This window comes from Protopterus annectens, chromosome 17.part0 (assembly GCF_019279795.1).
Source record: "Protopterus annectens isolate FY-2018-M chromosome 17.part0, PAN1.0, whole genome shotgun sequence".
NCBI lineage: Eukaryota > Metazoa > Chordata > Ceratodontiformes > Protopteridae > Protopterus > Protopterus annectens.
Window position 1 is genome coordinate 405,787,796 of NC_056751.1, and position 72,089 is coordinate 405,859,884.

The window sequence follows — 72,089 nt, forward strand, 5'->3', positions numbered from 1 at the left end:
TTTTAAAGGAGTACTCCTCTGGTTCCAATATCTGAGGAACAGATGAGGGAGAGGAAGTCAGGTCAGAATGCTTAGTCGTTTCTGCAATTGTCAGTGTAAAAGGCGGCACCAATGGTACTGAGGCTATAATTGTCTTCTCATTTGGCTCTGAAGAAACAGTAGGAACTGGGGAAGTCTTGGCCGTTTTAGAGGTTGGTTCTGAAGGATTGGAAGGAACCAAATGACTCCTTCTTCTTAGGAGGAAGAATGGAAACTGGCTGCAGATATAGCCTCATCGAAGTCAGACTTCAGAACACCTTTCAATATTAACTTATTTTTTTTCTTTCTATTATGGCCCGGCTGCTAAATCCATGACAGATGACACAGTCTTCCTGAAGATGCACCGGGCCTAAGCAGTACACACATAGAGAATGTCCATCTGAATTAGGGAGTTTATGATCACACTTCTGGCATGTCTTAAAGCCAGTAGTGTCTTTAGTTTTCTCAGCCATTAGAGGAGATACAGTCAAAAATAAAGATGTATATTTTTATGAAAGAAAAGAAAAGGGAGATACCAACAATGGTATCCAAAAAATTACCTAAAAAGGTAAAAGGAATAGAAAAGGAGAATACCAACACTATTACAAAAAAAATACCTTGAAAGGTAAGAGGATTATTACCAATGATGGTAACGGAGAATAACACAAGAGTGTTCAGAAAGAGGAGCTGGGTATTTAAGATATATAAAAAATACATCGACAAGGAATAGAGATTTAAAAGATTTAAAGGATTTTTAAAAACTTACACAGAAAGTAACGACTAGCTCAAGAGCAGGAATGAAAACATTTCTGGCACTTTGAAGTGGAAACAGGATCTAAGGTAACTTTGAATACCTAGCTGTATACTAAAGCAGGTTAAATACAGAACTCTAATAAAAAATTTTAGGAAACTGCACTCTCGAGAGAAAATGATTAGACCCACCTTCAGCTCCATGTTCTCAGCCAGCAATTCTTCAACTCTTAGCTCTGCATGTTCCTTTTCAGAGTTCAGCATATTACTCTATACAGGAGATTGAAAACGAAAAAATGGTGAGCATTATTCTTGAAATGCCTGACAGTAGCCACTTCATAATCATCAACCTAATGACTACCGCATCTCAGAGAGTTCTAAACACCCCTCAAACATTAAAACATTATCTCGCTATACATTTTCTAATTTTATAAATGGGTAATCCATCTTCACAGGGTCACTCTCCTCCATCTGTTTCTGTTTAGCTCCCTCTCCTCTCACCACTTTTTTTAAATTGAAAAAAAATGGTCCATCACAGACTCCTCAATGCCTCATCTACAAATTCAAAACAATCTTTCTTTTTTTATTATTTTTTATTTGCAGTTTGTTTACCAGGATGGTCCATTGGGCCAAGAAGAGCCCATTTTCAATGGAGTCCTGGGGAGAAAGCTCCATAAAAATGAAAATTACATTCAAAGTGTTACATTACAGTAAATACAGTAGTACAAGTAGATACAGTAGTACAAGTAAAATCATAGCATTTAAAGATACAATTTCTGGAATGAACAAGTAAAAGTTATAAAATTATAAGTAAGTATTTGCAGATAAATTTGATTGTGCTATAGAAGTATATGAATAGGACACTGAAGTACATGAGATGTCAGAGGTGTAGAGATTAGAAGAAATTATGTGGGTTGGGAGCAGGAGCATTCCCCAAGGGATATTAAGTGTGAGTGAAGTGAGTTTTTAAAGGTAGTATGGTTTGTGGTGGTCCAAATGAATAATGGTAGGGAGTTCCATTGATGTGCAAGGGCAAAGGATAGGAGATTTTTGCCTGAGGGATGGGTAAGTTTATACAGTTCTATCAGGTTTTTGATATCTGATACGCAGAAGCAATACTGTATATTGTATAACATATTTCTTATTATATTGTTTAAAGACCATCTCTGCCAGTACATAACCAAATGTTATTATAGCATTCTTGACAGGTTGACTAAGGTCTTCAACTCTGCCATATCCATTTGTGCTAGACAAAATGATAAATACTGCTCTTTTTTCTTCTGCCTTGACTTGGTTTAACTATGACCTAATCAGTTGTTGCTCTCAGTGTGACGGTCAGGGGCAATGGGTTTGCAACTCTTGCATCTCTACCATCAAAACTTTACAAAAAGGAACAAACAATAAGGGGGTTTGAATCCCATAATTTGTACCAGTTAATATATAAGGAACAGCTAGTTTTAAGGTTGTACAGTAACTGTGCACATTTGTCTTAGGTAACAGTCAAGATGTGCCACATGCAAATGAGCTTTACATCACAAAGCTACAGATTAAAGTTATTATCACTGGCTTCTCAGAATTTTATCTAGATCAGACTTAGCCCAGTGCAATCTTACCAACAATAATTAAAACCTGAACAAAATTACTTTGCACTTTTGCACACACTTATACATACAATATTTTGCAGAACAAGAGGTAAGCTTTCAGTATTGCTGCCAACAGTTAGAAAATAATAATTAAACATGAATCCATAATACTGTTTACCCTTAAGGTAAGCCAATCTTTACATATCAAGGACCCAAAATGAAACTCTAAGGATGCAATAAACCCTAGGCTGATAAAGTAACTATTATCCATGAGTATTTAAATTTGAATAATAGTTTTTAAAACTTGGAATAAATAAATGAACACATTTCTATGTGAACAGTGAAAGACTTGTACAAGGAACTGAAAACAAATATTTAAACAGCTTGATAATGTTAAAAAAAGAAGTTATATACTTACCATAACATTCCACCTGTGTTGTCGATCTTCATTTATCCTTGATGTATGGGACTTGTTTCGGACTCTAGGAACCACCTTGGCCATTATAAAAGCTCACGGGAGCCAAAAACTCTCAAGCTATGTCCTTACCCAGAATGGACCCTCTAGATTACTTCAGACTGAGTTTGCAGCTAAAAAGGAAAACAAGAAAAAGTAGTCCTATAACAAATGAAGAGACTATGTCCAAGGTCATACATGAAATAACAGATAACCAGGACTAGAGTCCGTTCCTCCAAGGAGTCTGATGGACGGGGAGGAGGGAGGGGTGTCAAGGATAACTGAAGATCAACAACACAGATTGAATGTTATGGTAAGTGCATAAATTCTTCATCTGATGTCAATCTTCATTTATCCATGACGTATGGGACAGAGTCCCCTGCTACCCTGAATCTTGGGAGATCTTATGGAAGGATATTCCTAAGCACCATAGAACCAAAGGACGCTCTTCCCCTGGAGACCAGATCCACTTTGTAATGAGTGACAAAGGTATGCGGAGTAGCGCAGGTTGCTGCTGTAGATATTTTATACATGGAAGCCTTAACAGCAGACGTGACTACTGCCCTTGTAAAATGTGCTCTCACTGGGGCTGGTACTTGGAAGTTTTTCTTACTGTACATAAAGCTTATACATTCCCTTAACCACTTAGATAAAGTGACCTTTGAAACTGGTTTACCCATGAATGGACCTGAAAAGGAAACAAATAACTGGTACGACTTCCTAAAGTCTTTAGTTCTGCTGAGATAAAAATGCAGTTGTCTGAACATCTAGTAAGTATAAACAATATTCTCCCTTGTTAGAAAAAAAAATAGGGAAGAAGACTGGTAAATCAATAGCTTGATTAATGTTAGTTTCAGATACTTTTGAAAGAAAGGATGGGGTGGCTCTTAGCGACACCCTGTTCTAATGAAAAATCAAATCTGGAGGTTTTGAAGATAACACATGAATCTCTGAAATTCTTCTGGCAGATATTAATGGCTACCAACAAAATGGTCTTCCATGAAAGAAACTTCAAGTCACAAGTAGCTGCTGGCTCAAAAGGGAAATGGACCAAGGACTACAGAACCACAGTAAGATCCCAAAAGGGCCTCACTGAGACAAAAGGGCCTCATTGAGAAAGATGCCTGGTGTCAAAGCCATGGCCTGAAGCTCAATGCCAAAAAGTATATTGTCATCCCCTTTGGTAAAAACCCTGTACCCATGAACTACCACATAAGTGGTAGTCTACTTAACACCAAAAGTGTGATAAGAGACCTTGGGACACAGGTGGACAGTAGTCTCTCCTTTGATAATCACATCACCACAGTGGTCAGGAAATCCTTCTACGTGGCTCACCTCATCACAAAAGGTTTCTCATCCAGAAAAAAAGAGGTCATTGTTCCCCTCTACTCATCACTCATTAGACCCATTATAAAGAACAACACCCCTTTTGGTATGTACCTCACAAGACATCTACAACAACTGGAAAGGACACAGAAATACCTCACAAAGAGGATTACTGGCCTCAAACAGATGCCCTACACAGACCGTCTAAAAAAACTCCAGCTTTACTCCGTTGAATATCGCCTACTCAGAGGCGATCTCTGCCTAACATTAAAAGCTATGTCAAAGCCAGAGCTGTTGGACATGCTCCACTTAAAGAAATCCCATTCCCTCCGAGCTACACGCTCTAGGGACCTAAACCTTGTTACCACAACAAACAGAACATGCTGGAGGGATAGATACCTGTCCCATAAACTTCCCATACTCTGGAACAGACTACCTATCTATGTCAAACAGAGCTCCTCATTAGCACTCTTCAGGAAAAATCTTGATGACTGGATGGGAAATAGGAAATTCACCCCAGGGATCCCTTCTGTGGCTCTGCTCGACAAGGGCACAGGAAAATAATTTTCTTGGGTGGTGAAAGCCAGGGTACCTTTTTGGCTGGGCTTGTATAAGCCCTAGGGCTAATAGCCTATACCTACCTATGAACCTATGAACAAGAGAGTCTCTGTAAGGTGGTTTTAACCTCAAAGTTCCTTTCAGAAAAACTTTACATAGCCTATGTGAGATTAACGAATGCTCTTCAAAGCCACCATAGAAGTTAGAAATAGCAGCAAGTTGAACTTTGATGGTGGAAGAAGAAGCTCCCTGTTCAAAAAACGTAGCCAAAAACTCTAACACCTTTTCAAATGGTGCTGAAAAAGGATCAATTCTATTATGTGCCCAAATAGAGAATCTTTTCCACTTACTGTGGTAGAGCATTCTAGTGGACAGCTTATGAGAAGCCAACAAAATTTTTTGAACTGGAGAGGATAAGTTGTTATACCTGGCAATCAAAGGAACTCAATGTAACCAAGCTGTAAGCTTGAGGTTTTTCAGATTGGGGTGAACTAGTCCCTGTAGATGGGACAGGAGGTCTGGATTTGGGTCCAGAGTCCACCGACACTGAAGTAGGTTAGGCCAAAGAAAGGGGAACCAAACGTGGCGAGGGCAGAATGGAGCAATAAGAATCATCTTGCTCTTCAACATTATGGCTTTTTTCAAGAAGTGAGGTATTAATGGAATGGGGAAAAAGGCATAGAGTAGTCCCAAGGACCAATCGTGAAGGAGACCTTCTTTCGGGGACTCCCCCAAGGGGGAATTAGGGCAAAGTAGCTGCTGCACTTGTCGTTCAGGGGTGATACAAATAGGTCGCAGGAAGCCTGGCTCCAGTGATGGAAAATCTCCTTTGCCATTCTGGGATTGAGAGACCACTCATGAGGCAGGAGACTGCATCTGCTCAGCTTGTCCGCTCTAACGTTCAAGCTCCCCGGGATGTGCATTGCTATCAGAAAGCGGTTGGAAGAGATCACCCATTGCCATACTCTGAGAGCTTCTCGACACAGGGGGTAAGACTTGGTTCTGCCCTGTTTGCTGATGTACCAGACTACTGACATGTTGCCCGATTGAACTGCAATCGTTCATAGACAGAGGGCAGCTTGGAAAGCTTGCAACACTACCAGCACAGCCCTCAGTTCCAGAACATTGATATGCAGATTGGCCTTCATCAGGACCAAGTGCCTTGGATTGTTCTGTCCAGATAATACCCCCCACCCCATCTGGGAGGTGTCCATGGTCACTATGGCCTTGGGTTGGGGTGAAACAAATGGTCGGCCTAAATGAATTTCCTCTAATTTGATCCACCAGGACAAGTCCTTCTTGCAGCGGTTGGTGATTCAGCTGAGATCCGTCAAGGGATGAGTGAGGTTGGAGCATTGGGAGGCTAGAAGCTACTGCAGAATTCTCATATGAAATCTTGCTAGCGGAACCTGTGTGCTGGCCGCTGCCATGGATCCTAAAGGTTGTAGAACTAATAGAGCAGGTACATTGTCATTATAGAGAATAACATCTACCTAGGACCTTATCTTCTGCAATCTGTGAAGAGGAAGGGAGGCTATGCAAGACGCTGCATTCAGGCAGGCTCCTATAAACTGTAATTGCTGAGATGGACTTAGTTGGGATTTGGTATGATTCACCATTATACCTAGACGAGCACAAGTATGTAGAATAAAATCTCTTGTTTGTTCTAGTAGACACCTGGTGGGAGCAGTAACGAGCCAATCATCTAAATATGGAAACACTTGGAATCTGTTCAGTCTCAAGTGAGCTGCTACTGCTGCCATACACTTGGTGAACACCCAGGGGCTGTGGTGAGGCTGAAGGGCAGAGCTCTGAACTGATAGTGACTGGCTCACAGCAAGAAGCAGAGGAGCCTCCTGGAGCACTTGACCACTCTTATGTGGTAATAAGCATCCTGGAGGTCTACAGAGCACATCCAATCATCTTTCCCTAAGAAGGGGAGAATAGTCGTTTGAACCGTGACCATCCGGAATTTTGTCTGCTGAACAAACTTGTTCAAAAGGCTGAGATCCAAAATTTGTCTCCAGTCCCCTGTCTCTTTTGGCTCCAAAATGAATCTTGAGTAGAATACTACAGATCCTTTCTGATCTGGTGGGACTTCTTGGATGACAGTTTTTTCTAGCAGCTTCTGAATTGCCAGAGCTGCCTGATCCATCTGATTGGGTGGAACATCGGGGATTCTTCCTTCTGTTTTCAGAGTGAGAATGAATGGAATGTAATATCCTCTGGTAATGATCCTTAGCATCCAAGTATCTGTGGTTATTTGTTGCCAAGCAAGTGAGTGCAAGGACAGTCTTCCCCCGACTGTCTCCAGAGGTAAGCAATCGAGCCTCCCTTCAGGAACGCTGGTAGGGTTTCCCTGAGAATGAATCTCTGGAATCCAGATTTTGCTGGCCACCTTTGCTGTGAGGTCAGCATCTTCCATTGGAGCTCCCCCCCTCTTTCTTGAATCACATTTTTCCACGCCTCTGGTTCCTGGAATAGGAATGTTGGGGAGCAGAGAAATGTATGCCCATGGTAGATAGGTTCTTTCCATCCTTTTCGTACCTGGCCAAGGTATCTCTGATTCTGGGGACAAAAAGGGAAGATCTGTCAAATGGAGCATTGATGAACGAAGACTTAAATGGCTCCATAAATTCACATAAGCGCATCCAGGCATGCCTCCTTATGGATACACCGGAAACTGCTGCCCTAGTTGTCCCTTTGGCTGCATGTGCAATCAGCCTCATGGACGAGTTAGAAACAGATTCCTGGATAGCAAGCTGGGAGGCTACTTTGTCCAGTACCTCCTCAGATACAGCTCCTGCAAGGCTATCTGACAGCTCCTTGATCAGATCCCTCTGAAGTCTGGTGAAGTGTGCCATGAAGTTCAAAGACTGTAAGGCAAAGATCAAAGAAGCATACACCTGCTTCCTGAACCTGTCCATCATCCTGGACTCTCGGTTAGGGGGATGAATAGTGGAACTCTCTTCTGCAAGTTTCTTCTTTGTGGCAGCTACAACCACCATGGCATCTATTGCTAAACCCTTGCCCCAAAACTGATGGTCCTCTGGCACTGAAAGGCTCTTGTCTAGTCTCCTTGGGATTGGTTTTACAGAGTCAGGGGCCTTCTATGCCTGCTGTGCGATCAACTTAATGAGATCAACAGCAGGCTGGGTCAACCAAGAGGTAGATGGGTAAGCACTGAAAGCTTGCAGGTACACCGACTCATCTGAGGAAGGATCTTTGGGCTTCCAGCCACCCCTCTGCTTTAATATTTCAAGAATGTCTCCAAAGGAGACGTGTTCTTGAGGTGACCTCCGTGACAGATTCCTCTGGGGAATCTAGATGTTTTCTCTTACATATCCTCTTCTGGGGCACCTCCTTAGTGGGAAATTCTATGGAGGAATTGGAAGAGGTAATTCCCTGTATAGGGGTGTCCTGCAGCTTCGATGCTCACTATCTGGGCATGCAGAATGGTGGAATTTCTGAACAAGTGGAAGTCCTAGGAAAATGCTCCGATTGGGAAGGAACTGGCTGAGAACCTGCAGAGGCCAAAGCCCTCTCCATGACCTGGAAAGCAGCCCCCCCACCGAAGAGGGATGGGAGTCCAGAACCAGGAAGGAAAACTTCAGAATCATGGTCCCACCCCACACTGAGGAGACTGCCATTGAGCTCAAAGCCAAGAAAGAGCCCAGGAATGAGACAGCAGATCTACTACCCCGGGAGTCCATCGGTTCCATAGGAGCCAAGGATCTCAGGGAAGACACTGGAGGAGAAAGCATAAGAGCTGTTGGCAAAGGAACAGCCAGAACCAGGGAAATCGAAGTCATGGTCTCTAACACCTCATTGCTGGTTACAGGAGGAATGTCTGGTGGAGTCCTTGGAGAGAAAGTTCCATCTCCAGAAGGGAGTGAAACCTGGAAAGAGAGTGAAAGACCCCTAGCCACAAGGGGGCTGATCCACCAACCTCACGATGTTGACTTCTGTCAGACTCTAAGAGGAATGGACATAAAATGCTGAGGGGGATTCTGGCCTCTCTAAAAAGGGGCTTGGAAGGTGTACCAGAAAAGGATCTATTGAGGGGGAATACTTAATCCTGGGAACCAAAATCAATCCTGGTTTCAAAGTTGATGACTGCACCATGGAAGGAACTGGTTCCAAAATTATGGCCAGCACCATAGAAGGGACCGGCACTGAGGAAAGGGGAAATGACATGAATAGTCAGCACCGTGGTGGTCAGCACTGAAACCTGTGGTGCAGAGCTGGTCACTACATTTGGTGCTGACAAAGTCGGTTCAATATATTTTTTGGCAGTTAACTTTGGTTTCCCAGAGTGTGTGGGAACTGAAGACTTAGGTCTGTTGTGTGCCAGGACAGGGGAGGGACACCGGCACCAAGAGACTCCTCTTCTTTCCATGTTCAGTCTTAGAGGAAGAGGAAGTTGAAGGTGAAGACATAACTGATTTTGAAGTCCTAGGCTGACAGGACAAAGCCTCATAAAAAGATGTCTTAATCAGACCTTTCAAGATAAGTTTGTTCTTTCTTTCTACGAGGGCCCGTGACTAAAGGTTTGACAAACAGCACATTCCTCTTGTAAATGCTCCATGTCCAAGCAGTAAAGACAAGATGAATGGCCACCAGAACTGGGCATTTTTCTTCCACAACCACAACATTGTTTAAAGCCAGTTGTTCCTTTACTTTAATCTGCCATGTTGACTGGTAAAAAAAAAAAAAAAAAACAGCAGAAGACATTCAGACTAGCTATACACACACACTAGAAAGAAAAAGAAGAAAGTGAAAAGGAAAAATGGCTACCAATAATGGTAGTCCAGAACTACCAAGAGGTAGGGGCAAAAGGGAAAGAGCTACCAATGATAGTAGAACAGATACCACGATGTTCAAGTAAATTTCAAATAATAATAAAAAATAATGAAATTACAGTTAGCTCAGAGAGAGTTAGGCTGACGCATCTTATGTACAAGAGCGGCAAATGAGATATGAAGTAATCTAGAGAGGGGCATTCTGTGTAGGGACTTCGCTCAAGAGGTTTTTGGTTCTCACGAGCTGTTATAACGGCTGAGCCGGTTTTGAGTCAGAGCCATGTCCCATACGTCAAGGATAAATGAAGACTGACAACATCAGATCAATAGTTAATAACTAACTAGTATCTCACTGCTTTAGCTAAAGAGATAAACTATCCCCTTATTACATATGTTTCTGAATCCGAATAAATACTCAGAGTCCTTCTATCCAGCTGATTAAAAGTTGAGTTCTATTCCATGTATATGGTTCAGCAAGCAGATTTAGTAACTGAACTTCAGTTACTCTTACAATTAACATTCTGTTGTTGCACATATAAATCACCAACAGGATGTCTTGTGGCTTTTTTTCTGATTTAAATTTTGGAAGATGATTTCTTGTTCAACAGTTACATGATTTAGCAAGACAGAGTCCAAATAAGGAAACTGACTTTGACATAGTTTGGAATGCCAAAGAAGCACTAATAATGCAACAGTGCATGCATTTGTGACATAAGAATTAGCATCCTTTTTTAATTGCAATACATTTTTCACAGAAATCAATGCAGTTATGTCATTTTATTCACATATTTACCAGGTTATTCCTATTTTAGAGTGGCACAGTGAATAGCATTTCACCTCACAGCTAGAGGTTGACTGGTTTGATTCTCAGGTTGAGGTGTCTTCTCTATGGAGTCTACATGTCCTCCCTATGTTTGCATGGGTGTCCTCCTTGCACTCCTGTTTCCTCTCACATTCCAAAGACATGCAGTAGGTGGACTGAACACTGTAAACTGGCCACAAATGTGAGTATGTGGTGTGGAAAAAATAAGGTAACAGGGCTAGAACCCAGCAGTATAAACCTTGGGTCTAGATGATTGCCACTGTTGAAGTGACATTCTGAACCCATTATCAAAAATAGGAGAAAGGGCTCGACAAGCCATGATGCTTCGCTAGGGACGGCTTGCACCTGTCACCCCTGGGCTTTCGGATATTGGCAAAGGCTCTTGCTACCCCCATAGTGCCTTTTTTAGGCAAGGCTCAAAAGACAAACCCACTTCCATAGGTATCACAAGGGATAAGAAACTAAGAGTAATGCTACTCAACGCCAGAAGTCTAAACCTCAAGATGCACGTACTCGAAACTCTCCTTAGCATGGAGAACATCGATATCTGTGCAGTAACAGAAACCTGGTTCAGGGCTCCCGAGAGCACCCCAGCACTACCAGGTTATACCTCATACCATGCTTTTCGGCCCCAAAACTTGGACCGAACCACAAAAGGAGGGGGAGTATCGATATTCATCAAAGATACCCACACCTCCATGTTGGTGGCAAAGCACGAAGCATCAGAGACTATCCATGTGCAACTAACAGTGGGTAAAACTGCCTTCCAGTTTATAGCCTGCTACAGACCACCCTCCCAAACCCAGGAACCCCACTTGGCCTTCCTGAGAACACTGGAAAATATGAAGGTCTCTCCAAACTCCATTATATTGGGCGACTTCAACTACCCAAACATAGACTGGGAGCATTACTCTAGCTCCAACACCCTAGCCCAAAGGTTCCTAGAATTCATAAACTCAAATGCTATGGAACAACTTGCTACCACTCCCACAAGAGGGGAAAACATACTGAACCTGATCATCACCAACATGGGGACTCTATGCTCCAGACCAGAAGTGTATCCCTCACAGGTAAGATCAGACCATAAACTGATCTCACTGGATATTCACATCCCGACCCCACCCCCTGCCCAGAAAACCACAGTGAAAAACTTCTCTAAAGCAAATTTCACACTCCTCAAAACCGAGGTGGAATCCTTCAAAGCCCCCGGGCCTGTGGAAAATACGGCCCAGACTGCAGAATCCTTTATAAATGCATTCTATGAACACCTTCAGGAATGCATGGATCATGCAATCCCAAATAAAACCAAGACCCAATCCTCCAAAGGCAGATGTCCTGTCTGGTGGACCCCAGCCATAAACAAACTATACAATAGAAGGAGGAAGCTACTACATGATAGAGCAAAATCCCAAAAAGGGAAGGCATCTCTGATCAGTATTAGCAAAAAACTAAGGGCACTCATAAAATAAAATCGAGAAAAATTGCACAGGACACTAAGGATAATCACAAGGCTTTCTTTAGTTATGTTAGGAACCTGGGTGGGAATTCCCAGATATGCTCAGAATTAGTCCAAAATGACAAAAAATACACCGAACCCACAGACATTGCCAACATCCTAGCTGACAGGTTCAGCATAAACTTCTCCCCCCCTCCCCACCAAAAGGGCAAATATCTATCCCAGCAGAGTGCTGCCCCCCTGACATCTCAGATGCTCAGGTAAGAGCCGCCCTCTCCAAAGCAAAAAAATACAGCATCAGTGGGACCAGACGGTGTCCCGGGCTGCATCCTACATGAACTCCAAGAAGAGCTAAACCCAAACATAAAACTACTGTTCAATCTCAGCCTTACTACAGGATATGTAACCAAAGAGTGGCGTACAGCAACAGTGGTCCCTCTCCACAAAGGTGGTGCCTCAATGGACCCTGGAAACTATCGCCACATAAGCCTGACTAGCTTGGTCTGCAAAGCTATGGAAAGGATCATCATGGACCTCATAAATAAAGATATTGGGGACCTACAGACACTGGATCCTACCCAGTTCAGCTTTGTTACGGGCAGATCCTGCCTCTTAAACCTGGTCAACTTCTTTGAAACAGTCACCAAGGCCATTGACGAAGGGAAGGTGGTCCACACAACCTACCGGGACCTCGCAAAAGCCTTCGATACAATACCCCACTCGGGCATTATAGATAAGCTCACCAGCTTAAATATAAACCCCTATGTCACTAGATGGGTTGCAAACTGGCTCAAGGACAGAACCCACATGGTTAGAATTGCTGGAGCCATGTCAGACTCCAAACCAGTTACAAGTGGCGTCCCACAAGGCTCAGTCCTGGGACCTCTCTTGTTCGGTATATATTTCTTGGAGGTACAGGCCAACACAGAAGGACTGTGGCTGACCAAGTTCACAGATGACTGCAAACTGGGCGCCATAATCAACTCTCCAGCCGTTACAAGCATCCTCCAAAAGGGCCTCATAGAAACGGACAACTGGTGCCAGAGCCATGGCCTCAAGCTAAATGCCAAAAAGTGTATAGTCAACCCCTTTGGCAAAAACAAAGTGCCCACAAATTACCACATAGCTGCTAATCCATTAAGTACAGAAGAAGTAATTAGGGACCTGGGGACCCAAGTTGATAGCAATCTCTCATTTGACAACCACGTGGCCAAAGTGGTTAGAAAAACATTTTATATAGCCCACCTAATCATGAAGGGATTCACATCTAGATTAGGGGAGGTCATCGTGCCTCTTTACTCATCCCTCATCAGGCCCATAATCGTGTACAATGTCCCTTTTGGGATATACCTTATCAAACACCTGCAGCAACTGGAAAGACCCCAAAAGTACCTCACCAAGAGGATCAAAGGGCTCAAACAGATGCCATATGCTGCCCGGTTAAAGAAACTCCAGCTCTACTCAGTGGCATACCGCCTGCTCAGAGGCAACCTGTGCCTGACGTATAAAGCCATGTCCAACCCGGAATTAAGGGACATGCTGCACCTCAAAAAATCCAAATCCCATCGAGCTACATGCTTGAGAGACTTGAACCTCAGCACTGAAATAAATAGGACATGCTGGAGGGACAGATTCATAACCCATAGACTCCCTTCACTCTGGAATAAAATCCCAGTCCAGGTTAGGCAGAGTCCCTCATTGACTCTCTTCAAGAGGAATCTTGATGAGTGGATGGGAGATCGTAGGTTTACCCCGGGTATCACTTCTGTGTCACTGTTAGACAGAGGCACAGTATACTAACCTCAAAAAAGGGCATAGCAAAATGAATTTAAAATGGGTGGCAAAAGCCAAACATACTCTGGCTAGGCTTATAAATGCCCTAGGGCAGATAGCCTAGTATGAAACTATGTTGAATGGATGGATTCCTACTTGGACAGTGGCCTCATTTCATGCCTCTTGACCTCTTAGCAGAACAAATCTGGACAGACATAATAATAATAGGAGAAGAAAGGTCCAAAACCAGGGATAGACTTTAATTATTGCTCTTATAAACTTAGAAGGTTGCTACAATAAAAAGAAGTTATGTCCTTACCATAACATTCCATGTGAGTTGTTCATCTAGCCTTTTTGTTCTTACACATGGGTCGGAGCTGATCCCTCGGCTCCGAATCGGCCGCTTTTTGAAGCTCAGACTCAGAGAAACTCGAGACCCAGTGAATATCCCATGATGCCCTGCTATGAATCCCCAGATCTAGTATGCTGCAACCAAGACAGCCTATGGACAGAATAAAACTATAAAGTCTACCTACTTAGAAAACTATAAGAGTAGGGGGAGAGAAGCAGAGCTGGAATGTCTAAACAGACTGACAGCTGGACCAATCTACCAAGCCAATCATCTCACTTGACTGGAGGGGGAAGGTGGGCGGGAATGTAAGAACAAAAAGGCAAGATGAACAACTTACATGGACCGTTATGGTAAGGACATAACTTCTTTATGTAAAGATGTTCTATCTCGTCGTTTTGTTCTTACACATGGGTAGCGTCCCAAGCACCCTCATCCTGGGTGGCTCACGGGAGAACATTCCTGAGCACAGTGGAACCAAATGTAGCCCTGTCCCTGGAGGTCTTATCCACTTTGTAATGAGTGATAAATGTGTGAGGTTTTGACCACGTGGCAGCTGCACAGATGGTATCTAAGAGTAAACGAGCTGCATGAGCCAATGATGTAGAAACAGCTCGTGTAGCATGGGCTTTGACGTTGGTTTCTAATGGCTGATTAGTAGAAGCATAAATGAATCTGATGCAATCAGAGAGCCACTTGGATAATGTGATTTTTGATACTGAGACACCTTTTTTATTTTCTGCATAAGACACAAAGTGTTGATCTGATTGTCTGAAATCCTTTGTTCTATCCAGATAGAACCTCAGCTGTCTATGTACATCAAGCTTGTGTAACATATATTCCAGTTTGTTGGTATGGTGTTTGAAGAAGGTTGGGAGCTCAATGGACTGATTCAAATTACTTTCCAAAGAGATCTTGGGAAGAAAGGTAGGATTTGTCCTGAGGGACACCCTATCAGGATGAAAAATCAAATATGGGGGTTTGGAGGACAAGGCTTGAAGTTCGGTGACCTTGCGTGCAGATGTAACGGCTACCAGGAATAATGTTTTCCAAGACAAAAACTTTAAATGACAAGATGAAGCAGGTTCAAAGGGGGCAAGCATCAGTTGGGATAAAACCATATTCAAATTCCAGGGGTAGACAGGATGCCTAATAGGTGGCCTGAGATGATGGGTCCCTTTTAAAAATGCTTTACGAAGCCTATGCGACATGATGTTAGAGCCGTTGAAGCCTACGTGGAAGTTTGAGATAGCAGCCAATTGAACTCTAATGGTGGTCGCAGCCACGCCATCATGGAACAACAACGACAAGAAGTCTAAAATGATATGGATAGGTGCTACATAAGGGTCCGTGTCATGTTGAGAAGCCCAGTGAACAAATCGTTTCCATTTGCTGTTATATAGTTTCCTGGTAGAAAGCTTATGAGATGAAACTATAATATGTTGGACTGCAGAAGACAACTCATGTGACCTGGCTAGTGTGGGAATCGGAGCAGCCAAGCTGTCAGTTTCAGGGATGGGAGAGAGGGATGGAGAACTCCAGACAAATGAGTCAGAAGATCCGGCACTGGGTCCAGGATCCATGGTTCTTCCAGTTGATATTTCTGCAGGAAGGGAAACCAAATCTGTCAAGGCCAAGACGGGGCTATTAAAATCACAGTCCTTCCCAGACTTTTGGCTTTCTGCATGAATTTGGGAATTAGAGGTATTGGCGGAAAAGCATATAGGAGACCCGGGGGCCAATCGTGTACGAGCGCATCCCTCGGTTCTTTCCCCGGTGGGGGATAAAGGGCAAAGTAGCTGCTGCATTTGACATTCATCGGAGACGCAAATAGGTCGCAGCAAGGCTGGCCCCATCTGCGGAAAATGTTTTCCGCTACTTGTTGATTGAGAGACCACTCGTGAGGCAACAGCATGGCTCTGCTTAGTTTGTCCGCTATCACGTTAGATGTCCCCGGGATGTGTGTTGCTATCAGAAAGCGTCCGGTGGATATAGCCCATTGCCAAATCCTTAGGGCCTCCCGGCATAAAGGGTACAATCTGGTTCCCCCTTGTTTGTTGATGTACCAGACAACCGACATGTTGTCCGTCTGGATAGCAATTGTGCCTGGAGGAAGAGAGTCGTGAAAGTGTTGCAACGCTAAGAACACCGCTCTCAGCTCTAGGACATTTAGATGCAGGTGCGTTTCCATGTTGGACCAAGTGCCTTGGACAGTCTTTCCCTGAAATAGCCCCCCCCCCACCCTATCAGGGAAGCATCCGTGGTCACTGCGGCTGTGGGTTGGGAAAGAACGAAGGGATGTCCTATTATTACTTGGTCGCTGTGCAACCACCAGCTGAAATCTTTCTTTCAAGGATTGGTTAATCGGATCTCATGTGACATGGGTAGTTGCTGGTACGACCATTGCGCGAAAAGTAACCACTGGAGAATTCGCATGTGCATGCAGCCTAACAGGACTGCTATCAAAGTGGCTGCCATCGTGCCTAACAGCTGTAGTATTTGGGACACTGGAGCTTTGTTGCGGGCTAAGAGCCTGGATAATTGATCTTTTAGTGTTGCAATTCTTGATTGGGGCAACCTGGTTTTTGCGTTGACGGTGTCCTATAAATGTAATATGCTGCGAGAGCGCAGATTTATCGAAATTGAGGGTAATACCCAACTGGGAGCAAAGGTGTATGGTGTAGTCTCTTGCTAGGATTAGTTGATGCCTGGAGGTGGCGGTGAGGAGCCAGTCATCCAGATATGAAAACACCCGGAATCCCAACCGTCTCAGGTGAGCCGTGACCACTGCCATACATTTGGTGAACACCCTGGGGGCTGTGGTGAGACCAAAGGGCAGGGCTCCGAATTGATAATGACTGGCCCCCAGCTGGAAATGCAGGTGATCTCTGGATGATCTGTCCATTTTGATGTGGTAGTAAGCATCCTTGAGATCTATAGAGCACATCCAATTGCCCGTTGCCAGGAACAGGAGAATCAACTGCAGCGTGACCATCTGGAACTTTTCCTTCTTGACAAAGGTGTGAGTTTGCTGAGGTCTAGTATGGGCCTTCAGTCCCCTGTTTTCTTTGGAACTAAAAAGAACCTTGAGTAAATTCCAGATCCTATTTGGTCAGCTGGGACTGGCTGGATGACTCTTTTGTCCAGCAGCTTTTGGATTTCTATGGCAGCTAATTTTCTCAGACCGGGTGGTACGTCTGGGATCCTTGTACATAAAGGTGGGGTTTTTATAAAGAGGATGTAATAACCCCTGGCAATGACGCTTTTTACCCAAGAGTCCGTTGTAATGTTTAGCCAGGTGTCTGGGTATAAAGCCAAGTGACCCCTGACTGCCTCCAGAGTAGGACAGCCAGGCTTCCTTTCAGGAACGCTGATAGGGCTTACCAGAGAACTGATCCCTGTCGCCCTGGTTCTGCGGACCACCTCTGCCGTTTGGACAGCATCTTCCATTTCTGCCCCCTCCTCGGCCTCTAGAGGGGGTATCGGTAGGTGTGTTCTGGAAAGCTCCTTGGGTTTTCGGAACCACATTTTTCCACTTCGTTGCCCTTTGGGGTACGGTCTGGTTGGAGTGGAAAAACGGACCCCTACAGCAGACAGAGTCTTCCCTTCCTGTTCACACCTAGTAAGTGTCTTCTTAACTTTGGGTCCAAACAGGGCGGACCCGTCGAATGGGGTATTGACAAATGAAGATTTAAAGGCTTCCGCAAAGGAGCAAAGGCACATCCAGGATTGCCTCCGAAGAGCTATCGCTGAGCCTGCTGCCCTACCCGATCCATCGGCCGCATATGAAATGAAGCACATGGATGAGTTTACTATTGAATTAAGGGTGTTGAGTTGTGCAGTCACCTTTTCCGAGACTGCATCAGCTGTATTACCCTGAAGAGTATCTCCTAGCTCTTTTAGGAGATCTCACTGAAGGCGGGTAAAATGTGTCAGGTAGTTGAGCGACCTCATGGAAAATGCCGCAGAACTAAATATGCATTTCCCATATCTGTCCATCATCCTAGAATCTCTATTAGGAGGATGGACAGCCGAAGAGGTTTCCGACATCTCTTTCTTGGTGGCCGCCACCACCACCATGGCATCAACTGGGACTCCTTTTGTAAGAAAGGCCTTGTCGGTGGGGGAAGTAATAAATTTATTGGGCCTGCGTGGGACCGGTTCCACTGAGTCAGGTGATTCCCACACCCTTCGAGCAACCAGTTCCATCAGCTCATCGAAGGGTGGCGTAACCCAGGAGGTGGATGGTTGAGATTCGAAGGCCTTCAGGAGAACCAACTCATCTTCAGAAGGGGCAAGGGACTGCCAATCACCCCTCTGCCTTATGATTTCCAATATGTTTGCGAAGGAAACATCTTCTGAGGGGGACCGTGGGGACCCTTCTGATTCCTCCAAGTTGATATCTGATGTTAGAGATTCCTGTGGGGAATCCAAGTGCCTCCTCTTGCACAATCTCTTCCTAGGGACTTCATCGGTGGGGGCATCTGGTGAAGTTCCTGGAGAGGAGGGGCCACCCAATGGGGATACCTGAGGCCCTGGATCGCAACGCTTTGTGGGGATCTGCGGGGAAGCGGAAGAACGAGGCCCCTTAAGGGAAGGGGAAGACAGATCCAAGGAGGTAGTGGTCTTGGCAGCCATGACCTTCCTCATGGCATCGAAGGCACCAGAATCCAGGTCCAAGAAATCAGTCAGCTCCAAAGAGACTGGCAGCTCTCCTCGGACCGAGACCCTCTGCTCCAATCCAGAGGATGGAGCCAAGGCCACCTGCACCGAAGCCCCAAGTGGAAGAGTCGGAACCAAAGTATCAGTTCGACTCTCCACCCCGGAGCCGGCGAGGGACTGTCGGCCCCGAGATTCCTCGGTCAGAACCGAGGAGATCAAGGTCAATGGAGCTGAGGGAGGAGGATCAAACCTCAGCTCCAAGGGTTCTACCAATATCGGTTCCGTCTGACCCGGCTCCGAATGCTCGATTGGCTTCGGAGGAGGAGGTGGAGAAGCCATGGGGGGCATTTCAGGCTTTGAAGCCGAGTGGCTCATAGCAGATAGCATTTTCGCCAGGGCCGGGTTCTCTAAGAGCCTCTTAACCACTCAGTCCAGATCCACATCGGAGAGCCTGGAAGAATGATTCAAGGGATGGGTCGAAGGGGCCGAAGATGGAACCGATTGAAGGATTGGAGACTGAGGGGTCTCCAATATCGGTTCCACAACTGGACCCCGGGCAAGGACTCGATACACGGCTCCAAGGACTGTGGAGCCGATGCACGGACCATGCTAGAGGAACCCGGAGCCGATGACTTGGGCTCCGAGGATCCTTTGGAAGACTTCGACCCCTTCGAAGCCTTGGAAGAGGTGTCAGCCTTATCTAAAGAAGCCAGAAATTCAAGCTTTAGGAGTCCTCTAACCACCAATTTCCTGCGCCTTTCCAGAAGGACCCTGGCACTAAAGGAATGGCAGATAGAGCACACCTCTTGTAGGTGTACCGAGCCTAAGAAGTAAACGCAGGTGGAGTGATTGTCTGTAACAGACATCTTCTGACCACACTCACACCATTTAAACCCTGATTTTTGCTTTTCAGACATGGTTTAACAATAGCAACAACAAACCTTAGATATAGGTAAAGATATGTATAAATGTATATATCTTAACAATCTACTAAATCACGCTAAATATAGAGTTTTAAATGTCCAATAAACTTTACTACTATTAGCTAAGAAATATATATATATAAACTACCACTCTAACTGTATATATATATATATATATATATATATATATATATATATATATATGTGTGTGTGTGTGTGTGTGTATATAAGAAAACAACACACAGAAAACGGCTGCCAGAGCCCTGTCACACCCAAAGAAAGGCCAAAGGCCTGAATAAAAAGTAACTATTTAACGGTTCTAGCAAACTAAACTAACCAGAATCCTAACACTATACTATTAAACACTCTACTATATATCTAATACTTAGACAAAAAATTTTTTTTAAAGAAAAATAAAATAATAATTAGAAATTTAAAGTCACTGGCCCGAGGTAACTCCGACGAGCTGTTGATCCGTTGCAGCGGCAGACTAGATCTGGGGATTCATACCAGGACATCATGGGATATTCACTGGGTCTCGAGCTTCTTTAAGAGTCTGAGCTTCAAAAAGTGGCCGATTCGGAGCCGAGGGATCGGCTCCGACCCATGTGTAAGAACAAAACAGCGAGATAGAACAACTTCACATCATGTTTTGCATTAAAAAGAAGTTATGTCCTTACCATAACGTTCCATGTGGAGTGTTCATCTCGCCTTTGTTCTTACACACGGGGTTCGGAGTCGATCATCGGTTACGAGTCGGCCGAATTGCAAAGCTCTGAATCTCAGAGAAGCTCGAGACCAGCCCATATCCCACAATCCTCCCTGCCATTACTCAGATCTAGTTTGCAAACAAACCAGACCAAAAGATCCAACACCTCCGGTGCAAGAAGAATGCACTCTCTCAGACATTCAGAGACACTCTCTCACCATAGCAATAACTAATGGTAGAAACATATATCCCATGATACATGGGACCATGTACCCCGGAAGGGGTCAAAACAAGTCGATCAGACTCTAATCCTACCAGTTCTTCCAAACATGTGGGTGGGGAGGGGAGGGAGTGTAAGAACAAAGGCGAGATGAACACTCCACATGGAACGTTATGGTAAGGGCATAACTTCTTTATGTGAGAGTGTTCAATCTCGCCGTTTGTTCTTACACACGGGTAGCATCCCTAGCTCCGTCACCCCGAGTGACTCATGGAATAACGTTCCTAAGCACAGTGGAACCAAATGATGTCCTGTCTTTGGAGACTTTGTCCACTCTATAATGAGTGATGAAAGTATGTGGCTTAGACCATGTGGCTGCTGCACAAATAGTGGCCAAAGGCAAGCGAGCTGCATGAGCTAAGGAAGTGGAGACGGATCTGGTAGAATGGGCCTTAGGTTTGGTGGGTAAGGATTGATTTGATTTAGAGTATACAAAGGTTATACAGTCAGCAAGCCATTTAGATAGTGTACGTTTAGTAATTGCCATGCCCTTTTTATTGTCTGCAAATGCGACGAAGAGCTGATCCGTTTTCCTGTAAGCTTTGATCCTATCCAAATAAAATCTTAATTGCCTGTGAACATCCAACTTGTGCAGCATATACTCCAGTTTGTTAGTATGATTCTTGTAAAAGGTAGGGAGTTCTATAGACTGGTTAATATTCGTAACTGAACATACTTTTGGAAGGAAAGATGGATTTCTACGCAAAGAGACTCTATCTGGATGGAATATCAAGTAAGGTGGTCTGACCGATAATGCTTGCAACTCTGATACTCTACGAGCTGAGGTCACGGCGACGAGGAACAGCGTCTTCCACGATAAGAACTTTAAGAGACATGACAAAGCAGGTTCAAAGGGTGGCAACATGAGTTGCGACAGTAACAAATTCAGGCTCCATGGAAAGAAAGGTTTTCTGACGGGCGGCCTAAGATGGAAGGTTCCTTTCATAAAGGCCTTACAAAGTCTGTAAGACATAATGGGAGAACCTTCCTCACCAATATGGAAGTTTTATATGGCCACCAACTGTACTCTTAGTGTGGAAGTAGAAGCTCCTTCGTGAAAGAGGATAGATAAGAATTCTAAAATTTTATGTAGAGGAGCTACCAAGGGGTCTAAGTGTTGGCTAGACGCCCAGTATACAAAGCGTTTCCACTTACTCGTATAGAGTTTAGTAGTGGAAGCTTTATGAGAAGCAACCAGAATGTGTTGAACTGCCGAGGAGAGTAGATCAGACCTGGCTATGCAGGTAAGCGGAGCAGCCAAGCTGCTAGTTTGAGGGACTGAAGAGACGAGTGCGGAATTCCCGACGAATGGGTCAGTAGATCTGGTACTGGGTCCAGAATCCATGGTTCCTCTATTTGATAGGCTCGGAGAAAGGGGAACCATATTTGCCGAGGCCAGAATGGGGCTATGAGTATTATTGTCCTTTCCAGGTTCCTGGCTTTCTGTAGAAATCTGGGAATCAAGGGAGTAGGTGGAAATGCATATAGGAGACCCGGGGGCCAATCGTGTATCAGTGCTTCCCTGGGGACATCCCCCAGAGGGGGTAAAAGGGCAAAGTAGCTTCTGCATTTTGCATTCAACGGGGAAGCAAACAGATCACAGCAAGGCTGGCCCCATTTGCGGAAGATCTTTTCCTCCGTCTGTGGATTGAGGGACCACTCGTGAGGTAACAGGTTGGCTCTGCTCAACCTGTCCGCAATGACGTTGGATGACCCCGGGATGTGCGTTGCTATCAGAAAGTGACCCGTGGACTCTGCCCATTGCCAAATTCTCATGGCCTCTCTGCATAACAGGTAAGACCTGGTTCCCCCTTGCTTGTTTATGTACCAGACCACAGACATGTTGTCCGTCTGAACTGCTACTGTTCCTAGAGGTAAGAGGGCTTGGAAGTGTTGCAACGCCAGGAACACTGCCCTCAACTCCAGAACATTTATGTGTAGAGTGTACTCCATGTTGGACCATTCTCCTTGGACTGTTCTTCCCTGAAAAAGGCCCCCCCACCCTGTCAGGGAAGCGTCCGTGGTTATTGTGGCTGTTGGACTGGGTAGAACAAACGGACGACCCATAGTGAGGTTCTGATCGCACACCCACCATGAGAGGTCCCGTCTGCAAGAGTCTGTTATCCTGATCTCATGCGCTAGGGGTAGGTGTTGGAACGACCACTGCGCGGAGAGCAGCCATTGTAGGATCCTCATGTGAAATCTTCCCATAGGAACTGCGATTAGTGAGGCTGCCATTAGTCTCTAAACTTTCAACACCAGTTTGGCCGGGGCTTTCTCGCTCTCTAGAAGAAGAAGAACCTGCTGTTTGAGGGTTGACGCCCTTATTGGAGGGAGCTTTAGTAGTGTCGATCGTGTATTTAGGTTTGCTCCGATGAAGGAAATACACTGTGAGGGCGATAAGCAAGACTTTTCGAAGTTTATCGAAATCCCTAGGTGGGAACAAAGGCTGACTGTGTAGTCTCTGGCTTGCAATAGGTGACGCTCGGTGGTGGCGGTGAGGTGCCAGTCGTCCAGATAGGGAAACACCTGGAATCCTTGTCGTCTCAAGTGAGACGCAACTACTGCCATGCATTTGGTGAATACCCTGGGGGCTGAGGTGAGTCCAAAGGGCAGAGCTCGAAACTGAAAGTGACTGGTTCCCAGCTGGAAGCGCAGGTGATCTCTGGACGGTCTGGCCATTTTGATGTGGTAGTACGCGTCTTTGAGATCTATAGAGCACATCCAATTGTCCTTCTGTAAGAATGGAAGGATCGATTGAAGCATGACCATCCGGAACTTTTCCTTCTTCACGAAGGTGTTGAGATTGCTGAGATCTAAGATCGGTCTCCAGTCCCCTGTCTTTTTTGGAACTAAAAAGAACCTTGAGTAAGTTCCGGATCCTCTTTGGTCCGCCGGGACTGGTTGGATGACCCTGTTTTTGAGCAGCTTTGAAATTTCTACAGCTGCTGGATTTCGCAGACGGGGTGGCACATCTGGAAACCTTCTTTATAGAGGAGGAATTGATGTGAAGGGGATTTTGTATCCTCTGGTTATAATGCGTTTTACCCAGGAATCCGAAGTAATATTTAGCCAGGCCAGTGGGTATAAAGCCAAGTGACCCCTGACTGCCTCCAGAGCAGGACAGCCGGGCCTCCCTTCAGGAGTGCTGGAAAGGCTTCCCAGGGACGGAATCCCTGTCGCCTTGGTTATGCGGACCCCCTCTGCCGCCGGGGCAGCGTCTTCCATTTCTACCCCCCCTCTGCCTCTGGAGGGGGTATCACTCTGTGTGGTTTGGAAAGATCCCTGATTCTTACGGAACCACATTTTTCCCGCCTCGTTGCCCTTTGGGGTACGGTCTACTAGGAGCGGAAAAATGGACCCCGACAGCAGACTGGGTCTTTCCCTCTTGCTCACACCGAGTCAGAGTCTCCTTAACCTTGGGCCCGAAAAGTGTGGCACCATCAAAAGGGGCATTGGCAAAGGAAGACTTGAAGGCTTCCGCAAAGGAGCACAGCCGCATCCATGATTGCCTTCGAAGAGCAATCGCTGAAGCTGCAGCTCTACTCGATCCCTTGGCTGCATACGAGATGAGCCTCATGGATAAGTTTACTATGGAGGTGAGGGTGTTAAGTTGTGCTGTTACTTTATCTGAAACAGCAGCATCTGTGCTACCCTGGAGGGTATCTGTCAGCTCCTTGATGAGATCCCTCTGCAAACGTGTGAAATGAGTCAAATAGTTTAGCGAACGCATGGAAAAAGTCGCTGAACTAAAAACACGCTTCCCATATCTGTCCATAGTCCTAGAATCCTTATTAGGAGGATGAACAGATGAGGAAGACTCAGACATCTCCTTTTTCGTGGCTGCCACCACCACCATAGCGTCGACCAGAACTCCCTTGGTGAGATAAGATTTATCTTGGGGGGCAGTGATGAACTTGTTTGGTTTCCTAGGGACTGGTTCCACTGTGTCAGGTGCCTCCCATGCCCTTCGAGCAATCAATTCCATGAATTCATCGAAGGGCGGAGTCACCCAGGAGATAGAAGGTTGAGCCCCAAATTCCTTCAGCAGCACCGACTCGTCCTCAGTGGGGGCTAGGGATTGCTAATCACCCCTCTGTTTCAAGATCTCCAGGATGTCTGCAAATGACACATCCTCCGTGGGTGATTTGGGGGACCCATCTGCCTCATCCAAGTTGGTGTCAGACGTTAGAGATTCCTGTGGGGAATCTATGTGCCTCCTCTTGCACAACCGTTTCCTCAGGACCTCATCAGAGGGGGCTTCTGATAAGGCCTCCAAGGAACAGGGGGAACCCTCTGGGGGTGGCTGAGGCAATGGGGCTCTACGCTTTGGATGGGTCATGGGAGCAGAAACAGAAAGTGGCCCTTTTGGGGAAGGAGAAGATTCCCCTGATGAAGTGGTTGTCTGTGCAGACAATACTTTCCTCATAAGGTCAAAGGCCCCTGAACCCCGGGCCGAGGGCTCCCCCAGTTCCGAAAGAACATGGGAGCATCCCAGACCCAGGTGACGTGGGCTCCGACCCCGAGGACGGAGCCGAGCCAGTCTGCGCCGAGGCCCTGAGAGGGAGAGTCGGCACCGACAGGTCGGTACGACTCTCGGTCCCGGAACCGAGGAGAGACCGTCGGCTCCGCGACCCTACCAGTTCCGAAGGAGTCTAAGTCAATGGTGTCGATCGTGCAATGGACGGTTTCGGCACCGAGGGCTCCATTATCATCAGGTCATCCTCTCCCGGCTCCGAGATCTGGATGGGTCTCGAAGGAGGACCCGTTGGAGATATGGGGAGGCCTTCTAGTTTCGACACCAACTAGGAGGAAACTGCAATCAACTTGGAAAGGGCCATGCTTTCCATGAGTTTCTGCATGACACGATCCACATCTGTCTCAGATAACGGTCTGGAAGAACGGGTCGAAGGAGCCAAAGATGGCACCGACCGAAGAATGGACGGTCGTGGCAGCTCCGTCACCGGTTCCAAGATCTGGGGCTCAGGGAAAGATAAACGTTTGACGCTCGGCCCCGAGGTCTGTGGAACCGGCGAACGAACCCTAGAAGATGAACTCAGAGCCGATGACATGGGCTCCGACATCTTCGACCCCTTCGAGGATTTAGAAGCCTGATCCGACTTGTCCAAAGCCTCTTGAAAGGCAGGCTTAAGTAATCATCTGTCTATAAGCTTCCAGCGTCTATCTGTCATGACCCTCCCACTAAAGGATTGGCAAATAGAACAATCCTCTAGAAGGTGGAGAGGGCCAAGACAGTAGACGCGGGAAGCATGATTGTCAGTAATGGACATTTTCTGCCCACACTGACATCTCTTAAATCCAGATTTAGCTTTCTCCGACATGACTAAATATAACAAACACTTCACTAAGCTAATAAAGTAGAAAAAAACTGCTAAAAACTACTAAATCCTATAAATGTATATATATGTCTAGAAAAGGCTATATAAGTATAGAAGACACTCACAAACCACATCCAGAGAAAAAAGGGTTAGGCCACAAAAGGCTGCCTGAAGAATAAAGGGGTATATATATATATATATATATATATATATATATATATATATATATATATATATATATATAAAACACACACACACAGCACTTCTATAAACTATTTAAGAAATATAAAGTTATTTCAGCAAAAAAATATGTAGCTTATCTGTAAACTGTAATCAATTATTAATTTTCTATCTGGTCCGAGCTCTCCTCATTCCGATCTGTTGCAGCGGCAAACTAGATCTGGGTAATGGCAGGGAGGATTGTGGGATATGGGCTGGTCTCGAGCTTCTCTGAGATTCAGAGCTTTGCAATTCGGCCGACTTGGAGCCGAGGATCATCTCCGAATCCCATGTGTAAGAACAAACGGCGAGATTAAATACTCTCACATCATGCATTTTCTAAAGGGTATGAAGTCTGAAACTCAGATGTCTGTCATTATTTAGTGACTGCAAGCCCCAATGATTTGCCAGAAAAACACTCATTTTATGAGGAACGGACCAAAAATGTGGGACAAAAATCTGAATATTCTGCAAAAATCTGGACAGTTGAAAGGTATGATTCATTTCAAGGGAGACCTGGGGTGACAGTCATACTAACTAGAGAGAGCATTGACCAGGACACTGGGGAAATTACTCTACTCTTAAGGTTACTGCTTCATATCCGGTGCTAGGGCAACTGGGTCTGCAACATGAGTACGAGTCTGATTATACCTCTCATTGTTTGGATGTTGCTAGAACTGTTTCTGATTCTACAGAAGACATCCATGACTACTGAACTTGAGAAAGAAGACTTACACAATGAAACTTTGGTTCATTTGATGGATGAAATGTATCCCTTGACGGTCTAAGACTTTCTGGGTGAAGCTTTAAAATGCTGCTTAATAGATATAGGTGATAAGATTTCCAAGGAGAGTGTTGGTGCAAAAGTGTTAGAGGTGATGGTAGCTGGAAACACACACATAGCATTGCTAAACTGTCATGTCTGAAGGATCGATGGACTACTGTTTCTACTGCTACTCAGTCATGCGCCTGTGACAGGCAAAGGTTTAATAACTAACTTCAGCACTATTATCAAAGGCAAATGGACTCATGAAGTCCATTATCAGACTATAAGGAGACAAGGTGGGAACACTTGATAGATATGATATTTGACATGGAGCAATTCTGTCATAGAATTTACTCCAAGGGACATTTGGGCATTGATTCAGGTTGGCACTGAACAATTTTGTAAGATAACTTAAGCATCATTAGTACTGTGAAAAAATATACCGATGGTTGATAAACATAAGAAATTAAAGTTATGTACTCACCATAACTATGCATCTGTGCTGTCCATTTTCATTCTTCCTCGACATATGGGTTATGGATCTGACCCCAGATCCGGCATGACTGCATTCCACAGACTTACGGATCCCACTCTTGAGATCCTCCCTCTACCCATAATGCCCTCAGATCGAGTTTGCTGCCTTATAGATCCAAAGATATAACAGGAAAAAGGAAATAACAGTAAAGTTAGAGCTCAAACCTGGAACAAAAGGTTCCAAAATATCCATCAGATCACTCCAGAAGATGCCAGAAAGGAGAAGGAGGGTGGCATGTTGAGGAAGAATGAAAATGAGAAACATAGATGCATAGTTATGGTGAGTGCATAACTTTATTATCTGATGTTATCCTTTTCATTCTTCCTCAACATATGAGACAAAGTCCCCACCTACATGAATCTTGGGTGGCCCTCATGGAAGGATATTCTAGAGAACTGACAAACCAAAAGCAGCTCTACTTCTAGAAGTCAAGTTTAGTTTGTAATGAGCAATAAAGATATGGGCATTAGACCACATAGCTGCTGAGCAAATATCATCAATGGAAGTTCTAGATCAGAAGGCAGAAGACGTGGCCATGGATCTAGTTGAATATGCTTTAGATGGTTTTAGTAGGGAGGGACCTTGCTGGGAATATACAAAAGAAATGCAATTTGTAATACATTTGGTCAGAGTAACTTTAGAAATTGGTGATCCCAGTCTATATGGTGAGAAAGAGACAAACAACTGGTCTGTTTTCCTGAAATTCTTTGTCCTGTATAAATAGAAACATAGTTGTCCATGTACATCTAAAGGATGCAACATATATTCTCCCTTATTTGAAAAATTAGGGAAGAAGACAAACAAATGAACTGTCTGGTTGATATTTGATTCAGAGGCTACTTTTGGTAAGAAGGATGAAATGATCCACAAGGCAACTCTAGCTTTGTGAAAAACAAGGTAAGGGGTTTTGGATGATAGAGCCTGGAGGTCAGAAATTTTCCTTGCAAATGTAATAGCTACTAAAAATGCTGTTTTCCAAGACAAAAATTTTAAATAGGTTTTGGTTAAGGTTCAAAAGGTTGTTCTGTCAAGCCCTGAAGTGTGACTGTCAATTCCCAAGGAGGTGACGGATTTTTCACTGAAGACCTGAATAAAAAGGTGCCCTTTAGGAAAGTCTTGCACAATTTGGAAGAAGCTAAACAAGAAGCTTTTTCTCCTGAATGAAAATTTGATATGGCTGCTAACTGTACTTTAATTGTGGAAAAAACAGCACCTTTCTGAAAAAGAGAAGCTAAAAACTCCAGTAGCAAAGAAATAGGAGTAGTAAAAGGATCAACTTCCCTTTTAAGGGCCCAAATTGAGAATGTTTTCCATTTACTCCTGGAAATCTTCATAATTGAAGCTTTCTGAGAAGATGAAAGTGTATGATGAACCAGGGAGGAAAGCCTGGGCTGTCTAGCTGTTAATGGAATTGAAGAAACCATGTAGTTAGTTTGAGGCCTGGAATATTGGGATGTTTCATCCTCAAGGGATGTGAGAGAAGGACTGGACCAGGGTCCAGTATTACATGGAGGATAATGAAGATGAGACCAAAGGAAGGGAAACTACACCTGGCGAGGCCAAAAGGGGGCAATGAGGATAAATGTCCTCTTCAACCAACTGGCTTCTGTAAGAATTTTGGAATAAGAGATACTGATGGACAGGTGTAAAGGAGACTGGAGGGACAGATGTGGACTACAGCATCTCTCAGTGACTCCCACGAGGGGGGGAATCAGGGCAAAATACCTGCTGCACTTGCTGTTGTGGGGAGGTGCAAAGAGACAACACCAAGATTTGCCCCAACTACAGAAAATCTTCTCTGCCACTGACTGAATGAGAAGCCATTCATGAGGCATCTTTATGGACCTGCTGAGTTTGTCCTTTAGTATGCTGGATTTCCTCAAATGTGCATTGCCACTAGAAAATGTTTGGAGGTGATCACCCACTGCCACACTCTCATAGCTTCTTGACAAAATGTTGAATGTGTATTTCCACTAGTAAGTGGTTGGAAGAGATCACCCACTGCCACACTCTCATAGCTTCTCTACTCAGGGGATAAGATCGGGTTCCCCCTTGTTTGTTGCTGTACCTGATTATAGACATGTTGCAGGTCTAAATCGCAATAGTCCCCAGAGGAAGAACATCTTGAAATGCCTGCAACACTAACAGGACTGCTCTCATCTCCTATAGGTCCATAGGTAAGTACTAGACTCGTTGCTCTTAAGGGCAATTTTAAGCCTAGCCAATTTCCCTTCAAAAGGTGAGAATCAAACCATGTACTATGTGTCTATAAGGTAAACATCTTAGCCATTACAATAACCCCCAACCCAAACGACTCGAGGACACTGAAGTGCGAATTGGTCTCTTGAGGGGACCATGTGCCTTGGACAGTCCTTCCCAAGATATGCTCCTCAACCCAGTTGGGAGGCATCTGTAGTCACCGTGACTACTGGAGAAGACAGAACAAAGGGGTGGCTCAGGTAAATGTTGCCCAACTGGATCCACCAATGAAGATGGTTTCTGCATACCCAAGTAAGTATGACTAGAAGGCTAGAGAATGTTGCAGAATACACTACTCTACAGCTACAGTCCACTGGAGAACACGCATATAGAAACATGCTAAGGGAATTAAGACTATAGCCACTACCATCAAACCTAGAGCCTAAAGGATAGGTCTAGCTGGGAAGGCAGAATGAACAAGGATTTGCTGAACCTGGAACTTGATTGCTTCTCTGCCTGCTCATTGTACAGATACAATCTGATTTATTGTGTTTAACTGGTCACTAATGAACTCCAGGCTCTGTGCCAGCTGTAGTTTGGATTTGGAGATGTTGACTGTAATGCCTTGTGTTTGACAAAGCTGGAGCAAATAGTCCCTGGACTGTACTAGGAGGTGCCTGGTTGGGGTGGTGAGGAGCCAGTCATCTAAATGTGGAAACACTCTAAATCCTAGCAGTCTCAGATGAGCTGCCACTACTGCCATACACTTGGTAAACACACTGAGGTCTGTGATGAGACCCAACAGTAGGGCTCTGAACTGATAGTTGCTGGCTCCCAACCAAAGGCAAAGTTATCCTCAGGAGCATCTGTTCATTTTGACATGACAGTATGTGTCCTGAAGATCGACTGAGCACACCTAATCATTCTTGTTCAAAAAGGGTAGAATGGATTGAACAATGACCATTCAGAACTTTGATTTCCTCACAAACTGATTCAGGTTGCATTGATCCAAAATTGGTCTTAGGTCCCCTGTCTTCTTTGGCACTAAGATGAACCTTGAGTAAGTTCCGAATCCTCTTTGATCTGGTGGGACCTCCTGGATGACTGATCAGAACTCAGACCTGCTGGGAGAATAGATGTAGGATCCAAAGAAGAAAGAGAAATTGGGTCTCTTGGATGAGAGAAAACCCTCTACACTACCTTGAAGGCACATGGATGGGGAGAAGCTGTGGCTGGTCGCATCAGAGCCAAAACTTCTGAAGCAAACAAATCCTGACTCTGTCCAGATCTGTGCCTCAAGGAAGGAGCTGGACCTAATCTATCTAGTGCCGAGGCTCCAAAGGGCAATTATATATCCAATAGCAGAGTAGATCCCGGCTCCCAGATCTGACACTGATAATTTGGTTCTGAGACTCATCCCAATCTGATGGGATAGGAGCAGAACCAGTCAGTGAAACTGTCGGAGTCAAAGACGTAATCTTCTTCAGCTCTAACACCAATTCTCTTGGGACTCTTGGATCCAAGGGCTTTGCAACTGTGGGACAGATCAGAGAAGAAGATATCACTATATGGGAAGTGGAAGGGAGGATCACAGATCCAATGGGAGATGGAGCTGGAATAACCCCCATCTGAATCTGAGCTCTGAGAAACTTCATCATCCTATCCACTTCAGCCTTTTAAAGACTTCTGGATGACCTGACAGACAAGATAGTGGACTGTGGCCTAGAGTGTTTTCTTGGATTGGTTTGCAGAAAGGGAGAATGGAGTCAAGGAGACACCAGATCAATCACGAACTCGGGTGAGCAAGTTCTGGGAGTCTTTGAAACACCAGAGGTTGGATCCGAGGTTTTCAGATCTTAAGCTTTCCTTTTTGGATCTGAGGAGGCAGGATCCAAAGATCTTTGAATTTTTTGAGGAGGGTCCAAAGTCATAGAGGTAGAAGAAGTCTTAAGAGATCTAAGACTGGACCTCTTTCTAGGCTACAATGGAGCTTTGGAATGTTTGCTGTAGGTTTGAGCCCAAGAGGAGGAAGAAAAAGAAGGGGGTAGTAATCCCTTGAGGACTAACCTGTTCTTCCTTTTCGCAATCGTTCTTGAATTAAAGGCAGCACAGATAGCACAATTAGTATTACGGTGTGCTGCTCCTAGATAATAAACACACTCTGTGTGGGCATCAAAATTTGGAATTTTGTGCCCACAGGAAGTGCATTTTTTTAAATCCTGTTAGCTTCTCAGCCATAGTTTTGGGAAAAAAAGAAGAAGGAAGATAGAAAGGAAAGATTTTTTTTCTTTTTTAAATAGAAAGAACTACCATAAATGATGGTGGTAGAGACCCTAAAAAAGGGTAGGAAAGGAAAGAGGCACCACCAATGGTATACAACAAGTGTACCTAACAAGGTAGAAAAGAGAAGAAAGAACTAACATAGACACTCCAAAAAGCTAGACAGATAAAAAGAGGGAGGATTTAGAGAAGATACATGGATAACGTTTCCCAAAAAAAAAAGCCTCATAAATGCTCAAACAACTGAAAAAAAGGCTTCTGAGAGAGGATCCATGTCTGTGTGAGATAGCGGAAAATGAGATCCGAGGTACTGTAGGCTGACCAGGGCATTTTGGGTACATGGAGAAGCTTGAGAGTGGCATCAGTAAGTCTGTGGTATGCAGCCAAGTCACATCCCATAATCTGAGGAAAAATGAAAAGTGCAGCATCTGATATAACTATTACTGAAATGTTTATTCGGTTTCTACAAAAAAAATTTGATTTAAAAGGAAATTGTACAGTTTTGACCTGCTGAGTTAACACATGATAACATTAAACTAATTTCATGGGCAAATGTGTGGTTATAGTTCTGACGGTCCGTACTCCAGGCCAATAATTAAGGAGCCTCAATCCTCACCCCCTGAAATCAGTGAGGGATGGCCACTAGAAGCAAAAATGGATACACACATTATTTTCAGATGCGGTTCACTGCACCAAGCATAATTTCCCTTAAGAGCACACAGGGAACACACTCCAGACATGAGGTTGGACTCTCTTTCTCTCTCCCAGCCCCAAACAAGACTCCACACTGACCACTTTGGAGCTCTGTGTCCCTGTTCCCAGTAGCTGACTCACACACTCTTGGATATTTGATTTTCACACATTACACACACACACACACACACACACACACACACACACACACACACACACACACACACACACACACACACACACCTGGGAAAGGCTGGCACAGATTTACCAGCTGTGCCCCCTCTGCCTAGACTATGATGTAATTGTACTGTCACCAGTCAGATACTCTAAGGCTCTTGCACAGGTACCCAGTTATACCGAATAAAATTAATATTAATACAAATGGTAGAGTTTGACTAATGCAGCATGGCTTTCAGAAGTGGTCACAGTGTCACTAAAATAAGCATAAGTACTCTCAAGATGTTAAAAGTATTCTCTAAAGGACCAGCAACAATGAACGGTATAGAAATATTTAATAATAATAATAGTAATAATAATAATAATAATAATAAAATAGAAAATATGAGAATACTGAATATATAATTACAATAAACACCAGAGTTTCAGTTACAGGAGATATAAAAAATAACACAGTTGGTTGGATTCACAAAGATGCAGAAAAACAATACTTAACCAATTTCCTATATTTTCCTGACCAACTAAAGAATTACTGTTTCCTGGTTACTTACTAAAGCAAGGCAAGATGATGAGTGCTGAACTGCTTGCTACAGCAAGGCAAGATGAGCTGTGTGGATGTGTGAAATATCTGTGAGAGATCTTTCTTGTCAGGTTCCAAAGTGCTGCTGTGAGAAGTCAGGAATATCACTCACTAATACCTAAAAAATCATTTCAGTGCTGGTTATAGAATGACATCATATCTGGTCACCTGACTCAAGTACAATACACACCCAGAGCTTTGTTAAGGTCTGTTGCAGTATCTGAAAACTATAAAACAATGTCAAAAACCTCCACCCTTCCAAGGTAGCAATTAGTTCACCCTGAAGGACAATACAGTACCATTGCTAGTCCTGGTTTTCCCTATTTTTCAATATTAGCTGGACTGAGATTAATCTCTTCCCTTCCAGAATTCTCTGTTAAAACATGTGCATTTAATCAGTTATAATAATACTGTCTGACATACATGTATATCTCTTTTCTGTCCAGAAATACCCACTGTTGATGCATTTTTAACACAAGCAACTTTATAAATACATTTTAATACAAGCATCTGTACAACTCAGTGTGACAGTCAAATGAGATAAAATTCTTTATAAAATTCCACCTAGCTATGCTGGTATATGTTACACATGCACTGTCCTACTCTCCCTGGCACAGATGGCACTACCTATTATCATCACATTGGTGTTAAGCCTATATTTGATGAACATAAATTATGGACTGGGGAATAGAGGATTGAACTACTTTGGAGTTGGTGAATGCAGAACGTCTGCACTTACCTAGCCTTTTGATTCTGCAGAGGTACAGAGGGACTGTTTGCTACTGGAGTCAGTCTCAATCATCTTATTACTGTGCATCGTTTGACCACTTACTAGCTTCATAGCCAAACAGCACTGTGCACAGTGTGGTAAAGTGGTGCATGCTCCAAAACAGTGCAAAAAATATGTTCTAAATGCAATGCAGTAAGACATTTATGACCTGAAAGTTCTATGTCGCTAACTAATGTTCAATATGAGAAAGTATTAAAACATAATGCGGGCAGCATTACAGCAGTACACTCTGAAGATAGAAACTGTATTATGTGGTTGTGTGCAGGAAAGTGCTGTACAGGAACCATTCACAGATTTACATTTACAATATAAATCTGATTGCTCGAAATCTGATTTGGTTTAATTAAACCAAATGCTTACGTTTTTACATAACTTTATGTGAATGGACCTCATTCCTAAGTTGGGATAATTAAAGTTAATAAAATCACTTTTGCTTCAGTCTTTGACATTTAACACAAATGTTCTCCTCAGCACCTGCAATGTACCCAAAACTGACTCATTTTGCAGTTCATAAGGGGTTATTTTCATCTGTAGCATATTTAGATATGTTTGAAGATTATTTTTTATTAGCCCAGTTGCTCACACTAAAGCTGGAACTTTCTGAGTATCCTTATTCCACATTGCTGTAGTTTCTGCTTACAAGTCCTGATATTTTACAATGTTATATCTTTTCAGAGTGTAAGATACTGTAGTCACTAGGTGTAGGAATCTCAATAATCAAAGCTATTTCTTTTTCTCTTGAAATATAATATCTTGTCTGTTAGCTTCTACATTACTTCATCATTTTCAACAAACCTTTGTGGTTCATGTTTCCAATGTCTCTCAGCTACCTCTGTGTTGTGATGTTTACAACGTCTCCAGTTTAACACCCTTCCCACATTGTTATGTCTTTCAATATACAAACCTTCAGCCATAAGTGTAGCACACCCTGCAACAAGATGTGTAACTGTTTCTAGTTTAGCACTGCAAAACTTATATGGTCTGTATCTCTTACCTTTGCTATGGATTTTATGAACCGTCTAGTAATACATTATCTTCAGCTGCCAATATTAACCTTTCATATTTTGATTTAAATTTAGCCCGTTGAAGCCATTTGCACAACAACTCTTGATAAATGTGGCTGTTCTAGCAGATCTCTATATTTCTTTGTACAATTGTGATCTTCCCATTTATCTTTACTTCTTTTTCCAGATCCCATTCTTTGTATTTTTTCTTTCTTTGGCTTTTTTGCACTTTCTGTTGCCACCTGTTTTTTATCCACATTTGGTTGGATTTTTCCTAAAGGTTTCTGCAAACCTAAGCAAAAAGGTCATCTTAGACTTATTTATTCATGTTTTACAACTGTCAATATGTTTGCATCTGATTATGTCAATAAATATGTATACAATCCTACAATCACCAACTTATATGCATAGTCACTTTCAAGAAGGCCCATGGCTCCTTCAGACCGAGTGATATATAATCATGGCAAACACTGGTTGTTGTAATCATTTGATGGGTATGGAGCAATTTTTTTTTCCTGTCAAGCTTATCCAGCTTTTTTGGTGGCCAATCAATCACCCCAAAGCTATAAGTTAAAACAAGAAGAGCAAGTTGGTTTATAGCTTGAACTTTATTCCTACATGTCAAAGCAGCTTTCAGTGCTAATTTTAGTCTTGTAAAATATTCCTTACTAAGTTTTGTTGTCATTTTTTCTTGCTGATGTGAAGATGACAACTTATACCTCTCAACTGTCCAGGTTTTTGCAGAATGTCTAGATTTTTGCATCATATATATATATATATATATATATATATATACACCTCTCAACTGTCCAGGTTTTTGCAGAATGTCTAGATTTTTGCCTCATATCTTTGGTCTCTTCCTAATAAAATGTGTGGTTTTCTGGCAAGTCACTGCTAATTGATGTCACTAAATAATGAGACACATAAGAGTTTCAGACTTCATATCCTTCAGAAAATGCAAGCTAACACAAATCTTGTTATTCTAGCAACTTTCTAAGTTATATAACAGCAATATTTAAAGTGTGTCCCTACTGTGAGCATTTGTCCCACCATTATTTTAGATTTTCTCCAGATTTTTTGCGCCAAGAGGTTGAGAGGTATATGACTCTGTCTCTACAAAAGATACAGTGACACATGAGGAAATTAAAGGAAAAGGTGATACAAAAAAAGGAAAAGGATAGGCTTTTTCTATTGTTTCTGTTAATGTCAACAGTATAAAGAGTGATTTATGTACATTGGTTGCATTGGATTAGTTTTAAAGAGTTATGGTTGAAGTTCTATGTTTATTAAATATTCATATTGTTTATTTGAATCACAATGCTTTCAATTTCAATCACTGCTAGGAGAGATTAAGCTTCGGTTACATGAATGTTCAGGTATAGCAATGCTATTTAAAAATCCATAAATTAAGGTTCTGGATTTCTTTATTTTGCAAAGTTGGTAGAACATTGATAGTAGGTTTTAATCCATGAGTGCCTACAGTAAGTGTTGCTAAAATGTAAGTATCGCAGAATGCAGTACACATGATAACCCGCTATTTTGTATTTATTAAACAGCTCCACACTTAGTGCAGAGCCTCAAAACAAGAGTAAACTGAAGACTATGCTAATGAAAGCATAAGCAGCCAAATTACATACTAATTAACCAATCCAACACGATGGAGCTATTCAGAAAGGTATAAAGTAATCATGTACACTTGTAGCCATTTGCCCTGAAATTCAAAACTCTTTGGAATACAGTCATTATTACACTTAAAAAAAACATGTTAGGGTTTGCTGTTGCCATCATTAGCCTGTATTTGCAAGAAGCTTTAATTCAAGTTGCTGCTGCTGCTACTGCCAGACCTCGGCCAAGAAGAATGTTTAAACCCTATTTGACTTATCATGGACTTCTGCATGACACAGAAATTTACAGGGATACTGGGTCGACTGGAAACCACTACAGGAAATATGCAACCTCTGCTGCCCTCACCTGAGACCCCAGGGAAAATGTGAAGAACTTATCCCAGTGTACACAAAGGTATGTGTAGTATTAGGTATACTAGCTTTAGGTACCTTCCAGACATTCACAGAGGTTATATTAAGGGTATCACAGGGCTCAGCTTCTAAAATATTATATAATTTTCTAAATGCAATGCTGCAATATGCATAGGAGCATATCTGTTTCCCCTACACCCCAGAGGACAAAGCAAGAAACATGCATGAAGTTTATGCAATAGCACACGTCCTTGAATGTTTAGGGGCCATAGATTGTACACACATATAAACAAACCCTCCACCTAGTGAACAGAGAAGGAGGTATAGTAACAAGAAAGGATAACACTCTATAAACTGTCAGGTTGTCTGTAATACCCAAGGGATCATCTGCAATGTCTGTGCAAGCAACCAGATAGTTTACACAACTCACACATCTGGCACACCTGTGAGCTGTACACAAGGTTTGCTAGGGGGGACCTTCCACAAGGGCATCTAGTGGGGGATGCAGGTTATGTACTGGAACCTTGGCTCATGACACCATGAGAAGCCCATACATCTCTACTAAGCAAGGATACAATGATGCCCACTAGAATTATAATAGGACATGTATTTGGCTTGCTCAAATCAAGGTTCCAGTTTCTAGACACATCAAAAGGTGCCATGCAGTATGACCCACCCACCTCTAGCCAAATACTCACAGTCTGTGCCATGTTGCACAATATACTGTTCAGGAAACAGGTTCAACAAGGACAAGGGGCAGGATCACAATTTCCAGGGCCAGTAGCTCCAGCAGATATAGATGAGGAGACTGAGGGAGAACCACCAGCAGCAGATGGTACTGTTAGACGTAGGCATGTGCAATATGCCATGGTTCTGGCTAAGAGGCAAAGGACAGCACACACAGTTACTACCTAAGTGAAATCCTACGACCCTAAATACATAAAAATATTAAAACTGATGCCTGCAAAAGTCCACAACTTTTACTTAACCATGCAATGGCTGTATTCTGTTAGCATCAGACAGATACAATCCTCTAAAGACACGTTTTGTAGCTGCAATATTAATAAGGTAAGTGTGGAACCTGTATGGGGAAAAAAGAGGTATATAACTGATTACTGTCATATGCAAATACCTGTATGTCCCTAAGGTGGAACATGTCTCAGATGTACAGTAGCATCAGTAATAGCTTATAAATGATGTTTGCAATATACAACTATAGATTTTGCCCAGTACTGTGCATCAAGCATTTTAGATGACCACTGTATATAAATCAGTGAGTGTGTCAATGGTAGCATCAGTTGCATACGTATACCAATAAGCAATACTTAAATATCTACTCTGACTGCATTATTAAGAAAAGAAACAGAAATGTAACAAGGGTCAACAATTACATAACCAATCATTCACAACTGAGTAGGAAAGATAAATAAAAACATTTCTTCTGCAATATATTTACATTAAAGAAGACTTCTAACTAAACAAATATTAGCTATCTACTCTGTGCATCAGACATACGTGCAGCCCTAAGTCACAAAAAATGTGCATGGGCAGGGCACAGTCATCATCACTTGCACAGGGTGGGGTGGTGGAGTTACAGAAAGCAAGCTTGACACCAAAGAAGTACGGGCATGTCAGTAAGAAAAATGTATTAATTATGTATCCAGTTGATAGGAGTAATAGCAAAATATGTATATCAGTCAATAGTAGTGTTTAGATAATGTGTGTGTGTGTGTGTGTGTGTGTGTGTGTGTGTGTGTGTGTGTGTGTGGTGTATAGGCAAGTTTTGTTCAATGTGTGTGTGTGTGTGTGTGTGTGTGTGTGTGTGTGTGTGTGTGTGTGTGTGTGTGTGTGTGTGTGAGTGTGTGTGGTATAGGCAAGTTTTGTTCAATGTGTGTGTGTGTGTGTGTGTGTGTGTGTGTGTGTGTGTGTGTGTGTGTGTCTGCCTGCAGGAACATAATCACGCACTGTGCTAGCAGAGCATTCTGGCATTTCAGACAGATGTGAGCCATGCATGGTAGAGTAGACAGTTCAGAGTCATTATCCTTCCCCTGAGAACTACCTCTGCCAGGAATTGCACTGGTATTTCCATGGCCCTGGCTAAAAGTCATGTCTATGTGTGGAAACTGCAATCACTGACACAGCAGTGGAAGCAGTGCCACTGTGGGAGTGAAATCTTGCATTGCCAAGTCGGCTAACAATGGACAATGTAGTGGTTCTCCGGCCACTTGGATGCTGATCCTCCCCTAGCAGATGTTCCATTATAGACACTGATGATCCAGTGTGTCATTCATCCTGCCCAAGGAGTCACCCGCATGGCTCAGGCAGTCCCGCATGTCAGAATGCACAACTTTTTAATGCTTACACTGTCTCCTCAGAGGCACTGGTAGAAAATGCTTATGCCTCCGTGATGGCCCTACAAATGCATCTTATGGCAGCTACTGACACTTCCTCAGGAGGATGGTGGATGGAGGGCGTCTTATGAGAACCTCTACCAACTACTCTGTGCAGCACTTTGTCCTCATGGTGGCTATTGGGTGAATCAACCAGTTCTGCAACTGGAGAACCACACTACCCTGATCAGCGGTGTCATCCTTACCTTGTCCTATGTTTGAAGACTGTGTGTCATGGGTATGTGTAGGCATACTAACTCTGTCTGAAATATGGTCAGAGGATGTTGGCCGGTGTCTGACTGACCCTCTGCACCCCCAGACTGCCTCTTCATTACTGGCATCATCATCAGAGGCTACTGATACTCTGATATCAGGTGATAGGAGTTCCACAGTGCCACTGGCAGGATCACCTATGATAACAAGTAATCAACACAACAAAGAGAAACAGAATGCAAACTGATCAAAAAAGAAGTTATGTACTCACCATAATGTTCCATGTTTGTTGTCCTTCAGCTCGCCTTCTTTTTGCTGTTTGGGTTCGGAGCTGATCTTCGTCTCCGACTCAGCCGTATACTATAGCTCAAGAGCTTCATCCCAACATGCCTAGCAGTAGTTACACAGATCTTGTTTGTGATAACCAGTACTAGGCCATATAAATAGAAAAGGGATATACTCTATTCTACATAACAGATGACACCTGCATATGAAGGTGTAACCCCATCCGCCAGAGTAAGAAGGGAGAGCAGAACTAACCAAAAGGTATGTTAAAAAGGAAACTCAGCCAGTATAATCAATAAAAACAATGGATTCCTCTCGATCCTCCAGGAAGGGGGAAGGAAGGTGGAACGCAAGAAGGACGGTGAGATCAAGAACAACAAACATGGAACGTTACGATGAGTACATAACTTCTTTATGTTATGTTATCCATATCTAGGCTTTGTTTGTTTGGGACAGCGTACCCAGCACCTGATTCTTGGGTGGCTCACTGGAAAAAACTCTTCAGGACTGTGGAGCCAAAGGATGCCCTGTTCCGGGAGGCCACATCTACTCTGTAATGAGTGATAAAGGTATGAGAATTAGCCCATGTAGCTGCCGCAGAGATCGAATCCAAAGGCAGTCTGGCCTGGAAAGCAACAGAGGTAGCCAAAGCCCTTGTTGAGTGTCCTTTACTTTTTCCTTGAAGTTTTTGTTTACGCAAATCATAGGCATATTTTATAGTGTCTGAAAGCTACTTAGATAGAGTCACCTTTGAGACTGCACAACCTTTCTTATTGTCCGCAAAGGATATGAACAATTGGTCAGATTTTCTAAAGTCCTTGGTCCTGTGTGAATAGAAACCTAACTGTCTATGAACATCCAATTGATGAAGCTTATACTCTGCCTTGTTGCCATGACTGGGGAAGAAAACAGGAAGCTCCATGGATTGATTCAAATTGTAGTCAGAACATACCTTGGGTAAGAAAGAAAGGTTGGTTCTGAGAGAAACCCAGTCTTTGTAGAAAAACAAGTATGGGGGATGAATAGATAAGGCCTGTAATTCTGAAACCTTTCTGGCTGAGGTAATTGCAACCAAGAAAAGGGTCTTCCAAGTCAGGAATTTGAGGGGACAAGAAGCAGATGGTTCAAAGGGGGGAAAAATCATAGAGTCTAAAACTAAATTTAGATCCGGGGGGGGAGAGGTTCTCTTATCGGAGGTCTTAAGAGGGTAGTTCATTTAAGAATGCCTTGCATAGCCTACGGGACATGATACTGGACTCCATTTCTCCCATATGGAAATTAGAAATGGCAGTTAATTGAACTCAGATAGTAGATGCAGCTGCTCCTTGCTCAAAGGTTTCAGCAAGAAATTCAAGAATCTTAGAAATGGGAACAGTAAAGGGATCAACCTGATTTTTACATGCCTAACAAGAGAAATACTTCCATTTACTAGCAGAAAGTTTCCTAGTAGTCGGCTTATGGGAGGAAATTAAAATGTGTTGAACTGCAGGAGAAACATCGGGAAGCCTGGCTAAGACCTGAAGTGGAGAAACCAAGCTGTGAGCTTGAGAGTTTGGATGGAAGGATGGAGAGCCCCCTACTGATGCATCAAAAGATCTGGTGCTGGGTCCAGGATCCAAGGCTCCCCCTGTAGGTGAGGCCAAAGGAATGGGAACCATATCTGGCGAGGCCAGTAAGGGGCAATGAGGATTAGCTTGTAACCCAATGACTGTGCTTTCTGAAGAACCTTGGGGATCAGGGGAAAAGGTGGAAAGGTGTAAAACAGTCCTGGGGGCCAATCGTGAACAAGTGCATCCCTGGGTGACTGTCCTGGTGGTGGGATTAGGGCAAAGAAGCTGCTGTATTTGTTGTTGAGTGGGTTGGCAAACAGATCACAGCATGGCTGGCCCCATTTGTGAAAAATCAAGTCCGCAACTTTCTGTTTCAGGGACCACTTGTGAGGCATCAGGATAGCCCAGCTGAGCTTGTCCGCTATCACGCTGGATTTCCCTGGGATGTGCGTTGCAACCAAAAACCGTCAGGAAGACATCGCCAATTGTTAAACTTGTAGGGCCTCTCGACACAGGGGGTAAGATCTGGTTCTGCCCTGTTTGTTGATGTACCATACTAGCGACATATTGTCCATCTGAATTGCTATAGTCCCTATAGGTAGAGAGTTCTGAAGTGCTTGTAACGCCAGAAGCACCGCTCTCATCTCCAGGACATTGATGTGCAAGTGGTACTCTTGTTCCTGCCAAGTCCATTGAACAGTGTGTCCCAGATAATGCCCCACTCACCCTATCTGGGAAGCATCCGTGGTCACTGTGACTACAGGTTGGGGGGGTAGAAACTGCCTATTGTTACCATAGGGGAGTGAAGCCACCACTCCAGATCCTTTTTGCCATATTCTATGATCAGAATCTGATGTGACATGAGTAAATCCTGGTATGACCATTGTGCAAATAGAAGCCACTGTAGAATTTTCATGTGGAAGCGAGACATAGGGACCAGAGTGATTGCCGCTGCCATAGAACCCAGGACCTTGAGGACAAATCTGGCCTGGATTCCCTTTTGTGTGAACAGCATTGCAAATTGGCGACAGATCGTTAATACTCTTTCTTGAGGCAGCAGTGCTACCATGGCCCTTGTGTCTAAATCTGCTCCTATAAAGGTAATATACTGACAAGGCAACAAGGCAGACTTTTCGTAGTTTATGGTGATAAATGTTTGTATAAGTAATGTTTGTCTCAGGTTTCAACTTTCTGTTACCTAAGAAGGTAAGCTTGTGAGTCTTTCTGCCATTTTACACTGAGCAAATCGAATGAAGGACACTGAGCAAACTCGGATCTATAATATATAACATTAAGTATCCAGTTTTTTTGCTTATTTTTTGGAGTTATTTATAGCACTTTTCTAGCTAGTTTCACTGTGTGTGTGAGTTATTAACTGGAAATTGTCCGCTTTTATTAAGCATCTGTTTGGGTTGTTTAATTCTGATAACTTGTTTGCAGTTAAAAGCTTTCTCTAGAGGATCCTTTATCTGTTTAAAACTTTAATTTAAGGGCTCACTGCTGCTTTTATGCTGTGAGAAACATTTCTGCAGTTTGATTCTACCTAAGTAGTGTGGATATTTGTAGCATTGTCCATATTCAGGCTTCTGTTTGGGCCTAGCATTTTTGGAGGCTGTGTGTCTGAGCACATGTTCAAGGACATCTTTTTTTAGCCAAAGCCATTAGGCATTTCAGTGAGAGAGGATTGTTTAAGGTCATTGGCTGACTGGGTCACCAGGACTACAGCTTACAGTAAGCACCTCATTGGTTCTTTTCACCTTTTTTTAAAGTTGTCTCAGGTTTCAACTTTCTGTTACCTAAGAAGATAAGTTTGTGAGTGTTTCTGCCATTTCACACTGAGCTAATCGAAGGAAGGACAGTGAGCAAACTCGGATATATAATATATAATATTAAGTATCCTGCTTTTTTTTTTTTGCTTATTTTTTCAAGTTATTTACACCACTTTGTCTACTACATACTTTTCTAGCTAGTTACACTGTGAGTGAGGTATTAACTGGAAAATGTTCACTTTTATTAAGTATCTGTTTGTGTTGTTTGATTCTGATAACTTGTTTGCAGTTAAAAGCTTTCTCTAAAGGCTCCTTTATCTGTTTAAAACTTTCATTTAAAGGCTCACTGCTGCTTTTCTGCTGTGAGAAACATTTCTGCAGTTTGATTCTACCTAAGTAGTGTGGATATTTGTAGCATTCTCCATATTCAGGTTTGTATTTGGGCTTAGTGTTTGCGGAGGCTGTGTGTCATCATAGCACATGTTCAAGGACTTCTTAGTTAAGTTTGTGAGTCCTTCTGCCATTTCACACTGAGCTAATCGAAAGAAGGACACTGAGCAAACTTGGATCTATAATGTATAACACTAAGTATCCTGTTTTTTTGCTTATTTTTTGAGTTATTTATAGCACTTTGTCTACTGCATACTTTTCTAGCTAGTTTTACTGTGTGTGAGGTATTAACTGGAAATTGTCCACTTTTATTAAGCATCTGTTTGGGTTGTTTGATTCTGATAATTTGTTTGCAGTTAAAAGCTTTCTCGAAAGGCTCCTTTGTCTGTTTAAACTTTCATTTAAAGGCTCACTATTGCTTTTCTGCTGTGAGAAACATTTCTGTAGTTTGATTCTACCCAAGTAGTGTGGATATTTGTAGCATTGTCCATATTCAGGCTTGTGTTTGGGCCTAGTGTTTGTGGCGGCTGTGTGTCTGAGCACATGTTCAAGAACATCTTGGTTTAGCCAAAGCCATTAGGCATTTCAGTGAGAGAGGATTGTTTAAGGTCATTGGCTGACTGGGTTACCTGGACTACAGCTTAGAGTAAGCACCTCAGAGTTTCTTTTGAGCTTTTTTTTAAGTTGTCTCAGGTTTCAACTTTCTCTTACCTAAGAAGTTAAGTTTGTAAGTGTTTCTGCCATTTCACACTGAGCTAATCAAAGGAAGGACACTGAGTAAACTCGGATTTATAATATATAACATTAAGTATCCTGTTTTTTGCTTATTTTTTTCAAGTTATTTATAGCACTTTGTCTACTGCATACTTTTCTAGCTAGTTTCACTGTGTGTGAGGTATTAACTGGAAATTGTCCACGTTTATTAAGCATCTGTTTGGGTTGTTTGATACTGATAACTTGTTTTCAGTTAAAAGCTTTCTCTAGAGGCTCCTTTATCTGTTTAAAACTTTGATTTAAGGGCTCGCTGCTGCTTTTCTGCTGTGAGAAACATTTCTGCAGTTTGTTTCTACATAAGTAGTGTGGATATTTGTAGCATTCTCCATACTGAGACGTGTTTGGGCCTAGTGTTTGTGGAGGTTGTGTGCCTGAGCACATGTTCAAGGACATCTTGGTTTAGTCAAAGCCATTAGGCATTTCAGTGAGAGAGGATTGTTTAAGGTCATTGGCTGACTGGGTCACCTGGACTACAGCTTAGAGTAAGCACCTCATTAGTTCTTTTGAGCTTTTTTTAAAGTTGTCTCAGGTTTCAACTTTCTGTTACCTAAGAAGTTAAGTTTGTGAGTGTTTCTGCCATATCACACTGAGCTAATTAAAGGAAGGACACTGACAAACTCGGATCTATAATCTATAACATTAAGTATCCTGTTTTTTTCGGTTATTTTTTCGAGTTATTTATAGCACTTTGTCTACTGAATACTTTTTTAGCTAGTTTCACTGTGTGTGAGGTATAACTGGAAATTGTACACTTTTATTAAGCATCTATTTGGGTTGTTTGATTCTGATAACTTGTTTGCAGTTAAAAGCTTTCTCTAGATGATCCTTTATCTGTTTAAAACTTTCATTTAAGGGCTCACTGCATCTTTTCTGCTGTGAGAAACATTTCTGCAGTTTGATTCTACCTAAGTAGTGTGGATATTTGTAGCATTGTCCATATTCAGGCTTGTGTTTGGGCCTAGTGTTTGTGGAGGCAGTGTGTCTGAGCACATGTTCAAGAACATCTTGGTTTAGCCAAAGCCATTAGGCATTTCAGTGAGAGAGGATTGTTTAAGGTCATTGGCTGACTGGGTCACCTGGACTACAGCTTAGAGTAAGCACCTCATTAGTTCTTTTGAGCTTTTTTTTAAAGTTGTCTCAGGTTTCAACTTTCTCTTACCTAAGAAGTTAAGTTTGTGAGTGTTTCTGCCATTTCACACTGAGCTAATCTAAGGAAGGACACTGAGCAAACTCGGATCTATAATCTATAACATTAAGTATCCTGTTTTTTTTTTAGTTATTTTTTGAGTTATTTATAGCACTTTGTCTACTGCATAGTTTTCTAGCTAGTTTCACTGTGTGTGAGGTATTAACTGGAAATTGTCCACTTTTATTAAGCATCTGTTTGGGGTTTTTGATTCTGATAACTTGTTTGCAGTTAAAAGCTTTCTCTAGAGGCTCCTTTATCTGTTTAAAACTTTAATTTAAAGGCTCACTGCTGCTTTTCTGCTGTGCGAAACATGTCTGCAGTTTGTTTCTACCTAAGTAATGTGGATATTTGTAGCATTGTCCATATTTAGGCTTGTGTTTGGGCCTAGTGTTTGTGGAAGCTGTGTGTCTGAGCACATGTTCAAGGACATCTTGGTTTAGCCAAAGCCATTAGGCATTTTAGTGAGATAGGATTGTTTAAGGTCATTGGCTGACTTGGTCACCAGGACTACAGCTAAGACTAAGCACCTCATTCGTTCTTTTGATGTTTTTTTGAAGTTGTCTCAGGTTTCAACTTTCTGTTACCTAAGAAGTTTAGTTTGGGAGTCTTTCTGCCATTTCACACTGAGCTAATCGAAGGAAGGACACTGAGCAAACTTGGATCTATAATATATAACATTAAGTATCTTGTTTTTTGGCTTATTTTTTGAGTTCTTTATGGAACTTTGTCTACTGCATACTTTTCTAACTCGTTCCACTGTGTGTGAGGTATTAACTGGAAATTGTCCACTTTTATTAAGTATTTGTTTGGGTTGTTTGAGTCTGATAACTTGTTTGCAGTTAAAAGCTTTCTCTAGAGGCTCCCTTATCTGTTTAAAACTTTCGTTTAAGGACTCACTGCTGCTTTTCTGCTGCGAGAAACATTTCTGCAGTTTGATTCTACCTAAGTAGTGTGGATATTTGTAGCATTGTCCATATTCAGGCTTGTGTTTGGGCCTACTGTTTCTGGAGGCTGTGTGTCTGAGCACATGTTCAAGGACATTTTGGTTTAGCCAAAGCCATTAGGCATTTCAGTAAGAGAGGTTTGTTTAAGGTCACTGGCTGACTGGGTCACCTGGACTACAGCTTAGAGTAAGCACCACATTGGTTCTTTTAAACTTTTTTTGTAAGTTGTCTCAGGTTACAAAATTCTTTTACCTAAGAAGTTAAATTTGTGAGTGTTTCTGCCATTTCACACACACTCAGCTAACCGAAGGAAGGACACTGAGCAAACTCATATCTATAATATATAACATTAAGTACCCTGTTTTTTTTGCTTATTTGTTCGAGTTAATTATAGCACTTTGTCTACTGCATACTTTTATTTTATTTATTTTATTTTACATTTGTTGACCGGGATAGTCCAACTGGAACAAAGTCCATTTACAGCGGAGGTCCGGGGAGATAAGCTCCAAACATAAACAAGAAAAAATAGCAATTGAAATAAAACATAAATATATAACTGATATAAAATATAAAATAGAAATGCAGATAAAAGAGCAGAATGCAGATAGAAGTACATTCAGACTAAAAATGGTACAATTATATAATAGGATATTTCATAAGGTTACATAGGTTCACATTGTATAGACATGTATACAGGATAGAAATTACCCTTGATATAGTCAGGAGAAATTAACAATATCTAATAGATAAGTAAATAACATAAATGTTGTTGGTTTAGCCAGGCTTGTCACAGTGGCATAGCCAGTTTAATGCCAGATGTTGTTAACTGTGGCTTTAAACTGGCATGTGGTGGAGAGCAAGGTCATGGCAGCTGGAAGTATGTTCCAGGTTCTACTTACAGAATTTGCAAATAGGGCCATGCCAGCAGCATTGTTAATTTTAATTGTCTGTATTTGTAGCTTATTAGATGAGCGGAGCAGTCTTGTGTTATTATGGGGGAGGATAGAATTTCTAAGGGCTGGAGTATTGTCTGGGTTATAGAGGATTTTGTTAGCCACTATCAGCAGGTTGTACTTGACAAGATTAGGAAATTCCAGCCATCCAAGTTGTTTGAGGTTGATGCAGTGGTGGGTTCTAAATGGAAAGCCTGTAGCAAACCTGGCAATGTGATTATAACAGGTTGTTAGTCTATTAAGTTCAGATTTACTTATATTTGCTAGAAGGGGGAGGCATATAGGAGTGTCGAAAGTAGGTGCGAATGAGCAATGGCTATTTTAGCTGGGGGGAGTGAGGAAGGCTTTGATTCTGTAGAGTGACCCAAGTTTTTTATTGATGGTCTTGATTGTCTGACTTACATGGAGGTCAAATTTTAGGTTATTGTCTATAGTGACACCCAGTAATTTTGTATTGGGGTCAGGGGAAATGACTGTCCCATCTTTTGCATTTATGGTGAAGGAGAAGGGTACAGACCTTTGGGTTGGTGGGAATACGAGCATTTTGTTTTTTTTTTTGGGATTAAGTAGCAGGCGACGCTTGGAGAGCCAGTTTTCTATGGCAGTGAATGTAGACTGGGTATCCTTCTTTAGATCAGTGGGAGATACGGCTGAGCAGATCAGAGTGGAGTCATCAGCGTATTGGATACAGCTGATATTTGGTATGACAGTAGGCAGGTCATTAATAAAGATGGAAAACAGTAGTGGTCCTAATATGGAGCCTTGTGGTACTCCAGTAGTGTTTGGTAATAGATTAGAAAGCTTATTCTGCCAGAGGACAGCCTGTTGTCTGTTATTAAGATAGGATGTAAACCAAAGAAGGGCTTTGGGGTCTAGGCAGAGGGTTTGCAGGGTCCTAATCATAAGATGATGATCGACCATATCAAATGCCTTGGAAAGATCCAAGAAGAGGGCAGATGAGGTGCGATTATTGTTGCGGTTATTATTAATAGTGTTAGTGAAGGACAATAGGGCTGTGGTAGTACTATGATGTGGACGAAAGCCATGCTGGGTATGAGCCATAAGGTGATTCTGGGTTAGGTGTTGCATGAATTGTTTATGTATACATTTCTCCATAATCTTAGCAAGTGGAGAAAGTATGGCTATGGGCCTTTAATTAGAGTATTCAGTAGAGGGACCACCTTTATGTAATGGAATAACATTAGACGTTTTCCAGATGTTAGGAATTTAGTCTTCGGATATAGTGTGGTTGATTAGAATAGAGATTGGATAGGCAATGGCATCTGCTGACATTTGCAGATATTCAGCTGGGAGTTGGTCAGCAGAGAATGCGGTGGGTTTTAGTTTTTTGATCAGTCTGCATATAAAGGAAGTTGACACAGGCTTAAAGTAGAATAAGTTTTGGCTATTAGAGTTAGTGGTAATATTGTCAGGGGAACCTGGAGGTAGTTGGGTGGCAAAAGATGGAATAGTCTCAGTAAAGAAATTATTAAAACTATTTGCAACTTCTTCTGGGGGTTTATTAGTGGTGGCAGCAAGGCTAGGTGTCGATTTTTTACCAGGATACAGTAACTTGTTGATCCCAGCCCAGAACTTTTGAGGATTATTCTGATTAGTCATCTGTAACCTACAATAGTAGTGTTTTTTTATCTTGCAGGACAAGTCTTTTTGTTTCATTCCTTGCATGCATGTATTTATTATGATCATGAGGGTCTTTGGTATGACGCCAGGTAGCCCAGAGTTTATTTCTACAGGTTATTTTTAGTCTTGATTCTTTGGAAAGCCAAGGTACGTTTTTACCTTTTGTTCGCTTTAGGCGGGCAGGAGCATGTAAGTCTAGAATTTCAAGAAATTTATTGTTAAAATAGGTGACAGCCTCCTCTAAGGGGAGATGCTACAGTTTAGACCAGTTGCAGGAGTTAAGTTCCAGATGAAGTTTATCAGGGTCAAGGTCCCTTTTGCTTCTAACTTTCCTGAGCAAGGGTTGTTGTGGGATAATGGCTTTTTGTTTAACTATGTAGGTAAGGGGATGATAACTTAGATCCTCGGGGAGGGTACCAGCAGTGTACATTTGGGGGTTGCTATTTACAAGTATCCAGTCCAGTATATTATCTTTTTGGGTGTGTATGCCTAATCTGGTAGGGGTGACTATGGTTTGAGTGAATGCATGGAGGTTGATGTGAGTGGAGGGGGATTTTGAGGAACAGGAGCCCCAGTCAATATTAAAGTCACCCAGGACTAGGGTTTCTTAGTGTACTGAGAAGATAGCCAGTGAAGAGTGTCTTTGAGTGTGGCTACATTGTTACCTGGGGGAATGTACATGCAGATAATGTTAATGCTTTTATTTTTGTAAAGTTGAAATTTGGTAGCTAATATTTCAGAGTTATTGATCTGAGGTGGTTGAATTACTTCTGTGGTTACATTCAGTTCAGATTTATAAAGGACAGCTACTTCCCCCCCCTTTCCTAGTAGACCGATCCAGCCTGTGTAGATTATACCCAAGTGGTAGAATTTCATTATTAGAATAGCTTTTCTAGCTAGTTTCACTGTGTGTGAGGTATTAACTAGAAACTGTCCACTTTTATTAAGCATCTGTTTGGGTTGTTTGATTCTTTAAAAGCTTCCTCTAGAGGCTCCTTTATCTGTTTAAACTTTCATTTAAAGGCTCACTGCTGCTTTTCTGCTGTGAGAAACATTTCTGCAGTTTGACTCTACATAAGTAGTGTAGATATTTGTAACATTGTCCATCTTCAGGCTTGTGTTTGGGCCTAGTGTTTGTGGAGGCTGTGTGTCTGGGCACATGTTCAAGGACATCTTGGTTTAGCCAAAGCAATTAGGCATTTCAGTGAGAGAGTATTGTTTAAGGTCATTGGCTGACTGGGTCACCTGGACTACAGCTTAGAGTAAGCACCTCATTGGTTCTTTTGAGCTTTTTTCTTAAAAGTTGTCTCAGGTTTCAACTTTCTGTTACCTAAGAAGTTAAGTTTATGAGTCTTTCTGCCATTTCACACTGAGCAAATCGAAGGAAGGACACTGAGCAAACTCGGATCTATAATATATAACATTAAGTATCCTGTTTTTTTGCTGATTTTTTTTGAGTTATTAATAGCACTTTGTGTACTGTATATTTTTCTAGCTAGTTTCACTGTGTGTGAGGTATTAACTGGAAATTGTCCACCTTCATTAAGCATCTGCTTGGGTTGTTTGTTTCTGATAACTTGTTGCAGTTAAACACTTTCTCTAGAGGCTCCTTTAGCTGTTTAAAACTTTCATTTAAAGGCTCACTGCTGCTTTTCTGCTGTGAGAAACATTTCTGCAGTTTGTTTCTAAGTAGTGTGGATATTTGTAGCATTATCCATATTCAGGCTTGTATTTGGGCCTAGTGTTTGTGGAGGCTGTGTGTCTGAGCACATATTCAGGGACATCTTGGTTTAGCCAAAGCCATCAGGCATTTCAGTGAGAGAGAATTGTTTAAGGTCATTGGCTGACTGAGGTCACCTGGACTACAGCTTAGACTAAGCACCTCATTGGTTCTTTTGAGCTTTTTTTCTTAAAAGTTGTCTCAGGTTTCAACTTTCTGTTACCTAAGAAGTTAAGTTTGTGAGTGTTTCTGCCATTTCACACTGAGCTAATCGAAGGAAGGACACTGAGCAAACTCAGATCTATAATATATAACATTAAGTATCCTGTTTTTGCTTATTTTTTCGAGTTATTTATAGCACTTTGTGTACTGTATATTTTTCTAGCTAGTTTCACTGTGTGTGAGGTATTAACTGGAAATTGTCCACTTTTATTAAGCATCTGTTGGGTTGTTTGTTTCTGATAACTTGTTGCAGTTAAACTTTTTCTAGAGGCTCCTTTAGCTGTTTAAAACTTTCATTTAAAGGCTCACTGCTGCTTTTCTGCTGTGAGAAACATTTCTGCAGTTTGTTTCTAAGTAGTGTGGATATTTGTAGCATTATCCATATTCAGGCTTGTATTTGGGCCTAGTGTTTGTGGAGGCTGTGTGTCTGAGCACATATTCAGGGACATCTTGGTTTAGCCAAAGCCATCAGGCATTTCAGTGAGAGAGAATTGTTTAAGGTCATTGGCTGACTGAGGTCACCTGGACTACAGCTTAGACTAAGCACCTCATTGGTTCTTTTGAGCTTTTTTCTTAAAAGTTGTCTCAGGTTTCAACTTTCTGTTACCTAAGAAGTTAAGTTGTGAGTGTTTCTGCCATTTCACACTGAGCTAATCAAAGGAAGGACACTGAGCAAACTTGGATCTATAATATATAACATTAAGTATCCTGTTTTTTACTTATTTTTTCGAGTTATTTATAGCACTTTGTGTACTGTATATTTTTCTAGCTAGTTTCACTGTGTATGAGGTATTAACTGGAAATTGTTTTTTTTATTAAGCATCTGTTGGGTTGTTTGTTTCTGATAACTTGTTGCAGTTAAACACTTTCTCTAGAGGCTCCTTTAGCTGTTTAAAACTTTCATTTAAAGGCTCACTGCTGCTTTTCTGCTGTGAGAAACATTTCTGCAGTTTGTTTCTAAGTAGTGTGGATATTTGTAGCATTATCCATATTCAGGCTTGTATTTGGGCCTAGTGTTTGTGGAGGCTGTGTGTCTGAGCACATATTCAGGGACATCTTGGTTTAGCCAAAGCCATCAGGCATTTCAGTGAGAGAGAATTGTTTAAGGTCATTGGCTGACTGAGGTCACCTGGACTACAGCTTAGACTAAGCACCTCATTGGTTCTTTTGAGCTTTTTTTCTTAAAAGTTGTCTCAGGTTTCAACTTTCTGTTACCTAAGAAGTTAAGTTGTGAGTGTTTCTGCCATTTCACACTGAGCTAATCGAAGGAAGGACACTGAGCAAACTCAGATCTATAATATATAACATTAAGTATCCTGTTTTTTTGCTTATTTTTTTCAAGTTATTTATAGCGTTTTGTGTACCGTATATTTTTCTAGCTAGTTTCACTGTGTGTGAGGCATTAACTGGAAATTGTAAAATTTATTAAGCATCTGTTGGATGTTTGTTTCTGATAACTTGTTGCAGTTAAACACTTTCTATAGAGGCTTCTTTAGCTGTTTAAAACTTTCATTTAAAGGCTCACTGCTGCTTTTCTGCTGTGAGAAACATTTCTGCAGTTTGTTTCTAAGTAGTGTGGATATTTGTAGCATTATCCATATTCAGGCTTGTATTTGGGCCTAGTGTTTGTGGAGGCTGTGTGTCTGAGCACATATTCAGGGACATCTTGGTTTAGCCAAAGCCATCAGGCATTTCAGTGAGAGAGAATTGTTTAAGGTCATTGGCTGACTGAGGTCACCTGGACTACAGCTTAGACTAAGCACCTCATTGGTTCTTTTGAGCTTTTTGTTTCTTAAAAGTTGTCTCAGGTTTCAACTTTCTGTTACCTAAGAAGTTAAGTTGTGAGTGTTTCTGCCATTTCACACTGAGCTAATCGAAGGAAGGACACTGAGCAAACTCGGATCTATAATATATAACATTAAGTATCCTGTTTTTTTGCTTATTTTTGAGTTATTTATAGCACTTTGTGTACTGTATATTTTTCTAGCTAGTTTCACTGTGTGTGAGGTATTAACTGGAAATTGTTTGGGTTGTTTGTTTCTGATAACTTGTTGCAGTTAAACACTTTCTCTAGAGGCTCCTTTAGCTGTTTAAAACTTTCATTTAAAGGCTCACTGCTGCTTTTCTGCTGTGAGAAACATTTCTGCAGTTTGTTTCTAAGTAGTGTGGATATTTGTAGCATTATCCATATTCAGGCTTGTATTTGGGCCTAGTGTTTGTGGAGGCTGTGTGTCTGAGCACATATTCAGGGACATCTTGGTTTAGCCAAAGCCATCAGGCATTTCAGTGAGAGAGAATTGTTTAAGGTCATTGGCTGACTGAGGTCACCTGGACTACAGCTTAGACTAAGCACCTCATTGGTTCTTTTGAGCTTTTGTTTCTTAAAAGTTGTCTCAGGTTTCAACTTTCTGTTACCTAAGAAGTTAAGTTGTGAGTGTTTCTGCCATTTCACACTGAGCTAATCGAAGGAAGGACACTGAGCAAACTCGGATCTATAATATATAACATTAAGTATCCTGTTTTTTGCTTATTTTTCAAGTTATTTATAGCACTTTGTGTACTGTATATTTTTCTAGCTAGTTTCACTGCATGTGAGGTATTAACTGGAAATTGTCCACTTTATTTAGCATCTGTTGGGTTGTTTGTTTCTGATAACTTGTTGCAGTTAAACACTTTCTCTAGAGGCTCCTTTAGCTGTTTAAAACTTTCATTTAAAGGCTCACTGCTGCTTTTCTGCTGTGAGAAACATTTCTGCAGTTTGTTTCTAAGTAGTGTGGATATTTGTAGCATTATCCATATTCAGGCTTGTATTTGGGCCTAGTGTTTGTGGAGGCTGTGTGTCTGAGCACATATTCAGGGACATCTTGGTTTAGCCAAAGCCATCAGGCATTTCAGTGAGAGAGAATTGTTTAAGGTCATTGGCTGACTGAGGTCACCTGGACTACAGCTTAGACTAAGCACCTCATTGTTTCTTTTGAGCTTTTTGTTTCTTAAAAGTTGTCTCAGGTTTCAACTTTCTGTTACCTAAGAAGTTAAGTTGTGAGTGTTTCTGCCATTTCCCACTGAGCTAATTGAAGGAAGGACACTGAGCAAACTAGGATCTATAATATATAACATTAAGTATCCTTTTTTTGCTTATTTTTTCGAGTTACTTATAGCACTTTGTGTACTGTATATTTTCTAGCTAGTTTCACTGTGTGTGAGGTATTAACTGGAAAACATTTGGGTTGTTTGTTTCTGATAACTTGTTGCAGTTAAACACTTTCTCTAGAGGCTCCTTTAGATGTTTAAAACTTTCATTTAAAGGCTCACTGCTGCTTTCCTGCTGTGAGAAACATTTCTGCAGTTTGTTTCTAAGTAGTGTGGATATTTGTAGCATTATCCATATTCAGGCTTGTATTTGGGCCTAGTGTTTGTGGAGGCTGTGTGTCTGAGCACATATTCAGGGACATCTTGGTTTAGCCAAAGCCATCAGGCATTTCAGTGAGAGAGAATTGTTTAAGGTCATTGGCTGACTGAGGTCACCTGGACTACAGCTTAGACTAAGCACCTCATTTGTTCTTTTGAGCTTTTTGTTTCTTAAAAGTTGTCTCAGGTTTCAACTTTCTGTTACCTAAGAAGTTAAGTTGTGAGTGTTTCTGCCATTTCACACTGAGCTAATCGAAGGAAGGACACTGAGCAAACTCGGATCTATAATATATAACATTAAGTATCCTGTTTTTTGCTTATTTTTTGAGTTATTTATAGCACTTTGTGTACTGTATATTTTTCTAGCTAGTTTCACTGTGTGTGAGGTATTAACTGGAAATTGTGCATCTCTTGGGTTGTTTGTTTCTGATAACTTGTTGCAGTTAAACACTTTCTCTAGAGGCTCCTTTAGCTGTTTAAAACTTTCATTTAAAGGCTCACTGCTGCTTTTCTGCTGTGAGAAACATTTCTGCAGTTTGTTTCTAAGTAGTGTGGATATTTGTAGCATTATCCATATTCAGGCTTGTATTTGGGCCTAGTGTTTGTGGAGGCTGTGTGTCTGAGCACATATTCAGGGACATCTTGGTTTAGCCAAAGCCATCAGGCATTTCAGTGAGAGAGAATTGTTTAAGGTCATTGGCTGACTGAGGTCACCTGGACTACAGCTTAGACTAAGCACCTCATTGGTTCTTTTGAGCTTTTTGTTTCTTAAAAGTTGTCTCAGGTTTCAACTTTCTGTTACCTAAGAAGTTAAGTTGTGAGTGTTTCTGCCATTTCACACTGAGCTAATCGAAGGAAGGACACTGAGCAAACTTGGATCTATAATATATAACATTAAGTATCCTGTTTTTTGCTTATTTTTTCAAGTTATTTATAGCACTTTGTGTACTGTATATTTTTCTAGCTAGTTTCACTGTGTGTGAGGTATTAACTGGAAATTGTGTGGGTTGTTTGTTTCTGATAACTTGTTGCAGTTAAACACTTTCTCTAGAGGCTCCTTTAGCTGTTTAAAACTTTCATTTAAAGGCTCACTGCTGCTTTTCTGCTGTGAGAAACATTTCTGCAGTTTGTTTCTAAGTAGTGTGGATATTTGTAGCATTATCCATATTCAGGCTTGTATTTGGGCCTAGTGTTTGTGGAGGCTGTGTGTCTGAGCACATATTCAGGGACATCTTGGTTTAGCCAAAGCCATCAGGCATTTCAGTGAGAGAGAATTGTTTAAGGTCATTGGCTGACTGAGGTCACCTGGACTACAGCTTAGACTAAGCACCTCATTGGTTCTTTTGAGCTTTTGTTTCTTAAAAGTTGTCTCAGGTTTCAACTTTCTGTTACCTAAGAAGTTAAGTTGTGAGTGTTTCTGCCATTTCACACTGAGCTAATCGAAGGAAGGACACTGAGCAAACTCGGATCTATAATATATAACATTAAGTATCCTGTTTTTTGCTTATTTTTCAAGTTATTTATAGCACTTTGTGTACTGTATATTTTTCTAGCTAGTTTCACTGTGTGTGAGGTATTAACTGGAAATTGTCCACTTTTATTAAGCATCTGTTGGGTTGTTTGTTTCTGATAACTTGTTGCAGTTAAATGCTTTCTCTAGAGGCTCCTTTAGCTGTTTAAAACTTTCATTTAAAGGCTCACTGCTGCTTTTCTGCTGTGAGAAACATTTCTGCAGTTTGTTTCTAAGTAGTGTGGATATTTGTAGCATTATCCATATTCAGGCTTGTATTTGGGCCTAGTGTTTGTGGAGGCTGTGTGTCTGAGCACATATTCAGGGACATCTTGGTTTAGCCAAAGCCATCAGGCATTTCAGTGAGAGAGAATTGTTTAAGGTCATTGGCTGACTGAGGTCACCTGGACTACAGCTTAGACTAAGCACCTCATTGGTTCTTTTGAGCTTTTTGTTTCTTAAAAGTTGTCTCAGGTTTCAACTTTCTGTTACCTAAGAAGTTAAGTTGTGAGTGTTTCTGCCATTTCACACTGAGCTAATCGAAGGAAGGACACTGAGCAAACTCGGATCTATAATATATAACATTAAGTATCCTGTTTTTTGCTTATTTTTTTGAGTTATTTATAGCACTTTGTGTACTGTATATTTTTCTAGCTAGTTTCACTGTGTGTGAGGTATTAACTGGAAATTGTCCACTTTTATTAAGCATCTGTTGGGTTGTTTGTTTCTGATAACTTGTTGCAGTTAAACACTTTCTCTAGAGGCTCCTTTAGCTGTTTAAAACTTTCATTTAAAGGCTCACTGCTGCTTTTCTGCTGTGAGAAACATTTCTGCAGTTTGTTTCTAAGTAGTGTGGATATTTGTAGCATTATCCATATTCAGGCTTGTATTTGGGCCTAGTGTTTGTGGAGGCTGTGTGTCTGAGCACATATTCAGGGACATCTTGGTTTAGCCAAAGCCATCAGGCATTTCAGTGAGAGAGAATTGTTTAAGGTCATTGGCTGACTGAGGTCACCTGGACTACAGCTTAGACTAAGCACCTCATTGGTTCTTTTGAGCTTTTGTTTCTTAAAAGTTGTCTCAGGTTTCAACTTTCTGTTACCTAAGAAGTTAAGTTGTGAGTGTTTCTGCCATTTCACACTGAGCTAATCGAAGGAAGGACACTGAGCAAACTTGGATCTATAATATATAACATTAAGTATCCTGTTTTTTAGCTTATTCTTTCAAGTTATATGTAGCACTTTGTGTACTGTATATTTTTCTAGCTAGTTTCACTGTGTGTGAGGTATTAACTGGAAATTGTCCACTTTTATTAAGCATCTGTTGGGTTGTTTGTTTCTGATAACTTGTTGCAGTTAAACACTTTCTCTAGAGGCTCCTTTAGCTGTTTAAAACTTTCATTTAAAGGCTCACTGCTGCTTTTCTGCTGTGAGAAACATTTCTGCAGTTTGTTTCTAAGTAGTGTGGATATTTGTAGCATTATCCATATTCAGGCTTGTATTTGGGCCTAGTGTTTGTGGAGGCTGTGTGTCTGAGCACATATTCAGGGACATCTTGGTTTAGCCAAAGCCATCAGGCATTTCAGTGAGAGAGAATTGTTTAAGGTCATTGGCTGACTGAGGTCACCTGGACTACAGCTTAGACTAAGCACCTCATTGGTTCTTTTGAGCTTTTTTTTCTTAAAAGTTGTCTCAGGTTTCAACTTTCTGTTACCTAAGAAGTTAAGTTGTGAGTGTTTCTGCCATTTCACACTGAGCTAATCGAAGGAAGGACACTGAGCAAACTCGGATCTATAATATATAACATTAAGTATCCTGTTTTTTGCTTATTTTTTCAAGTTATTTATAGCACTTTGTGTACTGTATATTTTTCTAGCTAGTTTCACTGTGTGTGAGGTATTAACTGGAAATTGTCCACTTTTATTAAGCATCTGTTGGGTTGTTTGTTTCTGATAACTTGTTGCAGTTAAACACTTTCTCTAGAGGCTCCTTTAGCTGTTTAAAACTTTCATTTAAAGGCTCACTGCTGCTTTTCTGCTGTGAGAAACATTTCTGCAGTTTGTTTCTAAGTAGTGTGGATATTTGTAGCATTATCCATATTCAGGCTTGTATTTGGGCCTAGTGTTTGTGGAGGCTGTGTGTCTGAGCACATATTCAGGGACATCTTGGTTTAGCCAAAGCCATCAGGCATTTCAGTGAGAGAGAATTGTTTAAGGTCATTGGCTGACTGAGGTCACCTGGACTACAGCTTAGACTAAGCACCTCATTGGTTCTTTTGAGCTTTTGTTTCTTAAAAGTTGTCTCAGGTTTCAACTTTCTGTTACCTAAGAAGTTAAGTTGTGAGTGTTTCTGCCATTTCACACTGAGCTAATCGAAGGAAGGACACTGAGCAAACTCGGATCTATAATATATAACATTAAGTATCCTGTTTTTTTGCTTATTTTTTCAAGTTATTTATAGCACTTTGTGTACTGTATATTTTTCTAGCTAGTTTCACTGTGTGTGAGGTATTAACTGGAAATTGTCCACTTTTATTAAGCATCTGTTGGGTTGTTTGTTTCTGATAACTTGTTGCAGTTAAACACTTTCTCTAGAGGCTCCTTTAGCTGTTTAAAACTTTCATTTAAAGGCTCACTGCTGCTTTTCTGCTGTGAGAAACATTTCTGCAGTTTGTTTCTAAGTAGTGTGGATATTTGTAGCATTATCCATATTCAGGCTTGTATTTGGGCCTAGTGTTTGTGGAGGCTGTGTGTCTGAGCACATATTCAGGGACATCTTGGTTTAGCCAAAGCCATCAGGCATTTCAGTGAGAGAGAATTGTTTAAGGTCATTGGCTGACTGAGGTCACCTGGACTACAGCTTAGACTAAGCACCTCATTGGTTCTTTTGAGCTTTTGTTTCTTAAAAGTTGTCTCAGGTTTCAACTTTCTGTTACCTAAGAAGTTAAGTTGTGAGTGTTTCTGCCATTTCACACTGAGCTAATCGAAGGAAGGACACTGAGCAAACTCGGATCTATAATATATAACATTAAGTATCCTGTTTTTTGCTTATTTTTTCAAGTTATTTATAGCACTTTGTGTACTGTATATTTTTCTAGCTAGTTTCACTGTGTGTGAGGTATTAACTGGAAATTGTCCACTTTTATTAAGCATCTGTTGGGTTGTTTGTTTCTGATAACTTGTTGCAGTTAAACACTTTCTCTAGAGGCTCCTTTAGCTGTTTAAAACTTTCATTTAAAGGCTCACTGCTGCTTTTCTGCTGTGAGAAACATTTCTGCAGTTTGTTTCTAAGTAGTGTGGATATTTGTAGCATTATCCATATTCAGGCTTGTATTTGGGCCTAGTGTTTGTGGAGGCTGTGTGTCTGAGCACATATTCAGGGACATCTTGGTTTAGCCAAAGCCATCAGGCATTTCAGTGAGAGAGAATTGTTTAAGGTCATTGGCTGACTGAGGTCACCTGGACTACAGCTTAGACTAAGCACCTCATTGGTTCTTTTGAGCTTGTGTTTTTAAAAGTTGTCTCAGGTTTCAACTTTCTGTTACCTAAGAAGTTAAGTTGTGAGTGTTTCTGCCATTTCACACTGAGCTAATCGAAGGAAGGACACTGAGCAAACTCGGATCTATAATATATAACATTAAGTATCCTGTTTTTTGCTTATTTTTTTCAAGTTATTTATAGCACTTTGTGTACTGTATATTTTTCTAGCTAGTTTCACTGTGTGTGAGGTATTAACTGGAAATTGTCCACTTTTATTAAGCATCTGTTGGGTTGTTTGTTTCTGATAACTTGTTGCAGTTAAACACTTTCTCTAGAGGCTCCTTTAGCTGTTTAAAACTTTCATTTAAAGGCTCACTGCTGCTTTTCTGCTGTGAGAAACATTTCTGCAGTTTGTTTCTAAGTAGTGTGGATATTTGTAGCATTATCCATATTCAGGCTTGTATTTGGGCCTAGTGTTTGTGGAGGCTGTGTGTCTGAGCACATATTCAGGGACATCTTGGTTTAGCCAAAGCCATCAGGCATTTCAGTGAGAGAGAATTGTTTAAGGTCATTGGCTGACTGAGGTCACCTGGACTACAGCTTAGACTAAGCACCTCATTGGTTCTTTTGAGTTTTTGTTTCTTAAAAGTTGTCTCAGGTTTCAACTTTCTGTTACCTAAGAAGTTAAGTTGTGAGTGTTTCTGCCATTTCACACTGAGCTAATCGAAGGAAGGACACTGAGCAAACTCGGATCTATAATATATAACATTAAGTATCCTGTTTTTTGGTTATTTTTCAGAGTTATTTATAGCACTTTGTGTACTGTATATTTTTCTAGCTAGTTTCACTGTGTGTGAGGTATTAACTGGAAATTGTCCACTTTTATTAAGCATCTGTTGGGTTGTTTGTTTCTGATAACTTGTTGCAGTTAAACACTTTCTCTAGAGGCTCCTTTAGCTGTTTAAAACTTTCATTTAAAGGCTCACTGCTGCTTTTCTGCTGTGAGAAACATTTCTGCAGTTTGTTTCTAAGTAGTGTGGATATTTGTAGCATTATCCATATTCAGGCTTGTATTTGGGCCTAGTGTTTGTGGAGGCTGTGTGTCTGAGCACATATTCAGGGACATCTTGGTTTAGCCAAAGCCATCAGGCATTTCAGTGAGAGAGAATTGTTTAAGGTCATTGGCTGACTGAGGTCACCTGGACTACAGCTTAGACTAAGCACCTCATTGGTTCTTTTGAGCTTTTTGTTTCTTAAAAGTTGTCTCAGGTTTCAACTTTCTGTTACCTAAGAAGTTAAGTTGTGAGTGTTTCTGCCATTTCACACTGAGCTAATCGAAGGAAGGACACTGAGCAAACTCGGATCTATAATATATAACATTAAGTATCCTGTTTTTTGCTTATTTTTGGAGTTATTTATAGCACTTTGTGTACTGTATATTTTTCTAGCTAGTTTCACTGTGTGTGAGGTATTAACTGGAAATTGTCCACTTTTATTAAGCATCTGTTGGGTTGTTTGTTTCTGATAACTTGTTGCAGTTAAACACTTTCTAGAGGCTCCTTTAGCTGTTTAAAACTTTCATTTAAAGGCTCACTGCTGCTTTTCTGCTGTGAGAAACATTTCTGCAGTTTGTTTCTAAGTAGTGTGGATATTTGTAGCATTATCCATATTCAGGCTTGTATTTGGGCCTAGTGTTTGTGGAGGCTGTGTGTCTGAGCACATATTCAGGGACATCTTGGTTTAGCCAAAGCCATCAGGCATTTCAGTGAGAGAGAATTGTTTAAGGTCATTGGCTGACTGAGGTCACCTGGACTACAGCTTAGACTAAGCACCTCATTGGTTCTTTTGAGCTTTTTGTTTCTTAAAAGTTGTCTCAGGTTTCAACTTTCTGTTACCTAAGAAGTTAAGTTGTGAGTGTTTCTGCCATTTCACACTGAGCTAATCGAAGGAAGGACACTGAGCAAACTCGGATCTATAATATATAACATTAAGTATCCTGTTTTTTGCTTATTTTTTCAAGTTATTTATAGCACTTTGTGTACTGTATATTTTTCTAGCTAGTTTCACTGTGTGTGAGGTATTAACTGGAAATTGTCCACTTTTATTAAGCATCTGTTGGGTTGTTTGTTTCTGATAACTTGTTGCAGTTAAACACTTTCTCTAGAGGCTCCTTTAGCTGTTTAAAACTTTCATTTAAAGGCTCACTGCTGCTTTTCTGCTGTGAGAAACATTTCTGCAGTTTGTTTCTAAGTAGTGTGGATATTTGTAGCATTATCCATATTCAGGCTTGTATTTGGGCCTAGTGTTTGTGGAGGCTGTGTGTCTGAGCACATATTCAGGGACATCTTGGTTTAGCCAAAGCCATCAGGCATTTCAGTGAGAGAGAATTGTTTAAGGTCATTGGCTGACTGAGGTCACCTGGACTACAGCTTAGACTAAGCACCTCATTGGTTCTTTTGAGCTTTTGTTTCTTAAAAGTTGTCTCAGGTTTCAACTTTCTGTTACCTAAGAAGTTAAGTTGTGAGTGTTTCTGCCATTTCACACTGAGCTAATCGAAGGAAGGACACTGAGCAAACTCGGATCTATAATATATAACATTAAGTATCCTGTTTTTTGCTTATTTTTGGAGTTATTTATAGCACTTTGTGTAATGTATATTTTTCTAGCTAGTTTCACTGTGTGTGAGGTATTAACTGGAAATTGTCCACTTTTATTAAGCATCTGTTGGGTTGTTTGTTTCTGATAACTTGTTGCAGTTAAACACTTTCTCTAGAGGCTCCTTTAGCTGTTTAAAACTTTCATTTAAAGGCTCACTGCTGCTTTTCTGCTGTGAGAAACATTTCTGCAGTTTGTTTCTAAGTAGTATGGATATTTGTAGCATTATCCATATTCAGGCTTGTATTTGGGCCTAGTGTTTGTGGAGGCTGTGTGTCTGAGCACATATTCAGGGACATCTTGGTTTAGCCAAAGCCATCAGGCATTTCAGTGAGAGAGAATTGTTTAAGGTCATTGGCTGAGTGAGGTCACCTGGACTACAGCCTAGACTAAGCACGTCATTGGTTCTTTTCAGCTTTTTTTTCTTAAAAGTTGTCTCAGGTTTCAACTTTCTGTTACCTAAGAAGTTAAGTTGTGAGTGTTTCTGCCATTTCACACTGAGCTAATCGAAGGAAGGACACAGCAAACTCTGATCTATAATATATAACATTAAGTATCCTGTTTTTTGCTTATTTTTGGAGTTATTTATAGCACTTTGTGTACTGTATATTTTTCTAGCTAGTTTCACTGTGTGTAAGGTATTAACTGGAAATTGTCCACTTTTATTAAGCATCTGTTGGGTTGTTTGTTTCTGATAACTTGTTGCAGTTAAACACTTTCTCTAGAGGCTCCTTTAGCTGTTTAAAACTTTCATTTAAAGGCTCACTGCTGCTTTTCTGCTGTGAGAAACATTTCTGCAGTTTGTTTCTAAGTAGTGTGGATATTTGTAGCATTATCCATATTCAGGCTTGTATTTGGGCCTAGTGTTTGTGGAGGCTGTGTGTCTGAGCACATATTCAGGGACATCTTGGTTTAGCCAAAGCCATCAGGCATTTCAGTGAGAGAGAATTGTTTAAGGTCATTGGCTGACTGAGGTCACCTGGACTACAGCTTAGACTAAGCACCTCATTGGTTCTTTTGAGCTTTTGTTTCTTAAAAGTTGTCTCAGGTTTCAACTTTCTGTTACCTAAGAAGTTAAGTTGTGAGTGTTTCTGCCATTTCACACTGAGCTAATCGAAGGAAGGACACTGAGCAAACTCGGATCTATAATATATAACATTAAGTATCCTTTTTTTGCTTATTTTTTCAAGTTATTTATAGCACTTTGTGTACTGTATATTTTTCTAGCTAGTTTCACTGTGTGTGAGGTATTAACTGGAAATTGTCCACTTTTATTAAGCATCTGTTGGGTTGTTTGTTTCTGATAACTTGTTGCAGTTAAACACTTTCTCTAGAGGCTCCTTTAGCTGTTTAAAACTTTCATTTAAAGGCTCACTGCTGCTTTTCTGCTGTGAGAAACATTTCTGCAGTTTGTTTCTAAGTAGTGTGGATATTTGTAGCATTATCCATATTCAGGCTTGTATTTGGGCCTAGTGTTTGTGGAGGCTGTGTGTCTGAGCACATATTCAGGGACATCTTGGTTTAGCCAAAGCCATCAGGCATTTCAGTGAGAGAGAATTGTTTAAGGTCATTGGCTGACTGAGGTCACCTGGACTACAGCTTAGACTAAGCACCTCATTGGTTCTTTTGAGCTTTTGTTTCTTAAAAGTTGTCTCAGGTTTCAACTTTCTGTTACCTAAGAAGTTAAGTTGTGAGTGTTTCTGCCATTTCACACTGAGCTAATCGAAGGAAGGACACTGAGCAAACTCGGATCTATAATATATAACATTAAGTATCCTGTTTTTTGCTTATTTTTTCAAGTTATTTATAGCACTTTGTGTACTGTATATTTTTCTAGCTAGTTTCACTGTGTGTGAGGTATTAACTGGAAATTGTCCACTTTTATTAAGCATCTGTTGGGTTGTTTGTTTCTGATAACTTGTTGCAGTTAAACACTTTCTCTAGAGGCTCCTTTAGCTGTTTAAAACTTTCATTTAAAGGCTCACTGCTGCTTTTCTGCTGTGAGAAACATTTCTGCAGTTTGTTTCTAAGTAGTGTGGATATTTGTAGCATTATCCATATTCAGGCTTGTATTTGGGCCTAGTGTTTGTGGAGGCTGTGTGTCTGAGCACATATTCAGGGACATCTTGGTTTAGCCAAAGCCATCAGGCATTTCAGTGAGAGAGAATTGTTTAAGGTCATTGGCTGACTGAGGTCACCTGGACTACAGCTTAGACTAAGCACCTCATTGGTTCTTTTGAGCTTTTTGTTTCTTAAAAGTTGTCTCAGGTTTCAACTTTCTGTTACCTAAGAAGTTAAGTTGTGAGTGTTTCTGCCATTTCACACTGAGCTAATCGAAGGAAGGACACTGAGCAAACTCGGATCTATAATATATAACATTAAGTATCCTGTTTTTTGCTTATTTTTTTCAAGTTATTTATAGCACTTTGTGTACTGTATATTTTTCTAGCTAGTTTCACTGTGTGTGAGGTATTAACTGGAAATTGTCCACTTTTATTAAGCATCTGTTGGGTTGTTTGTTTCTGATAACTTGTTGCAGTTAAACACTTTCTCTAGAGGCTCCTTTAGCTGTTTAAAACTTTCATTTAAAGGCTCACTGCTGCTTTTCTGCTGTGAGAAACATTTCTGCAGTTTGTTTCTAAGTAGTGTGGATATTTGTAGCATTATCCATATTCAGGCTTGTATTTGGGCCTAGTGTTTGTGGAGGCTGTGTGTCTGAGCACATATTCAGGGACATCTTGGTTTAGCCAAAGCCATCAGGCATTTCAGTGAGAGAGAATTGTTTAAGGTCATTGGCTGACTGAGGTCACCTGGACTACAGCTTAGACTAAGCACCTCATTGGTTCTTTTGAGCTTTTGTTTCTTAAAAGTTGTCTCAGGTTTCAACTTTCTGTTACCTAAGAAGTTAAGTTGTGAGTGTTTCTGCCATTTCACACTGAGCTAATCGAAGGAAGGACACTGAGCAAACTCGGATCTATAATATATAACATTAAGTATCCTGTTTTTTGCTTATTTTTTCAAGTTATTTATAGCACTTTGTGTACTGTATATTTTTCTAGCTAGTTTCACTGTGTGTGAGGTATTAACTGGAAATTGTCCACTTTTATTAAGCATCTGTTGGGTTGTTTGTTTCTGATAACTTGTTGCAGTTAAATGCTTTCTCTAGAGGCTCCTTTAGCTGTTTAAAACTTTCATTTAAAGGCTCACTGCTGCTTTTCTGCTGTGAGAAACATTTCTGCAGTTTGTTTCTAAGTAGTGTGGATATTTGTAGCATTATCCATATTCAGGCTTGTATTTGGGCCTAGTGTTTGTGGAGGCTGTGTGTCTGAGCACATATTCAGGGACATCTTGGTTTAGCCAAAGCCATCAGGCATTTCAGTGAGAGAGAATTGTTTAAGGTCATTGGCTGACTGAGGTCACCTGGACTACAGCTTAGACTAAGCACCTCATTGGTTCTTTTGAGCTTTTGTTTCTTAAAAGTTGTCTCAGGTTTCAACTTTCTGTTACCTAAGAAGTTAAGTTGTGAGTGTTTCTGCCATTTCACACTGAGCTAATCGAAGGAAGGACACTGAGCAAACTCGGATCTATAATATATAACATTAAGTATCCTGTTTTTTGCTTATTTTTCAAGTTATTTATAGCACTTTGTGTACTGTATATTTTTCTAGCTAGTTTCACTGTGTGTGAGGTATTAACTGGAAATTGTCCACTTTTATTAAGCATCTGTTGGGTTGTTTGTTTCTGATAACTTGTTGCAGTTAAACACTTTCTCTAGAGGCTCCTTTAGCTGTTTAAAACTTTCATTTAAAGGCTCACTGCTGCTTTTCTGCTGTGAGAAACATTTCTGCAGTTTGTTTCTAAGTAGTGTGGATATTTGTAGCATTATCCATATTCAGGCTTGTATTTGGGCCTAGTGTTTGTGGAGGCTGTGTGTCTGAGCACATATTCAGGGACATCTTGGTTTAGCCAAAGCCATCAGGCATTTCAGTGAGAGAGAATTGTTTAAGGTCATTGGCTGACTGAGGTCACCTGGACTACAGCTTAGACTAAGCACCTCATTGGTTCTTTTGAGCTTTTTTTCTTAAAAGTTGTCTCAGGTTTCAACTTTCTGTTACCTAAGAAGTTAAGTTGTGAGTGTTTCTGCCATTTCACACTGAGCTAATCGAAGGAAGGACACTGAGCAAACTCGGATCTATAATATATAACATTAAGTATCCTGTTTTTTGCTTATTTTTTCAAGTTATTTATAGCACTTTGTGTACTGTATATTTTTCTAGCTAGTTTCACTGTGTGTGAGGTATTAACTGGAAATTGTCCACTTTTATTAAGCATCTGTTGGGTTGTTTGTTTCTGATAACTTGTTGCAGTTAAACACTTTCTCTAGAGGCTCCTTTAGCTGTTTAAAACTTTCATTTAAAGGCTCACTGCTGCTTTTCTGCTGTGAGAAACATTTCTGCAGTTTGTTTCTAAGTAGTGTGGATATTTGTAGCATTATCCATATTCAGGCTTGTATTTGGGCCTAGTGTTTGTGGAGGCTGTGTGTCTGAGCACATATTCAGGGACATCTTGGTTTAGCCAAAGCCATCAGGCATTTCAGTGAGAGAGAATTGTTTAAGGTCATTGGCTGACTGAGGTCACCTGGACTACAGCTTAGACTAAGCACCTCATTGGTTCTTTTGAGCTTTTTTTCTTAAAAGTTGTCTCAGGTTTCAACTTTCTGTTACCTAAGAAGTTAAGTTGTGAGTGTTTCTGCCATTTCACACTGAGCTAATCGAAGGAAGGACACTGAGCAAACTCGGATCTATAATATATAACATTAAGTATCCTGTTTTTTGCTTATTTTTTTCAAGTTATTTATAGCACTTTGTGTACTGTATATTTTTCTAGCTAGTTTCACTGTGTGTGAGGTATTAACTGGAAATTGTCCACTTTTATTAAGCATCTGTTGGGTTGTTTGTTTCTGATAACTTGTTGCAGTTAAACACTTTCTCTAGAGGCTCCTTTAGCTGTTTAAAACTTTCATTTAAAGGCTCACTGCTGCTTTTCTGCTGTGAGAAACATTTCTGCAGTTTGTTTCTAAGTAGTGTGGATATTTGTAGCATTATCCATATTCAGGCTTGTATTTGGGCCTAGTGTTTGTGGAGGCTGTGTGTCTGAGCACATATTCAGGGACATCTTGGTTTAGCCAAAGCCATCAGGCATTTCAGTGAGAGAGAATTGTTTAAGGTCATTGGCTGACTGAGGTCACCTGGACTACAGCTTAGACTAAGCACCTCATTGGTTCTTTTGAGCTTTTGTTTCTTAAAAGTTGTCTCAGGTTTCAACTTTCTGTTACCTAAGAAGTTAAGTTGTGAGTGTTTCTGCCATTTCACACTGAGCTAATCGAAGGAAGGACACTGAGCAAACTCGGATCTATAATATATAACATTAAGTATCCTGTTTTTTGCTTATTTTTTCAAGTTATTTATAGCACTTTGTGTACTGTATATTTTTCTAGCTAGTTTCACTGTGTGTGAGGTATTAACTGGAAATTGTCCACTTTTATTAAGCATCTGTTGGGTTGTTTGTTTCTGATAACTTGTTGCAGTTAAACACTTTCTCTAGAGGCTCCTTTAGCTGTTTAAAACTTTCATTTAAAGGCTCACTGCTGCTTTTCTGCTGTGAGAAACATTTCTGCAGTTTGTTTCTAAGTAGTGTGGATATTTGTAGCATTATCCATATTCAGGCTTGTATTTGGGCCTAGTGTTTGTGGAGGCTGTGTGTCTGAGCACATATTCAGGGACATCTTGGTTTAGCCAAAGCCATCAGGCATTTCAGTGAGAGAGAATTGTTTAAGGTCATTGGCTGACTGAGGTCACCTGGACTACAGCTTAGACTAAGCACCTCATTGGTTCTTTTGAGCTTTTTTTCTTAAAAGTTGTCTCAGGTTTCAACTTTCTGTTACCTAAGAAGTTAAGTTGTGAGTGTTTCTGCCATTTCACACTGAGCTAATCGAAGGAAGGACACTGAGCAAACTCGGATCTATAATATATAACATTAAGTATCCTGTTTTTTGCTTATTTTTTCAAGTTATTTATAGCACTTTGTGTACTGTATATTTTTCTAGCTAGTTTCACTGTGTGTGAGGTATTAACTGGAAATTGTCCACTTTTATTAAGCATCTGTTGGGTTGTTTGTTTCTGATAACTTGTTGCAGTTAAACACTTTCTCTAGAGGCTCCTTTAGCTGTTTAAAACTTTCATTTAAAGGCTCACTGCTGCTTTTCTGCTGTGAGAAACATTTCTGCAGTTTGTTTCTAAGTAGTGTGGATATTTGTAGCATTATCCATATTCAGGCTTGTATTTGGGCCTAGTGTTTGTGGAGGCTGTGTGTCTGAGCACATATTCAGGGACATCTTGGTTTAGCCAAAGCCATCAGGCATTTCAGTGAGAGAGAATTGTTTAAGGTCATTGGCTGACTGAGGTCACCTGGACTACAGCTTAGACTAAGCACCTCATTGGTTCTTTTGAGCTTTTGTTTCTTAAAAGTTGTCTCAGGTTTCAACTTTCTGTTACCTAAGAAGTTAAGTTGTGAGTGTTTCTGCCATTTCACACTGAGCTAATCGAAGGAAGGACACTGAGCAAACTCGGATCTATAATATATAACATTAAGTATCCTGTTTTTTGCTTATTTTTTCAAGTTATTTATAGCACTTTGTGTACTGTATATTTTTCTAGCTAGTTTCACTGTGTGTGAGGTATTAACTGGAAATTGTCCACTTTTATTAAGCATCTGTTGGGTTGTTTGTTTCTGATAACTTGTTGCAGTTAAACACTTTCTCTAGAGGCTCCTTTAGCTGTTTAAAACTTTCATTTAAAGGCTCACTGCTGCTTTTCTGCTGTGAGAAACATTTCTGCAGTTTGTTTCTAAGTAGTGTGGATATTTGTAGCATTATCCATATTCAGGCTTGTATTTGGGCCTAGTGTTTGTGGAGGCTGTGTGTCTGAGCACATATTCAGGGACATCTTGGTTTAGCCAAAGCCATCAGGCATTTCAGTGAGAGAGAATTGTTTAAGGTCATTGGCTGACTGAGGTCACCTGGACTACAGCTTAGACTAAGCACCTCATTGGTTCTTTTGAGCTTTTTTTCTTAAAAGTTGTCTCAGGTTTCAACTTTCTGTTACCTAAGAAGTTAAGTTGTGAGTGTTTCTGCCATTTCACACTGAGCTAATCGAAGGAAGGACACTGAGCAAACTCGGATCTATAATATATAACATTAAGTATCCTGTTTTTTGCTTATTTTTTCAAGTTATTTATAGCACTTTGTGTACTGTATATTTTTCTAGCTAGTTTCACTGTGTGTGAGGTATTAACTGGAAATTGTCCACTTTTATTAAGCATCTGTTGGGTTGTTTGTTTCTGATAACTTGTTGCAGTTAAACACTTTCTCTAGAGGCTCCTTTAGCTGTTTAAAACTTTCATTTAAAGGCTCACTGCTGCTTTTCTGCTGTGAGAAACATTTCTGCAGTTTGTTTCTAAGTAGTGTGGATATTTGTAGCATTATCCATATTCAGGCTTGTATTTGGGCCTAGTGTTTGTGGAGGCTGTGTGTCTGAGCACATATTCAGGGACATCTTGGTTTAGCCAAAGCCATCAGGCATTTCAGTGAGAGAGAATTGTTTAAGGTCATTGGCTGACTGAGGTCACCTGGACTACAGCTTAGACTAAGCACCTCATTGGTTCTTTTGAGCTTTTTTTCTTAAAAGTTGTCTCAGGTTTCAACTTTCTGTTACCTAAGAAGTTAAGTTGTGAGTGTTTCTGCCATTTCACACTGAGCTAATCGAAGGAAGGACACTGAGCAAACTCGGATCTATAATATATAACATTAAGTATCCTGTTTTTGCTTATTTTTTCAAGTTATTTATAGCACTTTGTGTACTGTATATTTTTCTAGCTAGTTTCACTGTGTGTGAGGTATTAACTGGAAATTGTCCACTTTTATTAAGCATCTGTTGGGTTGTTTGTTTCTGATAACTTGTTGCAGTTAAACACTTTCTCTAGAGGCTCCTTTAGCTGTTTAAAACTTTCATTTAAAGGCTCACTGCTGCTTTTCTGCTGTGAGAAACATTTCTGCAGTTTGTTTCTAAGTAGTGTGGATATTTGTAGCATTATCCATATTCAGGCTTGTATTTGGGCCTAGTGTTTGTGGAGGCTGTGTGTCTGAGCACATATTCAGGGACATCTTGGTTTAGCCAAAGCCATCAGGCATTTCAGTGAGAGAGAATTGTTTAAGGTCATTGGCTGACTGAGGTCACCTGGACTACAGCTTAGACTAAGCACCTCATTGGTTCCTTTGAGTTTTTGTTTCTTAAAAGTTGTCTCAGGTTTCAACTTTCTGTTACCTAAGAAGTTAAGTTGTGAGTGTTTCTGCCATTTCACACTGAGCTAATCGAAGGAAGGACACTGAGCAAACTCGGATCTATAATATATAACATTAAGTATCCTGTTTTTTGCTTATTTTTTTGAGTTATTTATAGCACTTTGTGTACTGTATATTTTTCTAGCTAGTTTCACTGTGTGTGAGGTATTAACTGGAAATTGTCCACTTTTATTAAGCATCTGTTGGGTTGTTTGTTTCTGATAACTTGTTGCAGTTAAACACTTTCTCTAGAGGCTCCTTTAGCTGTTTAAAACTTTCATTTAAAGGCTCACTGCTGCTTTTCTGCTGTGAGAAACATTTCTGCAGTTTGTTTCTAAGTAGTGTGGATATTTGTAGCATTATCCATATTCAGGCTTGTATTTGGGCCTAGTGTTTGTGGAGGCTGTGTGTCTGAGCACATATTCAGGGACATCTTGGTTTAGCCAAAGCCATCAGGCATTTCAGTGAGAGAGAATTGTTTAAGGTCATTGGCTGACTGAGGTCACCTGGACTACAGCTTAGACTAAGCACCTCATTGGTTCTTTTGAGCTTTTTTTTCTTAAAAGTTGTCTCAGGTTTCAACTTTCTGTTACCTAAGAAGTTAAGTTGTGAGTGTTTCTGCCATTTCACACTGAGCTAATCGAAGGAAGGACACTGAGCAAACTCGGATCTATAATATATAACATTAAGTATCCTGTTTTTTGCTTATTTTTTCAAGTTATTTATAGCACTTTGTGTACTGTATATTTTTCTAGCTAGTTTCACTGTGTGTGAGGTATTAACTGGAAATTGTCCACTTTTATTAAGCATCTGTTGGGTTGTTTGTTTCTGATAACTTGTTGCAGTTAAACACTTTCTCTAGAGGCTCCTTTAGCTGTTTAAAACTTTCATTTAAAGGCTCACTGCTGCTTTTCTGCTGTGAGAAACATTTCTGCAGTTTGTTTCTAAGTAGTGTGGATATTTGTAGCATTATCCATATTCAGGCTTGTATTTGGGCCTAGTGTTTGTGGAGGCTGTGTGTCTGAGCACATATTCAGGGACATCTTGGTTTAGCCAAAGCCATCAGGCATTTCAGTGAGAGAGAATTGTTTAAGGTCATTGGCTGACTGAGGTCACCTGGACTACAGCTTAGACTAAGCACCTCATTGGTTCTTTTGAGCTTTTGTTTCTTAAAAGTTGTCTCAGGTTTCAACTTTCTGTTACCTAAGAAGTTAAGTTGTGAGTGTTTCTGCCATTTCACACTGAGCTAATCGAAGGAAGGACACTGAGCAAACTCGGATCTATAATATATAACATTAAGTATCCTGTTTTTTGCTTATTTTTTCAAGTTATTTATAGCACTTTGTGTACTGTATATTTTTCTAGCTAGTTTCACTGTGTGTGAGGTATTAACTGGAAATTGTCCACTTTTATTAAGCATCTGTTGGGTTGTTTGTTTCTGATAACTTGTTGCAGTTAAACACTTTCTCTAGAGGCTCCTTTAGCTGTTTAAAACTTTCATTTAAAGGCTCACTGCTGCTTTTCTGCTGTGAGAAACATTTCTGCAGTTTGTTTCTAAGTAGTGTGGATATTTGTA